The following is a 67,746-nucleotide window of genomic DNA, read 5'->3' on the forward strand; positions in this document are numbered from 1 at the left end:
AGGTGGCAAGTGGCAGGTGGTACATCATGCACCGCCTGCCATGTGGATGGGCCATAGTTTTGGTTGGGAGCCTCAATGAGGCCTTGGTTTTCCTTTGGTCTAGTTCTATTTGTTTTATTGTGGTCTTAATGCTAAATGGGCCTGGACTTAGGCTTGGATTAAGCTTCAGATTGGACCTAAGCTTGGGGTCTCATTGCACTTATATCAGATCAGTTTGTCTGCTTTAGGTGGGGTGTCTACTCACATAAAATAAAATTAAAATTAAAATTAAAATGTCATTCCCATCTATTTTCGACTTCGAAGTCATCCGCACTAACATTTGAAACTAACACATCTACTGTATGTAATGCAAGTAAAATTTGGCCAATTTTTACTATACAAGGATTGGAATTGGGTATTACCCCACCAGGACCTTGCTAAAGATGAATGACCCAAAGCAATTCCATGGGCCCCACCATGATGCATGTATTTGATCCATGCCATCTATCCATTTTGAAAGATCATTTTAGGACATTAGTCCAATAATGAGTCAGATCGAAGGCTTGAGTGAAACCACACTGTGGGAAGTACTGGTGGCAAAAACGTTAACCGTTGAAACCTTCCTAAGGCCCACTGTGATGTCTATTTGCTATCCAACCTGTTCATAAGGTCACAAAGACTTGGATGAAGGGTAAAAATAAATACCAACTTGATCCAAAACTTGTGTGGCTCCTATGAGGTTTTCAATAATCAGCGCTCAATTCCCACTGTTTCCTGTTTTGTGGTCCACTCAAGCCTTCCATCAGCCTCATTTTTGGGCTCATGCCTAAAATGATCTATCAAGATGGATAGACAGAATGGATAAAATACATAGATCAAGATGGTCCCCACAGAGCCCCTGCCATCACCACTTTTTCCTGTGTTGTGGCTCCTTCGAGTTCCCAATTCACCTGATCTTTTAAGATTGTATTCTAGCATGATCTCAACCAGCTGATGGACAGAGCGGATTTAGCAAAGAAATTCAGATGGGCCCCACAATTTCAGCACGTGGTGTCTTCCACCTAAAGCTGTCAATGGGCCGGGCTCGGGCTAGGCAAAATCAAAATAATGAAGAGGGCCGCCTCATCAGGCCTGGCCCAAACAGTCCAAAATCCGGGCCCAAGCCAACCCCAGGCCCGGCCGTTGACAGCCCTACCTCCACCCAAGCCTCTACTATTTGGGAGGTTTTGCATTTCCAGCACTTTCTCGTGATTCAATACATGAAACATGGTGGGTGGGGTGGTGAATCCAGACGGTCCATCTAATGGGTCTTATTTGTACTTGCTCCACGGTCAGATAAAAGGACTGAAGCCCTCTATTTATACGGATGGCGTGGATTCACCCAATTAATTACATGGGCTGGACATGGGCTTGTATCTGCCTAAAGCCCAAACAAGTGGGTCAGCCAAAAAGAACCCAACTTGTCATTGGTCGGCCGCTTATGGTCCTGGCCAACCCGAGCCCTATTCCTTTCCTCTGACTGGTGAGGCCCAATAGATGAACGGTCAGGATCGTGAATCCGTTTACCAGCATACACAGCGACCGCTACAATGAGGAGATTTCTTCGGCATGGTCCAATCTACCCCTAGGCCCATCAGATCAATGGCCCAGATTGCCGATTGATGGAACTTACTTTTCACGAAGTATCTTTTCATGCGGAGCAATGGGCCTCTCCTAAGTGGGTCTTACTGGTAGAATGTGATAGATCATACACACATCCAAATACGCTGTACATGCAGCATGCGTGTGCTTCAATCTAAACCGTCCAAATTGTGGGCACCATTTGCAAATTGGTCATAAAATCTAACGGTTGCATTTATTTACAGTGAATTTGGATTGTTTTTTATTTTTATTTTCAACCGTTCCTTTGACATCCAACGGTTGACCTGCTAGGATAGTTTGATCCGTATATTTCTGGGATCTGAATTCATTGGCTCAGATTGGCTGGTGGAATGTGATCCACCATATTCTACCATAGAATAATAAATATAGTGAGAGAAGTTAAAAAGGATCCTCCCACTGAAGGATATGCACAAGTTTTCAGATAGGTGAGGTGGGGTCCATTATCCAGGACATCAGCCTGTGGGGTCCACCATTTTAGAATCATGACCCAGATATTTCCCAACTCAGAAGATCCAAACCCCAACTTTTTAGGGTCATGACCATACGTCTCTAGCTAGGTCCTGGTGGGGGTAGTACCCTCATCAGTTTCCCAGATCCAAGGCTCAGGTGGACCACACAGTGGCGATTGAACGGCTGCAATTAAAAAGTTCTTGGGGCCACATCACGGTTAGCCTTAGGAAGGTTTCAACGGTGGGGGTCATTATCCATACCGCTTCGTATGGTGTGGTCCACTTGAGCCTGGGATCTGGCTCATGTTTGGACTCATACCCTAAAATGGTATGGAAAATTGGATGAATGGCATAGATCAAACCCATACATTGGGCCCACAGAGCCCCTGCCTGGACCGATTTCTGTCCGGAGGTCACAATCCTCTTTCCTATAAATATGCCCAATTGGGAATCGAATCATCGGTCAGCCAATACATGCATCTTGCATGTGTGGTCTATCTGATCAACGGTTTAGGAAAATTCACAATGAAATAAGATTTCATATATATATATATCGCAAGGGACTTGGGCGTTGGACCAAGCCCATTAGCAACCTTATTTGCAAGGTCTGGATTGTCGAACCATGAGCAAAAACAAAACTTTGAGCACATTGCACAAAAACCAAACTGTTCCTACATGTACAATACAAGACTTGCAATGGACAGTTTTATTACTGGAAGCGGATTGGGTTCTGCGCCGTTTGGACAAAAATCCGTCTAGGCAGGGCTTTGTGGCGCCTACAATGATGTATGGGTTTTATCTACGCCGGCCATCCATTTTTCAGATAATTTCAAATATGAACCCAAAAAATGTGGTACATCCAATGTTTAAGTAGACCACTTAGAGGGGATTGAACTCTCACCATTAAAAACCTCTTGTGAGCGGCAGAAGTTTGGAATCTAATATTTGGGTTTTCCCTTCATTCGGGTCCATATGTGTAACGCCTTGAAATTTGGAGGTCGAGTATACACTCAACTCCCAAGTTCTCGGATATTACTTATAAACATATTTTAATATTTGACATATAATTCAATTTAATGAGCAGTATGAAATTGATTGGAACATAAACTACAATCACAACTGGTCTACTGAAATGAAAGCGACTAATGTAAACGAGTCTACAAGAAATATTAACGGGCTGCACAAGGCGTCACCCCACAAAATACAAAAAAATGAGATGTCCAAAAGAATAGTGCGCTGAGTTTACTACTCAACGATCCCATAATCAGCTCGCTCGATCTACGGTGAACTGCCCATAAGCTGGAAGTAGGATAGCTTGTCCTCATTGTCTATACTCGCACTGCTCGGCTCATCAAGCTCAACGTCACTTACATCTCTTGAAGAATCTGGTTGGTGTTTTAAAACACCGTCCAAGAGTGGGAGTGAGTGATCAACTCAGTGGGTGCCATTAGCCGTAAGTTACATCAATATCAATTTTATGTCGGATTTAATGAAAAACATACATTCACAAATCTCTAACTAATCTTTTTAATGCATATGCATGAATTATAGTATGATTCATGATCTCGCAACAACACTCTCTCGGGTGACTTCGTCTAACGATCGCTCATAACTAACACTCTCTCATTGCGACCTCAATTGCGGAATCGCCAACTTAGCTAATACAATGCGATCGTGAATGTGTTAGCTGAGTCTTTAATTAATTTTATTTATCCAGCAGATTGGGGAAACTGGTACAGGCTATCGGTATCAATGCCCTCAATTAGTTGCGAGGTCAGGGCCCCTCAACATGCGAGGCCAGGACCCCGCGATTCTTTATCCCATTGGGGTCTCCATTCCTGATTTAAAGCACATGGGGAGTGCTGGCAAGCGGGATCGCTCGCGGTCACTACCGGGAGGCTCGTCACCCCAGCGTAGGCCGACAACTCGGACACAGTATCCCATTCCTCCATGCTCAGCTCACGATACAGTGGATCAGTTTTTAACATTTGTCAGTGGGCTTCAGTGGGTGAGGGGTGTTCCAGGTTCCAAAAAGGTGTGAGCAAACATGGTTAACAAACATGATTGGTCAATCGGTGGATTAGACCGTTCAAGTTTAGGCGATCACGTAATGCACAACATCGGGTGCAAGCAACCCATGTAGTCCAACTACTATCGCCCATTTGCGTTCGCTCGAATCAGTAAGTCTTCTCACAGGATGGTCCAACTAATGGAACCACCATTATAAATTTCAGTTCCCTGACCAACCCAGAAAGTAGGTTGCATTCTATAACACTTCTAGCAATTAAGAGTTCATCTTCTAGTACAGGTGGAATCATACATATGCTACATCAAGCTTAAAATTTCAAGTTATTAAAATGAATACGACTACTCGTAATAGCATAACTTAGACATATGTGCGTATGGTGCTGGATTACCTAAGAGACAAAAAACAACACATCATTCATAGTACAGATAAATACAACAAAAAATAATACAAGCATACATGCTACAGGAAAAATCATGTAAAAATCAAATGCGCAAATGAACAAACAATACAAATTTCATGCCCAAACATGTTGAAGACCAATCAAACAATAATTAATCATTGCATGCAAGTTGGGTGGACCTATCATGTAGGTTTTTAGCTAAGTTTTTTCTAGATTACTCATGCACATCACCCTAACATCCATAATCATTAAATTCATCTTAAAATTAGTACTTGGCCACCTAAGGATAATAGTCCGTACTTATGGATCGTTGAGAGTTTGCGAAATCGACCTAGGGGTGCCAAACTCGCGGGTCTATTTGCTAAGGTCCTGAGTCAAATGCATTTGCATATTAGGATTACATGCAATGCCTAACTCAACACAAAGAATTTCTAGAGAAGATGAGTGGTTACCTCCCTAATCGGTTGAAAGTTGTGCTTATAGTAGTGGATATATATGGGGATGAGGAAGGAGATTCTCCAAGGTTTCAAGTCCTTGGGTCCTACATTCTTCTGCACTCTCTTCCTCCCTCTTCTTTCTCCTTTCTTTCTCTCTTCTTTCTCTTGTTGCTGGAAAAGTTGTGAGAGTGGGTGCTAAAGGATCTTATATCCTAGTTTTTTTGGCCAAATGGCTTTAAGTTCTATTAATTTCCTTCAATGACCCTGTGGGATCCCTCTTTAGTTGCTAGGGCTGCCTTGATACCCCTGGCCACCAAATTTGTAGCATAGGTGTCCCATAGTCCGATGAAGGGCTGTGCCAAATTTGAAGGCAAACGGACGCGAGGTTTTATCGTACGGGTTCGATATTTAAATGGCCCTGTAGGGTCTATTTTTGACTGTTGGGGCTGCCTTGATGCTCCCCTAACCATGAAATTTATAGGATAGGTGCCCTATGGCCCAATGAAGGGCCGTGTAAAGTTTGAATGCAAATGGACACAGAGTTTTATCGCAAGGGGCCGATTTGCGATCAACGGTCACCATTCCACGATCGGGGTTTACATTTTGTGGATGAGTGTGGGGAAATGTTTTTGGCCTTCGACATAAATTTAGAAGAGATACTATGACTGTAATGACTCATATCTCTATTTCAAATAAGGCTCATTTATTCAAAATTTCAATTCTTAGGCCAAGGCTGGGGTGAGTCGTGCTTGACAAGAGCTATCAGGACGGCGCGGATACTTAATCTCTAGGCGTCCTCTAAGTCCGTAGTCTATGACAGACCACAAGCCCAGTGAGGCCCGCGGTCTCCCCAAGTTTTAGATTTTTTCGACCTTCCTTGGCTATTGCATGGTCCACACAGACAGTTGCCAAGCACAATTAGACTAACCTGCTTAATGGCCCGCATTCGGCCCGAATGTAACTAGACTTGACCGCCTTAATGGGATAACCCTGGTTAGTTTGTTGGTGGTACCCCTCACATGAGCGCTTTAATCGAGTAGTCCTGCGGCAATTTCCACGTGGACGCCTCAGGACACTGTTTTGAATGGGTCGGGCGTTACAATATGACCCTATGAATAGGTTGGATGGCAAATAAACATCACGGTGGCTACTAAGATGGTTTCAATGGTGCATTTTATTATCACCGCTTCTTCCTTCGGTGCGGTCTAATTGAGCGTTGGACCTACCTAATTTTTATGGACGCGGATTGCATCCTACCCTAATCCATCCGGGCAGGGATCTATGGGGCCCATTGTGATGTAATTGTTTTATCCACGCCATTCGTTGCTTTTTTCAAATCATTTTAAGGTATGTACATAAAATTGAAGCAGGTCCACAACTCCAGTGGACCACACCGAAGGAAGCTGCGGTGATAATGATACCCACCGTTAAAACCTTTCTAAGGGTCACCGCGATGCTTTTTTAATCATCCAACCTATTAAAAAGGTCATGTGGACGTAGATGAAGTGAAAAAACAAATATTAGCTTAATCCGAAACTTCTCCAGCTCCCAAGAATATTTTAATGGTGGACATTAAATCCCCACATTGTGGTTCACTTAAGCCCTATACTTTCCTCAGTGTTTGGTTCATCCCTTAGAATGACATGAGAAAAGCTATTAACAGCTTGGATAAAACACCTACATCACGGTGGGCCCCACATAGCCCTGCCTGGACGGATCACCGTCCGGGTGGGGTAAGACGCAATCCGCGTCCAATTTTTATACTCATATCCTAAAATATCTGAAAAACTGGATGGCCTGCGTGGATAAAACCTATACATCACGTTGGGCCCCAGAGAGTCCTACGTGAGGAAGGGATTGGCTACTCCCCTGCCTCCAGCCAATGGCTAGTGGTCGGTAATCTGTGGTGTAATAACCCACGCTTACACTGTATGATATTGTCCACTCTGGGCACAGCCGTCACGGTTTTGTTCTTGGGAAACTCCCCCAAAAGGCCTCATGCAGTATAGGATGACAACTCCACATATAGCTACCATTACTTCAGACGACACTTCCGATGTGGGACAAAGTTTCACCTTTCACTGTGTGCACAGTAGCCTGCCAGCCACACAGTAGCCTGCCAGCTATTTTGGGGCCCGCCTACATGTGCGCCCGCCCACGTGTACCGGCCCACAGGTGGCCACAGTGACGGGGCGTCACATATGGGCCCCACCATGATGTATGTGTTTCATCCATGCCGTCCACCCATTCTTCCATATCATTTTATGTTATCATCCCAAAAATGAGGTTGATCCAAATCTCAAGTGGAATGCACAGTGTTGATTAAACGTCCACCATTAAAACATTCTTGAGGGCACAAAAGTTTTGGATCAAGCTGATATATATTTTTTTCCCTTCATCCAAGTCGGTATGACCTAATCTACAGGTTAGATTTCAAATAACCATTACAGTGGCCCCAGGAGGTTTTTAACGGTGGACATCCAATCACTACTGTTTTCCCATTGTGTCCACATGAGATTTAGATATACCTCATTTTTTTGATCAAGCCCTAAAATTGTCTTTCAAAATGGATGGATAGAGTAGATAAAACACATACATCATGGTGGGGTCCACATAGCACCGACCACTAGGCACCTACTGTTGGCGGCGTGACTAGCCAAACCGCGTCCCTTGTGTTGACGGAAACGGATCGGCGACTACAGATGGCTAGTGGTCGGTCTTCATGGGCCCCACCATGATGTATGTGTTTCATCCATGCCGTCCATATATTTTTATAATTATTTTATGGTACGAGACCAAAAATGAGGTACATAACTATCTCAAGTGGACCACATTGCAGGAAACAGTGTTGAACGAATGTCGCCCATTAAAAACTTTTTGGGGGTCATAAAAGTTTTGGATCAAGCTGATCTTTGTTTTTTTTTTTCTTTCATATATGTCTTTATGACCTAATCAACAGATTGGATGTCAAATAAACAGTACAGTGGGCCTTAGGAGGATTTTAATGGTGGATATCTAATCACTATTTTTTCCTATGGTGTGGTCCATCTGATATTTATATCCCTCTAATTTTTAAGATAAACCCTTAAAACGATCTTTAAAAATGGATGAACGGAATGGATGAAACACATACATCATGATGGGCCCACAGAGCACTGACCAGTAGCCAATCCGTTTCCGCGTGGACGCATTAAGCATTTATTGCATGCAGCAGAGAGGGTAGGACCCAACCCACTTCCTTTATTACCAGTAAAAGGGCATTAATGAACCTTGATTTCTATTATCTATGTATAGAAAAAGAATCAAAAACGAGATTTTTCATGGCCATGTATACATACGAAAAATCTCCATAAAATGCAGCCTCAAACCATATAAGGTGCTCCAACCATACTCCATCACAACCATCCATTTCAATGGAGGGGAATTTCAGAACTCTCCGCAGGCTTTCTGTTCTTGTAGCTCTTGTGTTACTCTTCTTTGGACAATGTAACGGGGCCAGACGCATTCCTGATAGAAGGCTCCACCCAGTGGCGCATGTTAGCAAGGTAAGCGCAGGGTCATCTCTCATGGGTGCTGGTGGAAATGGGAGTAGAGGCTTGTGGTACTCTATGCTGCCAAAGGGCGTTCCAATTCCTCCATCAGGGCCATCCAAACCGTCCCCACCACTTTCCATGTAGTATGCGTCGGGAAAGGAAGAAAATGAAGAAGAGATGGAGAATAAGGGATATGACATTTGGGCCCATTGATTTTAGTACGTACATCCCCATGCAGTCACATTGGGGTGATTGGTGTGTCCATTGCAAAAAGAGAAAAGGGTTGTATTGTAAAAATTCAGGGTGCAAATAGTCTCCCAGAAATAAAGCTATAGCTAGGTTTTATGTAAAATCTCTTATGATGAAATGGTTTGTCATGACTCATGATGGTTTCGTTTTATTTTTGCCTTTCATTGATTTTAATTATATGCGTTGGTTGCGATATCTGAGCCATGCGAATGATCGATTGGACCGTGGAGATTACCTGTCGTGTGTTGAGACATACATCTCCCTGTGGATCTCTCTCTCTCACTCTCTCTCTCTCTCTCGGTGAAGCCTGCTTTTTCTAAGCTTTGTTAGGTGCCTTCTCTTTCGGCATTTTCTATTCAAGGGAACATTAAGGCATTCTCTCTCTCTCTCTCTCTCTCTCTCTCTCTCTCTCTACACACACACATATAAAGTTTTTATTATTTTGAAATTTTTTTTGTGTGATTTTCTTATTACCTGTACTTTGAGTGGACCAGATTGATACTCACAAAGGATCTCCATGGTGTGGACCACCAAGGTCATCTATTCAGTTTAAATAAAAAATAGCTGACCTATTTATAGCAGTACCCAGACTGGACCCATTTATTGCATGTTGGGTGTGGGTCGGGTATTGAAATTACAATTTAAATGAATAACGTTCAAAACCATTTAATGTTGGATGAATATTAGTTTCGATGGAAAAGAATAAAATTGCTATCAATTCAAACTCAACTGATATAATCTTTGTATATTCTCCATCAACCAAAAATAAAAAAATAAAAAAAAATTCTGCATTCATGATTCACTACTTTCTTTTGAGTCCAAATCCCATTTAAATATAGGCTGGTTTTATATTAGTATGTCCCACATTGGACTCATTTAAAACTAGGTCAAGGTCAGGTTGATTTCGAGATGACTTAGACCTGACCCATTTAAGAATTCAAGTTGAACTTTTGGACCCACCACCTCATTGATTTAAATTTCTCACCGAAACCAACGAGGCTGGCTCTGGTTCTGATTTTAGCTTTTGTTATAAATAATCAGGACATGGAAAGCAAGACCCAAATCAGGTAAGTAGGCCATGGTAAATGAACATGGCAATCAAGGTTTGGAGTATCAGAAATCACACTGCATATTTCCAGCATTGTCTATTCAATCCAATCAAATTTCAATTATTTTTTTTTTCATTTTTCTTTTTCTATTTCGTAAGACGTATCCCACCAGTTTTATTTATAACATTCTGATGCAAATACATAGTATCAAAAGTAACACTAGATTATGTTTCTTTAAGTAATTTCTAAATACCTGCATATCATCATCACACGCTGCCGGAGTATCAAAGTATCTCTCTTATTATTTTCCTTGAGGCTGGAATGGGCTGATTGTGCCACTGGATTTCATGTCCCTACAAAACACTAGGTGGGCCCAAATTAAAATCGGGCTTTTCAATGATTAGCACTAACTGGCCCATGATTGTGGTTAATTGTATGGTTAGGATTGCTCTGTCAATGTGATTTCATAAATAAAATCTCCACAATCTGCCCCACTTTGTGGACGGTCTGAAAAACTGTACATGAATGCCACGTATGGGAAGACGAGTCATGGCTATTTTTAAAGTCTTGGTGGGCCATCGTAGACGTCCAGCTCGGAATGGATATGAAAGCTAGCTCCTTAGCCAGGATGTAATATGCAAAATCCTGGAGCCTATGTGACTTGTGAATACATCCAACCAGTCCATCAGATGCGTCAGCCTAGTTACTTCTAGGGCTCAAAAGTCAGAACGATACAAAACTCAGGTGGGCCACATCAAAGGGAACAAGGTGAGATGAGATGCTCTCTGTTGATTTTCACCCGGGCCCATGGAATTGTAAAAGCGCTTGAATTAGCCTTCATCCAGTCCAGATGAAGGTGAACAGTCTGTAGGAATTCTATAAGGTGGGCCTTATTGATCGACGGTTTGGAATACCGTAAAGGTAGGATATCACATTGAGATTATCAGTGGACCCGACTCAGCTGTGATTCATCTAAAATCGTATAAGGGGTGGAGTCACATGCACAATGTTCTAGTTGGAATGACGCACCAATCACAGTAATGACGTCCCCGTGCAAATCATCACTCATGTCCACTCTCAACTTATTCATGTGCTGTCACCCCACTTAAGTTTTGGATTTGATAAATTTTTGGGGTCCCAAAAACAAATTGAGGTGATATGATGAATGGCTTAGATTGTATGAAAGCATCACGTGGACCCCACATCTTCTCAGTACTCCCTTTCCTAAAATCTGTGACGTGGAGAATAGACACTTACAAATATGGTGGAGAGAAGACAGTTTGGACCTCATGGGCCTTCTGATATAAATAGATGAATCAAGAGAGAAGATACATGACCGGTTACAATCAACTTTCAAAATCAAACTCGACCGTTCATATAGAGATGAGGACAGAAATAACCAGGTTGTTATGGAGGTGGTCGTATCTGTGTATCCATCCTTTTAATTCCCGATGAAAATGATAGGTTGAAGAACAGTTTGAAAATAATGCAGTTATTATGGCTTGTTGATGCAAAAAAATGGTCTCTGTTTAGACATTCGAGTAACTGCACGGAAAAAAGACAAAGAAGACCCTTATTAGATTAGGGGACCCTCCGATGCCAAAGTTAGGGTAGGAATCTGGGTCCGATAGTATTGAGGGGTTTTTGGGTGAGAGATTTTGTGTACCTTTCACTATTAGAGATGCTCCTATTTATAGTTGAGGAGAGGTAGTGGCATAGAGGAGATCTTCCTATTGTAGAGGGAATCGAGTCCCGGTCTCCCGAGATCGGTACCCTGGCCAGGAGATGTGGGTCCGCATTCAGTTCGAGAAAAATGTCGCACATTGCAAATCCTGAGAGAATCCATCACATCAATCACCTCATTTGTCAAAAGTACACCCATTACTCTCCCCATTCCCAAGTACAAAAGGCGATCCCAAAAGTCAACTTTCTCATCACCTCATCATCCTCTCTCCCATCACTTCTCTTACACCTCTTTTCCTCATCTCTCTCTCTCATTTTTCAAGCTCCTCTCTCCAAGCAACCCACATCCATGGCTTCTAAGTGGAGAAGTTAGTGTGGCCCACCTTCCTTACTCCCGTCTCCACCGTCCATGATCTAATCTCGACCGTTGAAGTTCGTCCATTGGTGCTCTAGGATACTTTGGCAAAAGAAGGAGTAGAAAATCATAAGTGGGTGCTTCTTTTTCTCTCCCTCTCTCTCTCCCTCTCTTTCATTTTTTTTTCATGTGATGATTTGGCCATGTGGCCCACCCGAATGGACCCCACCATGAAGTATACATCTTATCTATGTTGTCCATCAAGTGGGCCCACCTGACATCCCATAACCCACAGCCAGGCGTGGGAGAACACAAATATCTAATTGGTCTAATTTGGTGGGCCACGTCCATGTGGGACCCACCTTCAAAATGTGAGTAACCAAATCGTCCAGCGTCCAAGGACGCTGGACACGACCACGTTGTGGAGTGTGGGTAGACAGTGGAGTGTATTGCCGGCAGCAACACACACAAAAAAAAGGGGGGTTTTGGGTGGGCCACTCATACAGGTCCCACCCTGCTATATCAATTCAATCCACATCGTCTATTCCATTCTCCAGATCATTTTAGGCGTTGAGCCAAAAACTGAGGTCAATCCGATTTTCTAGTGGGCCATATTATAGCAAACAGTGTGCCTACCGTTTAAATCAACCCCAATGTTTGGATATGCCAAAATATATTGAATACTGGACTTGTTTGGCTTGTCTTGAGCGGTAGCAACCAATGGTGGGGTCGGATTTCCCTGGTGTGGGCTCCATACATGAAAAACCTTTAAAAAATGCATTTTCTATAAAATAAATAAAATAAAAAATGAAAGGTGCAGCCTTTGCTACTGGCAGACCTCAGGATGCGCATGCGCTGGCGTCCTGCGCTGGACGTTAACGGGCAGGGACGTGGCTCCCTGCTGTGGGTCCCACCATGATGTGTGTCATGTCATCAACACCGTGCATTTAGGTGGGCCCCTTAGGGAAGTGGGCCACCCCAAAAATCAGCCCTATACGTGGCTCAGACGGCCCACATCTTTGGAAACAGCGGGATTGAACGTCAGCCATTGAAACTTTGTTTGGGTATCACGGAAGTTTTGGATTAATATGAAATTTGTTTTTTCCTTTTCATCCAGGCCCATGTGATCTTATTAACGGGTTGGATTGCAAATAGACATTACGGTGGGCCCCACGTGAAACCCACCTAAATTATATGTTTTAACACACCGTCCATGGCTATGGACGGTGGAGCATTGATGTATGTGTTTTATTTACACCATCCAGCAGCTACTGGACGGTGGGGCCCCATCTTGGCCTATGTGTTATATCTGCACCGTCCACCCCTGGACGGTGGGACCAGCCCACGTGTGGGGCTGATGTGTGTGCGTGTGTGAGTGTATATATATATATATATATATATTATATATAGATTTTTTTGTTATATTATATTATATAATATATATACGTGATGGTGGGCCTTCATGAGATCCACCATAATGCATGTGTTGTATCCAAGCTGTCCATCCATTTTGAAAGCTCGTTTCATTGCGTGAGCTAAAGAATGAGTCAGATCCGTAGCTCATGTGGACCCCGCCCTTGATGCATGTGTTGCATCCAAACCGTCCAACCATTTGGCAAGCTTGTCTTAACAGGCTTGAGACAAAAAAATAAGCTAGATCTAAAGTTCAAGTGGACCCCACCATTCAAGGTAGTGGACAATGACGTCCACCATTCAAAATTTCTAAGGGCCATGGGAGTTTCCTATTAAGCTGATATTTGTTCCACTTCATCTGTTATTACGTTAATTTACGAACTTGTTGGATAGGAAACATATGTTATGGTGGGCCTTAGGAACTTAAATGGTGGAAATCATTATCACCACTTTTATTGGGGTGTGGCCCATTTGATATACATAGGGCCCATTGGTGTGACCCATTTGATGTACGTATGCCCATGTGAGGAGGCCCATCTTGATTTATTTTGTGGCCCATTTGTTGGGCCCACTTTGATATATTTTGTGGTCCATTCGAGGTGCCCATCTTGATGCATGCACTCCATATTCACATCATCCTGCAGCTATTATACGGTGGGGCCCTCCTTACTATATGTTATTATATGTGTTGAATAAGCATACCGTCCATATACAGTGTGGGCCAGCATGATGTATTTATTTATCCTCACCGCCCAATCTCTGGCCGTGGGATGTGGAACCCGTGTGACATATGTATTTTGTTCCATGCAGCCCATCTGTGTGAGGCCCACCTTGATGCATCCGTTGTAGATATGGATCCCACGTGATATATATGTTTTTTTTAATCCATACTGCCCAACTATTTGGATGGGATGCACCGTGATGTATTTTTATCCATGCCCTCCAGGGCAGGTACCCCATTATGATATATATATCAGGGCCCATGGGTTGAGGCCCATTGAGATGTATTCAAAGCCCATTTGGTAAGGCTCATTGTAATGCATTTGGAACCCGTGAGCAGAGCCCACCTCATATGTTCCACCCTAACCGTCCAGGTCATATAGGGCCAGCCTCGATGTATGCTTTATTCACGCCGTCCGTGGGATGTGTGACCCACTAGATGTATGCATCCTATACCCACACTAACCATCTGGTGGGGCCCATCTGCTGCATGTGCAGGGTCTACCTATTGTGCATTTGTGCGGCCCATTGATGCAACCCACTTGACGTGCATGAGCCCCATTAGTACGGCCCATTGATGCAAGGCCCGTTATGATATGTTAGGGGCCCATGGTTGAGGCCCATTAGGATGTGTTTATGACCCATTTAGTAAGGCTCACAGAGATGTATTTTCGGCCCGTGGATTGAGGCTCATTGCAACGTATTTCTGGCCCGTATGTCGTGTCCCATTATGACACGTTTCTAGCCCAGTTATCGAGGCCCAACTCGATGTGTGTAAGGCCCATTAGCGCGGCTCATTGATGCGGCCCATTTGTTGGATTGACGCCCATTAATGCGGCCTAATGATGCGACCACCGTGATGTGCATATTAGGCTAATGGTACGGCCCAATATATCGACCCACCGTGATGTGTAAACCCATGTGCTGCATGTGTAAGGCCCACATGTTGGATATTTGGGCCCACGTTATGTTTGAGTCTATGTGGACCACTGCTTGGGTGTAGTGTTGGTTGAATGTCCACATTTTTGGGTAATGATGGTTAAACGCTCGCATGGTGACCTTCCCTTAGGCCTTGTTAGGCTCATTCTCTTCGTACGTTAACCCAAATAAGTGGGCCCCCATTCGCCATAGACAGATGGCTCCGTGCTATCGGATTGATATGACCACGACCGAGAGCCGATCTTTACATTATTGTTGATTAGTTGTTCATCTATGGACCCCGCCTTCTTTATACATGTTGATTATCGGTACCGATTATCGAGGCCGATCCCGAGTGTCAATTCTAAGTATTGAGGCCGAATATCGAGGCCGACTGTTGAGGCCCGATGCGATGTATATGCGGCCCGTATTTGAGGACCGTTGTGATGTGCATCCAGGCCTTGTTTAAGGTCTATGATGATGTATATGAGGCCTATGCGATGAGGTCCATTGGGATGCATTTGAGGACCAGGCTATGGAGCCCATTATGATGTACTTGAGGCCCATGAGCAGGGCCCGCCTATTGTGTATATGTGTTCCTTGAGTAAGGCCCACTATGTTGTATATCAGGACTTCGTGTGAGGTTGTAGGCCCATTATATGTTTGGCTCTATGTTGGCCATTTCTTGGGGGCAATATTGGTTAAATGTCCACATTGTCGAGGTCGATTGTCGATGCCGGTTGTTGATACCGGTTATGAGTATGTGATAGCATAACATCATGATACATGCCCATACGCATCATCTGCATGTTTGTTATGAGATGTGGTTGATCATTGCATATGTCATTGAGCATGTTGTTATGAGACTCCCTGATAGACAGAGGTTATCTCAAATGAGCACGCGGTATGCGCAGGATTGATGCATGACTGGATTGTATGACTCATGCATCTCGCATTATGATTACTGTACGCCATAGTGACATCAGGACCGTAGCCTCCACAAGCATATCATAGATGGCCAAATGGGACACCGAAAATGTTTGGTTCTAGCATACGGGTGCCATAGATGTCCTTTAGTGAAAATTTCTAAACCTCTGTGGCCGGAGATGCCCCAACGTCGAGACCGAGTGGATACATGAGCTCCCGAGTGCCGAATACCAAGAGGCCGCGTCTTCCACCGTGTCGTGGTCGGTTGGGAGGGGTGTGGCCTTACCCGCCCAAGGGTAGGGGCAATACTAGGCCGAGTTTGACCAGCTCGTAAATGGGTCTCCTATCGACGTGTCGGATAGGTATTGGCGGACTATTGGCCGGGCGGATAGTGAGGTTTCTTACGCTCACTTGGACTGTGCGGCTGGGAGAGCGGCGGTGCCATTTGTAGTGTAATAGTCTCCGGTGACGATCCAGAGAGGAACCGTACTGATATGTGGATTTAGTGAGTAGGAGTTGCATACTCATTCATGCATTCATTCATTCACTATCCACTCGGGTTGGTGGTGCACAACTATTTGTTATGTGTGCCTTTGCAATGGCCAGGATTTCGGTTGGGGCGCGCGACTAACTTGAGATCAGGAGTTTACCACATTGGGTCTGACTATCTAAATTTAGGTATAGGACTGGTTTGGATAGAAGTCCCTTGTGATGGACCCCATAGCCTGCGATACTACGTACTATCATCCCGACTTTACACTCCAGCATGGTCGTTCCATTTGCACCGCATATTGCATTATATTCATGGCATATGACATTTTAGGTTACTGTGTTTCTGCATTATATGGTCTGATATTTGGCTCTTTATGACTCCTCATTTGCATAGTTGTCCTATATTGTGTATTCTGATATTGATTGACTCATGGACTTGTCTGTAATTTTGCTTACTCTGTTATCATATGATTTATGATCTTGTCAGTATTTATGCTTACTCTGATAATTCCTGCTCTTGTCAGTACTTCTGCTTACTCTGATAATTCATAATCTTGTCCATATATCTGTTTATTCCGATATTGCACGATTTATGGATTACTAGTATTTCTGGTACTGTATGATGATGGCATTGTATCGAATACTTGACACTTATCTTGTGCCCACACTTACACCACCCTCTAAGCTTTCTATAAGCTTATGCACGATATATGCATGCAGGAGGTGTTAGGTTGCAGCATTGTTGAGCTTAGAGCGTACAGCGGTCTTCTGGAGCTTGATTTTCGATTTATGTATTTTCTTCTCAGTATTGTACTCAAATGATTATATTAGTGGATATGTGTTGTTGATGTTGCCTTTGTGAATTGGGTGGTCTTGTGGTTATGCTTATTACAAGTTAAACAAAAAAAAAATCCTCTTTGTAGGATCCCAGGATCGGAATCTGGCGTACGGATGCTAGGAGCTGAGAATGGGGTACTATGGAGGCTGTCGGCACCGGATTCGACAATTGGGATTTCTGTGAATCCGATTTCCGGGTTTGGGGCGTGACACAAAAAGAGGAACATTTCATATTTTATTAGAGATTTTGTGTACCTTTCACCATTAGAGATGTTCCTATTTATAGTTGAGGAGAGGTAGTGGCATAGAGGAGATCTTCCTATTGTAGAGGGAATCGAGTCCCGGTCTCCTGAGATCTTCGACAAAGATCTGGGGAGATTCGTATTCCAAGTGTGTCGTAGTTGTCCCCGAGATCTTCGGCGGAGATCTCGGGCTGGTCTTTCAGAAAAGACTTGATTAATAGGGATCGAGGGCGGCGCAGTAGGATATGCCGACGCCAACCTGACCATGGGGTAGTCTACCGACCTGATCGGGGGGGGGGGAATATACCAACCTAGATTCTCTGGCAAGCCTTGACCCTTCTCTCTGTATTGGGTAGATTGCTGACCTGCCAACCTACCCTCATGCTAGGGCAGTGAGGCCGAACTCATTTCCTTAATAGAGTTCCTATGAAATATGTTGTGGAGGTTGAGCTTAAGAGTCTGAGGTGGTCTTGCCGACCTAGATACTCGGATGAGTTTTGAGCCTCCCCTTATCATTGGGTAGATAGCCGACCTGTCAACCTGCCTTCATATGTAGTAGGTGACTGACCTCTCTTTAACGACGGAGGAGTCTTACTTGGCCATTGAGGAGCCCAATGGTCATGACTGGCGCTGGCCGATATCGTGTCCCGTAGAGATGTTCGAGCTGACCTCTTCTCTTTAACCAGACCATTTTTACCCATAACAGTAAGCACCTTACTTTCAAGCTCGCATAGTGGCCTTGGGAAGTGTGAGGCCCGTACTATTCCGCAGGCTTCCGCGGTCCTCTCGGTCGAATTCCGGCTACCCGCGACGCATAGACAGCATTTGCGTGTAACCCTGAGTCGTATTTTATATTCTAGAGTCAGCTCAACCCAAAACTTGTACCTTACCGATTGTGCCGTTGCCGCGGTTCCAATGCCACGTCTTGCCCGCCGAGGCAATACCCGAGCCAGGAGATGTGGGCCCGTGTTCAATTCGAGAAAACGCCGCGTGTTGCATATCCAAAGAGAATATATCCTATCAATCAAGTATACATCACACATCAAATGTCAAGTACAACACCATCCCCAAAGTCAACTCTCTCTCTTACACAATCCTTACCTATCAAGTACACCCATCACTCACTTCATCCATCACCCATCCCTCTCTCCTTATAACCCTCTCTCTCTCTCTCTCTCTTTCTCAAACCCATTCTCCTAAGCAACAATGGTGGAAATGTCAAGGGAGATGAGAAAGTTAGGTGTGACTCACCTCCCTACCACCCAATCCAACCGTCTAATCTCCATCATCCATCAAAGTCGAAGCCGAGGAGTTAGGGATTTCATCGGACCAAGAAGGATGCCAATTGGTGGGTGATTTTTGTTTAGATTTGATGATTTGAGGGCCGACATATGATGGGGCCCACTTTGATGTATGTGTTGTGATCTAAGAGGGGCCCATAGTGGCAGGGTCCCTCAACTACACCGCCGTGTCTCTCTCTCTTTCTCTCTCTCTCTCTCTCTCTCTCTCTCTTTTTCCCTTGTATGATGGCCCATCTTGTGGTATGTATTCTATCCACGCTGTCCATCCAGTGGACCACCCATGCATTCCATCAGTGGGCCCACAGAGGTAGTGAAATCCCATTATAGCGTGAGTGAGGGGTGGTGCATACCCACCTGTTGAAAGGGAGGCTAAGGACGCTGCTACCAGCGTCCTAGCATGCTTCCAGTAGAAGGGGGCTGTGGGACCACAACGCCCTCCCCCATTATGTATGTATTAAATCCACACTGTCCATCCAATTTCCAAGCTCATTTTAGCCCTTGAGCCAAAAAATGAAGTCAATCCGTATCTCTGGTGGGCCACATCATAGAAAACAATGATATTTATTGTTAAAATATGTTAGGGCCCACTGTAATGTTTCTACACGTCGAAACATATTGAATATTGGGCTTGATAGACCTGTCACGAGCCCGGGAATGCAACTGACGGAGTGGATCCTCCTGATGTGGGCCCCACCTATGAAAATCCACCAGATATAAAAAAATAATAATAAATAAAATATGGGTTGACACTGTTGCTTGGAACTGGTAGGGTCAGTGGGCCCCACCTCAGGCCCCACCATGATGCGTGTTGAACATCAACACCGCCCATTTGATGGGTCCCCTTTAATTATTGGGGTATCCCAAAAATCAGCCGTTCTCGGAACTCAGGTGGTCCACACTACACGAAGCAGCAGGGTTGAACGTCTACCATTGAAACCTTTTTTGGCTCCCAGAAGTTTTGGATAAATATGAAATTTGTTTTTCCTCTTTATTTAGGTCTGTGTGACCTTATCAACAGATGCGATGGAAAATAAACGTTATGGTGGGCCCCACGTGGGACCCACCTGTGAATGGGATTGACTGGTATACGCACACACCAGCTGTATAACTGCTGTAGTGACGTTACCAAGTTTTGTGGGCCCACCCCACATGTGTGACATGTGTGGGCAGGTGGGACCCACCTTGTTGTATCTGTTCTATATCGCTACCCGTCCACTTGGACAGGTGGTGTGGGGTGCATGAGATGTATGTCTTTATTTCACACCACCCATTTGGACGATGCTATTTGGAGCCGGCCGTGATGTATGTGGCTTACATCCATGTTGTCTGTCTGTTTTAGGGCCCACCTTGAGATGTGTATTGTATATCCAACAGTCCATCTATGTGAGAGATGAAAACGGATTGGCTGGGGCACCTTGATGTAAGTGTTTTATCAACGCCACTTGTCCATGGGGCCACCTTGATGACGTGTCTGATCCAGACCGTCCAGATCCTGTAGGGTCCACTGTGATGTACTTTTTCTAGGCCGTCCAGGGCCAGTAGCCCACCCGATTAACGTCACAAGTTCTGGGGTCTGATCATATGGTATGTGTCATACCCACATCGTCCAGATTGTGCTGGATGGTGCTAGACAATGTTTGGAAGTGCTGGACAATTTTTGGACAGTGTTGATCATCATTAGTGAGCCATGTGCCCTATAAAATGATAGTGTACAATGATACATATGTTGTGCCTACCACTATTGAAATGATTTTAGGTGTAATCCAAGCTCCCACTTGCGGCCCATCCGTTGAGGCCCAATGTGATGTATTTGTGGCTCATCCGTTGAGGCCCATATGATGCGACCCATTTGATGTATATGAGGCCCATGTATTACGTCCTATTTGATGTGTATTAGGCCTATGTCATGCGGCCCATTGTGATATGTATTAGGCCTATGTCATGTAGCCCATTATGATATGTATTAGGCCCATGTCATGTGGCCCATTGTGATATGTATTAGGCTCATGTCATGAGGCCCATTGTGATATATTTGTGGCCCATTTGGTAAGGCCCAATGAGATGTATTTCCAGGCCATTTGGTAAGGCTCAATGAGATGTACTTTCGGCCCATTTGTTGTGGCCCATTGTGATATATTTTCGGTCCATATGTTGTGGCTCATTGTGATATATTTTCGGCCCATACGATTAGGCCCATTGTGATGTATTCCAGCCTATATGATGAGGCCCATTGCGATGTATGTTAAGCCTTTGTGTGAGGCCATGGGCCCACTATATGTTTAGCTTTGGCTCTACGTAGGCCACTCCTTGGGAACAATGTTGGTTAAATGACCACATTGATGGGCAATGATGGTTGAATGTCCACATTATGACCTTCCGTTAGGCCCCTTGTTAGGCTGATTATCGATGCCGGTTATCGATACCGATTATGAGTATGTGACAGCATAACATCATGATACATGCCCATACGCATCATCTGCATGCTTGATATGAGATGTGGTTGACCATTGCATATGCCATTGAGCGGATTATTATGGGACTCCCTGATAGGTGGAGTTCCCCCACATGAGTGCTCAGTATGCGCATGATTGATACATGGATGATTGCGTGACTCATGCATCTTACATTATGTGTTGTACACCCTAACGACATGAGGGCCATAGCCTCCACAAACATGTCGTGGATGATCAAATGAGACACTAAAAATATGTTACTAGCATCGGGGCACCATAGATGTCCTTGGATGAAAATCCATAAACCTCCGTGGCCAAGAGACGCCCCAATGTCTAAACTGAGTGGATACATAAGCACCTAAGTGCCTAATACCAATAGGTCGCGTCTCCCACTGTGTCGTGGTCGGTTGGGAAGGGGTTGTGACCTTACCCGCCCCAGGGTGGTGGGTATAATTAGGCTGAATTTGACCAGTTCGTAATTGGGTTCGCTATCGACGTGCCGGGTAGATATTGGTTGACTACTGTCCAAGCGGATAGTGAAGTCTCTTCCACTTGCATGGTTGTGCGTCCAGTGGGTGGCGATTGCATGTAGAGTGTACTAGACCTCGGTGATGATCCCAGAGATGTATGGTATTGATATGTGGAATTATTGAGCAGAAGTTGTATACTCAACATTTTACTCATTCATTCATTCATTCACTATCCACTCGGGCTGGTGGTGTGCAACTAATTGTTGTGTACCTTCGCAATCGTCGGAATTTCGGTTGGGGCGCGCGACTAACCTGAGATCAGGAGTCTATAACATTAAGTCTGACTATCCAAATTTAGGTATGAGACTGGTTTAGATAGAAGTCCCTTGTGATGTACCCCATAGCCTACGATACTACGTACTATCATCCCGACTTACACTCCAGTTTGGTCATTCCATTCACACTGCATATTGTATTTCATCCTCGATTTCGCATTTGCATAGCCGATCTGCATTGCATACTCTGATATTGTATGACTCATGGACTTGTCAGTATTTCCGCTTACTCTGATATCGTATGATTCATGATCTTGCCAATATTTTCAATGTTGTATGATTTATGGCATTGTATTGTATACTTGACACTTACCTTGAACACATATTTTCACCACCCTCTAAACTTTCTATAAGCTTATGCACGATAGATGCGTGTAGGTGGCGTTAGGTCGTAGCAACGTTGAGCTTGGAGCAGACAGCGGACTTCTGGAGCTTTGATTTTGACATATATATTTCCCTTTCAGCATTGTATTCAACTATTTATATTAGTGAATATGTGATGATGATGTTGCCTTTGTGATTTGGGTAAACTTGTGGTTATGCTTCTTACGAGAGAAATGTACGTTGAAAAATCCTCCTTGTAGGATTCCAGGATTGGAATCTAGCGTATGGGCGCTGGAAGCCGAGAATAGGGTACTACGGAGACTGTCAGTAACGAATTCGGCTATCAGGAATTTTGTGAGTCCGGTTTCCGAGTTTGGGGCGTGACAGAAGTTGATATTTGATGTGTGATGTGTACTTGACTGATGGGATATATTCTCTTGGGATATCAACGCGCGACGTTTTCTCACTGGACGATATTGTCCACTCTGGGTCCCACTGGACCGGCACGGTTTTGTTCTCAGGGTTGCCCCCAAAAGGCCTCGTACAAGGAAGGTCTGAACTACACATATAACTACCATTACTTCGGACAGCGCTTCCGATGTGAGACAAGTTCAACCTCCCACTGCATACACAGTAGCCTGCCAACACAGTATCCTGCCAACTACTGATAGCTCACCCAGGCCATTAGACCCCGCCTACATCAACGTCCGCCTACATGCACCCGTCCACATGTGCAACAGTGACGGGGCATCACAGGAAGTAAATTGGGTTTGGTGAGGTCAGACATTTTAGCCAAATAAGAGCGTTAAGGTGAGCTTTTGAACTCTTCTTTTTAGTAGGATAATTCTGCTCTTGTCGAACAGATGGGTTAACTGCAATGACCCCTTCATGAGGGGCTAAGCAATTTACTTAGGAGGATTATTTTCCCTTACCCTAAGAGATTTTCATTGTAGATTGTACGATTCGAGTGGCGTTACCAATTAGTGGTTTGACTTCTTCTTTAAGGGTCAGACGACTAGTGAAGACTGTTTTTCCCGTGCACTAAGGAAAGTCCTTGGTTGGCCATGTAGTAGAATCGAATAATGGTCCAACCTCTTCTCTAAGGGTCGGACGATTGGTGAGAGGATTGTTTTTCGTTGCACTAAGGGAAGTTCTCAGTAGTTTGTGCAACTCGGATTGTAGAAAAAGAGATTTTTTTTCATTTTTCCTTACACTAAGGGAAGTCCTCATAGTCAATTTTACAGCTCAGATAGTTAAAATTTGAAAGAAGTTCTCTTCCCCTGACTTGGAGAAGTTTTTTCATTGTAAAACAGTAGAGGAGAAATAGTAGCAGTATTGCAAGCACCTTCTTCCCTTTTAGAAAGAGAGGTCGCCCTTGTCGAGTAGGTCGGTTAGTCGACACATCTTATTACCGAGCTCGGTTAATAAATTCAACTTGATCGTCAAGTTTCCTTGACCAGCCCGGCTTCCTCAAGTACCTGCTCTGGCTTGGTATTCAAAAAAGTGTACCGATGGAAGCGACTTTCCAGGTGTTGGTTGGTACGATGGTCTCGATCTTGGTAGTCTTCTTTCTTTCTTTTAACATTAATGTCAGAGGGCTCCCACTTGTCCCTTTGCTTCCTATTCTCAATTGAGTTATTTTCTCTTTGAGTAGTTCTTCATGAACTAAAGAGCTCATCAGCATTGAAATATTTTTTTAGCTCGGTTAAGTTGGTTGGTGGTAGTCGGGAGGTTCTTACCAATAGAGAAGAAGAACTTTTATTCTTCAAGGCCGGCTATCATAGTGGTCAAAGCTATCTGGTCGGAATAATCGTCGACCTAAACAGCTTCAATGTTGAAATGGATGAGGTACTCTCTTAACAGCTCGTCCTCCCTCTAGTTGATCATGAGAAGATGAATTGATAGCTTTCTTCTATCTCTCCCACCGATAAACTGTGTGAGGAATGCTTTGTTGAGCAACGAGAAGGAACTGATGGACTTTTGCTTTAGCTACCTGAACCACTGCCGAGTAGCTCCTGATAAGGTTAGGGAGAATGCTCGGCATATTACAGGGCCCGATGCTCCATGATGCTCCATTCAAGCTTTGAAGGACTCGAGGTGCTCAGCCGGATCGGCGGTTCCAGAGTAAGGGGTCATCTATGACATCCAGAACTTGGGCGGAAGCGGAGATGCCATAATGTCATCGATGAATGGTGGTTTGGTTTCTCCTAATATGGCCTCTACTGATGTTGACACTCTGGCACAGTAGGCTTGACTGATGTCGCTGATCTGCCCTCAAATTTTTCTAAGCACTGCCCAGTGCTTGAGGTGGTGCAGTGGTAGCACCCTCCTTTGCATCGCGACCGATGGGTGGATTCTATATCTCCAAGAGTTGCATGAGTTGATCCATGTTTTTATTCAAGGATTCGACTCGTTTCTCCAAGGAGACTAAATGACTGCCCCGGGTGCGGGATCGAGGAGCAGGCGTTGCAGGAGTAGAGTCGGCTCATTGCTGGTAGGGCTAGGCAACCTAGTCGGCTAATGATTCAGGAAAAGCTGGGGTGGCTGCAGTGGATGATTCAGGAAGAGTCTGGATGGCTGCAACAATGACAGCTGGATCTTTCTTCTTTCCTTTCGCCATTGTAGTTTTTTGGTAAAGCAGGAATGACTTTGATGTTGTTTCCCACAGACGATGCCAAACTATTGATGCAAAAATCTGGTCCACTCTTTTTAGACCTTCGAGTACTTACACAGGAAGAAGACAAAGGAGACCCTAGCTAGAGCGGGGGGACCCTCCAATGCCAAAGTCAGGTTACGAATCTGGGTCTAATAGTATCGAGGGGTTTTTGGGTGAGAGATTCTACGTACCTTTCACCATTAAAATGCACCTATTTATAGTTGAGGAGAAGTGGTGGTGTAGAGGAGATCTTCCTATTATAGAGGGAATCAAGTCGTAGATATGTCGGGATCTCCTGAGATTTGCAACGAAGATCTGTGGAGATCCGTATTCCAAGTGTGTCGTAGTTGTCCCCGAGATCTTCGGTGGAAATCTCGGGCTGGTCTTTCGGATAAGACCTGATTAATAAGAACCGGTGGTGGCGCGTAGTAAGAGGCCGAGTTCTACCTGAGCAGGGGGTAGTCTACCGACCTGAGCAGGGGGGTAGTATGCTGACCTGGATTTTCAGGAAACCCTGACCCTTGTCTCTGTGTTGTGTAGAATGCTGACCTGCAGACTTGCCCTCATACTAGTGTAGTGAGGCCAAACTCCTTTCCTTAGTAGAGTTTAGGTAAAATATGTTGTCGGGGTCGAGCTGAAGAGTCCGAGGTGTTCTTGGCCGACTTGGATACTCAGATGAGCTTTGAGCCTCCCCTTATCATCGGGTAGATGGCTGACCTACCGACCTGCCCTGCCTTCATACGTGGTAGGTGACTGACCTCTCTTTGGCAGATGGGATCTTCCTTGGCCGTTAAGGAGCTTATTGGTCATGACCGGCGCTGGCCGACCTCATGTCCCGTAGAGATGTCTGAGCTGACCTCTCTTCTCTTTATCCAGTCCATTTATGACCATAACATGGCTCATGGATCTTCGATCATGTTGGGTCTATTGTGGATGGATGAGGCAAGCGTGGCTTCATTGGATCCCTAACTGTGGGGCCCATAGTGATGTATGTTTCATACATCCATGTCGTCCATCAATTTTGATAGTTCATTTTAGGGCATGTTCTAAAAAATGAAGCAGATCCAAATCTCAGGTTAACCACACTACGGGAAACAATGGTGATTGAATATGCACCATTAAAAACTTCTTATGGGGCAACGCGCATTTTTATTTTTCCTCCAACCTGGTGATAAGGTCACAAAGACATGGATGAAGGTACACACAAATATCAGCTTCATCCAAAACTTTTGTGGCGCACAAAAAGTTTTTAATGATCAATTATCACTAGTTTTTAATGATCAATTACCACTATTTCTTGTAATGTGATCCACTTGAGATTTTTATCTACTTTATTTTTGGGATCATGCTTTAAAATGAGCTGTCAAAACGGATGGACAACATGGACGTATGGAACATACATTACTATTGGCCCATAGTCTGGGATCCACTGAAGGTGCACCCGACTTTTCCAGTTGAATGTGGATAATTTAGAAAAGGATGTGGATTGCCTACCACACCTATTGCAGGATTAGAACTGTACATGAGTCGAACTGAGTCAAGCTTCGCACATCTTGACTCGGTTTGGCTACTAGTTGACCCCAACTCAAACTTAGCTCGGCTCATTCCTCGTGCCTGACTGGCCAGCTCAGCTCAGTTCGGTCAGCAACTCGGGCCAGTTCGAGATGAGTTCAAGCCTGTGAGACATTTTCTCAAACACATGGAATGCACCTTCAATTTCTCACAGTATGCAAAATAGCAGCAATAGTTTACAAATATTTCATCAAACACTCGGTAAGGAACATCAAAATTAAGATACAAGGGTAATTTTATCATGTAATGCCTTTTTTTTTTTTGTAATGATTTGTTTTGTATCTATACCTTCCTCGCCACTAACTGATCCCACAGAGAATGTATGCACCCAAAACAACACTTCGTTTAGTCATTTTATCAAATACTTGGTGAGTTACATCAATATCAAAATAACCGAGTCCCAAAACTGGTTCGATTTGAGTTCGATTCAAGTTGAGGTTCGATCCGAGTCGATTCAAGCCTGGACAAAAGCTCAAACTCGGCTCAAAAAATTAGCTCAACTCGGATTGAACTCAATTCGAATTGAGCTTTTTCGAGTGGAGTCGAGCAAGTTAACCGAGTTAACTCAGTTCGTGTACAACTTTATGCAGGATATTCCCCCGGTCAGAAACTAGGTGGGGCCCACCATGATGTTTGTGGTAAATTCACCTTGTCCATCCATTTTATTAGTTCATGTTAAGACAAGCAGATCCAAAACTCAATGAGGCTAATCTAAAACCAAGTGAGCCACATTATAGGAAACTGTGGGCAGAGAAATGCCCACACATGATGTTTGTGGTAAATTCACCTTGTCCATCCATTTTATTAGTTCATGTTAAGACGAGCAGATCCAAAACTCAATGAGGCTAATCTAAAACCAAGTGAGCCACATTGTAGGAAACCGTGGGCAGAGAAATGCCCACACATGAAACCTCCCTACCATGATGCTTAGTAGGGGTGTAAACCAGTCGAACTGAGTTGAGCTTGGCACAACTCAACTCGGCTCGGCCACTAGCTGACCCCAGTTCGAACTCGGCTCGACTCGGTCCTAAAGCCTGACTAGCTAGCTCGGCTCAGTTCGATTAGCAGCCCGGGCCAGTTCGAACCGAGTTCGAGCTAAGATCGAGTCTCCGCGGCATTTTCACAAACACATGAAGTGCACTTTCAATTTCTCACTGTATGTAAAATAGCAACAACTTTTTACAGGTATTTCACCAAATACCTTGTAGGCAACATCAAAATCAAGAAAAAATGGTATTTGTTTCATATACATACCTTCCTTGCCACTAGCCGACACTTCGTTGAGTCATTTCATCAAACACTTGGTGAGCAACATCAATATCAAAGTAATTGAGTCATTGAACTTCTTCGGTCCAAGTTCGATTCAAGTTGGGGTCGAGCTCAAAAAATCAGCTCGACTTGGCTTGAACTCAGCGTCGAACCGAGTTGAATCGAGCTTTTTCGAGTTGAGTCGAGCGAGCTAACCTAGCTTAGATGCTACTTAAATTTCTATAAGGTTACTTAAATTTTACAAGGTCAATCCTACTAGGATTTTATATATATATATGTGTGGGGGGGAAGGTTGAGCTCATGGCTCATGGGAAGTTACCATGAGGTTGAGCTGTGTGGGCCCCATTGTGATGCGTGTTGGACATCTACCCCATAAGTCATATGCACCATTCCATGGTCGGCCTAGGGCTTAAAAATCAAGTCAATCCGTGACTTTTGTGGGCCACACTACATATTAAAGTTGAGAGGGGTTACCCTCCATTAAAACATTCACAATCATTTGTTGGGCCCATTGAGAACTGGTTCACAAATCCAGCCCATCCATTATGTGTGTCCCACTTGGATGAGGGGTCAGACCAATTTTCAGACACATCCAAATTTCAGGTGGGCATGTCTTCACATGATTTTAGATGGTATGGCCCACCTGAGTTCCGTATATGGCTGATTTTTGGTATATCCCATAATTTAAAGGGGACCCATCAAATGCATGGTGTTGATATTTGACGTGCATCATAGTGGGGCCCACACAGCTCGACCTCATGGGAAGTTCCCATGAGCTCGACCACCAAGAACCTTATATATATATATATATATATATATATAGAGAGAGAGAGAGAGAGAGAGAGAGAGAGAGAGAGAGAGAGAGTAATGGTCTCCTGTGAACCATACCGTAGGCTATTTGGTGCGGTCTAATTCCCAACGCAGAGAGGAAATCGGATTGCGTTCTGAGTAAACTCTGTTGGGCCCCGTTTGAATGGATGTGGTCTATCCACGCCATCCATCTATTTTTCAAGCGCATTTTAATGGTTGAGACAAAAATTGAATCATTTCCAATGTTCAAGTGGACCATAGAACAGGAAACATTGGGAATAATAATTTCCACCGTTGAAACCTTTTTAGGGTCTATAGTGATGTTTATTTGTCATCCAACCTGTTCGTGAGATCACACAGATATGGATGAAAGGAAAACACAAATATCAGATTGATCCAAAACTTGTGGACCCCAAGAAAATTTTCAACGGTTGACATTCAATTCACACTGTTTCCTGTGGTGTGGCCCACTCGAGCTTTGGATATACTTCATTTTTGGGCTTAAGCCTTAAAATTATCTATTAAAATGGATGCAAGGAGTGGATGGAATATATAAATCAAGGAGGGCCCCACAGAGTTTACTCGGCATGCAGTCCGCTTCCCCGCAAGAGACCTGGGCACAGATTGGCTATTGACAGGGTTAGAAGTGGCGTCACCAAATTTTGTGGCCCCATCATGATATATGTTTTGTATCCATGCCCTCCATCCATCTGGAGAGATCATTTTAGGGTACTATCCAAAGAATGAGTGACATCCAAAGCTCCGGTGGACGCCACCACAGAAAACAGCAGGGAGAGTGACGCCACCGTTAAAAACTTCTAAAGGCTACAAAAGTTTTCGATCAAGCTGATATTTGTATTTTCCCTTTCGTGTCTTTGCTAACTTTTGAACAGATTGGATTTTAAAATTTTAAAAAACATCATGGCAAGCCTTGGAAAGGTTTCAATGGTGGGAATCAATCTTCCCACTGTTTTATTTGGTGGGGTCCACTAAAGCTTTGGATCTTCCTCATTCTCTGGATCATGGAGTGACTCATTTAGTGGACTAGGGATTTGGTGCCCACATCACGTGTCAAAAGTATTTTGTGCCCACATCACGTGTCAAAAGTTCTCATGCAATTCCCATGAGAACCGGTTCCCAAGAGAACATCTCTCTCTCTCTCTCTCTCTCTCTCTCTCTATATATATATATATATATATATATATATATATATATATTGCATGGTGTTGATGTTTTTTGTTTTAAACACTAAGAGCCTGTTTGGGCGGTGGGATTAGAAGGGATTAGGTGGGATGGGATTCATCTAGTTCGTGCTAATTCCACTCCATGTTTGGGAAGAAATGGAAAATATTGGAATTACATTAAATGGAATTGCATTGGTCCCGTGCCAATTTCACTCAATGTTAGTAAGTTGTGTAGGTCTCACCATGATGTGTGGGCTATATCCACACCGTACACCCATTTATCGAGATTATTTTAGAGCATGGGCCAAAAAATAAGGTAAATCTAAAGCTCAAGTGGACTCCACCATAGAAAGCAACGGGAATTAAATACTTACCATTGAAAACTTCTTTGGGACCACATAAGTTCTGAATTCACCTCATTTTTAGGCCCATGCCATAGAATGAGATTACAAAACAAATGAACAGTTTAGATATAATACGTATGTTATTCACAATAATTTCAAATAAGTTTTAGCTGGTCCCTTTGGATCCAAAGGGGCCAATATAATCTTTCGGCCATCCTTAACGGGGATATATATATATATATATATATATATATATATATATATACACACATGTTACGGTCCATCCAGTCTACTGGTCTTGATCACTAAGAGTGGGCCCCGCACAACCGCAGGCGGAGAGTTGGGCAAATTCCCGAACGCATTGAATGCGAGTCGATTGGGGAGCATCCAACATGTTGATTGAATATGACCCCTTTATTCATGAAGACGTTTCACATGGAGTGGCAGACTACTCAGGCGAGTGGAGCAGCGCATTTCCAGTCGTCACATGTCCATTTGTACGGTTATCCAGATTGTCATCTGCTGTCATCCATCGTAGATGGACCACTACCCAAAATAATCATATTACAAATGGGATCTTAACCATCCAACAGGAGGCTTACAAAATGGACGGTTAAAACAATAATAAGCAGTTTATCCACATTCGACCAACAACCATGCACGGGTCAGATGGTACATACATCCACGTGGATGGTGGAGATATAGTGGCCATGTAAGTGGGAAATTGAGCATCTTTCTCTCAAATGATGATGTGATTAGAAACTGATCAGGTACTTTTTTTTTTTTTTTTGTGGCAGAAATCAGAATCCAACAATTGGGAAATTGTGGTGACTCATCGTTCCCATACGTTGCATTCACGTACGGCTATCTAGACCATCCAAATTGTGCCACACAATGTGGACAGAGCATGTATCTAAAATCATACTGATCATGCAATCTTAACCATTCAATTAATGATGTTAGTAAATGGATGATTAAAAGTAAAATGAATGACTGGTCCAAATTCAAAGGGAAAGATCAGATGTTTACCATTATATTCTCACTGTTAATTTTAGGTCATGCAACATCCACAGTTGGATCAGAAATTTGGACGGTCTGAATTGTTATTAAAATATGCAACGTGTACTACTTAAGACTCACTGCTCACTATTTTTTTAATTGGCCGTAAACTACCGTATGAGCCTAGCCACTTTCTTCACGGAGATATTGACCAATGTAAACGCAACTTTTTACTCTGATTCTTTTTTTGGAGAGTCCAAAACTTACCTTCCCAAATTAGACATTGGACGTACGGACGAGTATTTGAGGACCAAAATAACCCTTCCTGCAGGGATGTGGGCCCCACCATGATGTATGTTTTGTATCCACACTTTTGATCCATTTGGAGAGATCATTTTAGGGCAATATCCAAAGAACGAGTTAAATCCAAATCTCCAGTGGACTGCACCAAAGAATAGTGGGGAGTGACACTCATCATTAAAAACTTTTAATGGCCACAAAAGTTTTCGATCAAGATGATATTTGTTTTTCTCCTTATTTCATGTCTTTTTAACTTTTGAAAAAAGTTAGATTTCAAATAAACATTATAATGGGCCTTAGGATAGTTTTAACGGTAGGAATCACTCTCCCCACTGTTTTCTTTGGTGGGGTCTACTACGGATTTTTATTTGCCTCAGTTTTAGTTCCTACCCTAAAATGATATCTAAAAATGGATGACCGGTGTTGATATAACACATACATCATGGTGAGCCTACGAAAACTTAGTGACGTCACTTTATTAGCGACTTGCTACTCAACCTGTAAGTAACTAATCTGCGTCCATGAATTTCGGAGCGCTCATTCAACACTGTTTCCTATAATGTGGTCCACTTGAGATTTGGATATACCTCATTTTTGAATTCTTGCTGTAAAATAATCTGTAAAAATAGATGGACGGCATGGATGAAACATATACATCGTTGTGGGGCCCAGATAGCACACACCACCAGCCATTGGCTGGTGTCAGGGGGAGTAGCCAATCCGTTTCCTCTGCGTCTGAGGGTCGGCGCTCGTCTTCGCACACCAGCCAATCCGGCTCCAAAAGGATGGCAGGGGTATTTTGGTCGTCAAAATGCTGTCCGTACATCCAACGTCTAAGTTGGGAAGGTAAGTTTTGAACTCTCTAGGAAAAGAAACAAGGTAAAAAGTTGCGTCTACAGTGGTCAATTTCCCGTTTTTCATGGGAACCGATTAGGTGCGTCCCGGACTGTAGGGCCCACCTTGATGTATTTGTAGTATATCCACGCCGTCCATTCGTTTTTATAGATTATTTTACGACTTGAGACAAGAAATTACAGATCCAGATATCAGGTGGACCATACTAAAGGAAACAGTGGTTATGGATCATTAAAAACTTGTTGTCGGCCACGAAAGTTTTGGATGAAACTTATATATTTTTTTAATTTCCCTTCATCCAGGTCTGTGTCATTTTATCAACAGGTTGGATGACAATAAACACTACAGCGTGCCCTAGGAATTTTTAATGGTGGGCGTTCAATCACCACTTTTCCTATGGTGTGGTCCACCTGAGATTTTTTATCTGATTCATTTCGGACCCATGACCTAAAATAATCTAAAAAGCGAATGGACGGCGCGGATATACTACATATACATCATGGTGGGCCCCACGGTCAGGGCCGCACCTAATCCCTTTCCTTTTAATAACGAGGTTGTCATTAGATATGGTGGCGTATAAGCATTGTTCACATGCACACCTTCCAACGTGTAAGAGAAACACATATTCAGCAATCCAAACCGTCAAAGTTGGAAAAAGGCTGTGGATGCATGAGAGCCCTATTTTAGTGGATTGGAATACACCAAGTTATTACTAATGAATATTGGATACTTCCATCTAAACCGTCCATTTGTTATGCACGAATGTGACAGCCATGATGATCTTTTATAGTCTTTTTTTAGATAGTTACACATCCATGATAAAGTGTGGACCGAACTAACGTTCTAGATTGGATTACATGCATGACACGTGTACTTTCCAAGAGTAACAAAGCTGCTACCTTTCAAATATCAGAAATCCCATCTTCCAAATTCCAACCAATGGAAAAAGACACCATACCAACTTCTAGAGACGAAAAAGCGAGCGTAATCATGAATTGGGTCATGTCCTCTCAATATATGAAGTTTCCAAAGAACAAAGGCAGCAAAAGAAGAAAAAGAAAAAAAAGCAGAGGAAGAAGTAAAACAACGTTGAAAAGAGACTGCCATTAAAGACACACGTAGTACTGAATGTTACAGTTAGAGAGAGACTGAGAAAGGAAGAGGCCATTAAAGAGAGTCTTGCTGTCATCATTTAATTCAACGTATAAAAGATTCCCTCACGTGGAAACATTCTCTTATAGCTTCTGTGGTTGGTTTGTTTGAGTGGCGTATGATGTAAAAGAGGAGTTTGATATTAGCTGATCATTCATTGTGTTAGTTATATGTAAGTAATGTATATCCATGAAATACTAAATTTTTATTATAGTAATTAAAGATAAGCTAACACCTAATAAAGATATATTATTCCTATAATGATCAAATTCTGTTGAAATATTACCTTCATTTTCTTAAGTTTCTAATTAAAAATGAACCTTTAGCTTATGCCGACACAATTTAGTTTGAATTCATAATAGTCATTTGATAAATAAGCAAGGATCACTGATTACCAGTATTTGAAAAAGAGGCAATTAAATAACTTTTTTAACGACATATCATTAATCAATCTGATGTATATGTTTAATCTACATTGTCCATCCATTATATCATATCATTTTAGTTCATGAGCTAAAAAACGACAGAGATTATAAACTCATATAGACCGCACCTCAAGAAACATGAGGGATAATGACATCCACCATTGAAAAATTAACATTAGTTCACAGCTCATGGGGATGTATATCTATCATTTAACCTGTTAATTTATAATTAAGGTCGCATAAATTGGATGAAGGGAAAATAGAAATATCAACTTGATCTAAAACTTTTATAGCTTACAAGGAGTTTTCAATGGTAGGCATTCAATTCCTCTTTTTTTGATGGTATAGTCTACTTATGCTTTATATGTGGCTCATTTTTAGTCTCCATCTCTAAAATGAAAGGCTTTTGGACAACGTGGATGAAGCACATACATATAGGTGGGCCTTATAAATTTTCCTCTCTCACTTGCTTTCCTTTCTTTATTTTAGAGGAGAAACTTTCAAACAAGTGTGACAACACGTTAAGAGAAGATTGCTAGAATGAATTACTTGTATAAATAATGATTACTCAATTACCTTACATTTACAATGTAAATAAAAAAGAATAAATTGGTCCTTAAGTAAATGTTTTCATATTGTTAATTGCCAGACTATTTTATTTGAAAGAATTTAGAGGGTGGACCCAAAGTTGGGTTAGGATGGAGACGAAATACCATTCACTTTTTAGTGGTCCATGCCCCACCATACCTAATTCGGGGCAAGATGGGTCAAATCAACTTTGAACGGACGCAACCAATGAGACTTTAGATCCAATCTCATACATATCATGATGGGTTTGATCGATTTGGCCCATTTGCACCCTCACCACCAACCAATCTCCAAATGAGAAAATATTAGGTGCACTCAACTCATGCCACCGCTCATAAGGCTCCTCATTAGTTGTCTTGTCTACCTATCTAAGAGACGCATACGGCATAAACATGGACAAAAATGAAAGGTAGGAGCTTGGTAATACATACACATGAATATAGAAAAGCTTAGGGAAATCAATTATTGCGGAAACCATAGGACACGGTGAAAAGATACATGTCAATGTATATTGTTTGTTTTTTAGATTGATTTTATGAATGAACTTAAAAGTAATGATTGTTAGTAAAAGGTGTCTCACGTTGTAAAAAGAAAATATAATTTCAATGGACAAGCACTACATTTACCTTTTACAATACAACCATAAAAGAACATAGTTATATATCAGATCATCCTGAAACCTCATGGCCATACCGTATCTATCATAAATGGGTGATGATCTGAGACTCTTCACCATCGAAAGTTCTTGCTTGGTCTGTCTTTTTTATGTTAATTGTTGAATATAAATCTCATCCAAGCAAACCATTTCCTGGTTTGTCTCATGGAATGGACAAGTTATTTGTAATATATCCATCTTTACTGAAGCAGACAAGATGAACGGTCTAGATCACTGAAAGGTGGTCCTAGTTGTGCCATTGCTGCGACATGCATAATTAAAGAAATGCCATTCGAAGGACCATCTGCCTTTATTAAATTAGAAATTTAATGGGTAGTTTATACTGTCAGATGGTGGGCCACTGTAAGAGTAAACGGTATAAATAGCATTGCAACCAATTCACGTAAGGATTAATGGATGAAGTTTTTAGCGTGATTGCAAAATCATGTCCACTTTTTAGTTGAATGTGGATTTTAGTTGTATTTTTCTTTTTAACGTTGATTTGAAAGCCAAAAATTCAATGGCTATGATTTTTTGTTGAAGTGGTTTTGGGACATGGATCATCCACATAAGAGACAACTTACCCATGGTATATGTCACAAAACAATGCTAGCAATTTGTAATGTAAAGCGGGCTGCAGACACTTTCATGGTTAAGATGGACCGGAGAAGGCTTAATTGAAGGTAGAAATAATTAAGACCATTAAAACCTTAAATCAGTCATATCTCGCCAACCAAGATAAATATTTTCAACATATTACGTATTGTTTTGAGGTAGGAGAAGCTATTTAATCTAATTAACCCCGCTACACCGAGTTGCCCACATCGGATTTGCGATATTCAAGCAAATCATCAACTCATTTGATTTCATTTTTAATATAAATAGTAAGTTTTAATTCGATTATAACTATTGATCCTTTAAGTTGTAGGAGTCATTAATTTGAACATAGAAAACTTAGGGTAATAACATGGTTGGGTTAAATTGAACACTATTTTTTGCCAAAAATCATAAAGTCTACTAAGAATGGATACCGTCTATAAATAATATGTAATGTATTTAGGGTGGTTGAGTGTAAAACTCCATCCTAGATTTGAATTTTTTATTTAAGTAATTACAATTTCATTTTTCTAATAAATAATCATGTTATTTAGAATTTATTACAAATTATTTCTACTTTTATACCCTGCATAGTTCTCTCACGCATCCAGAGAGCTATGTAGATTCAGAATAGATATCCCTTGAAGAAGACAGTGATTGAGATCATCACGTCCCTCCCCGCCTCAATTTAGGGCCACCAAATAGATGGCTTAAGTTGTTGATTTGACCTATTTTTGCATAAACAATCTTAACCGTACATTTTATGGCTTCTTGATCAGATGTCAGATCAGCATGTTCTTTTTAAAGGGTAACCCATGAAATCTGAGCTGGACATAATGGATTGCCCAGATCGATCGATTGGACCGTTGAGGCGTGCAACAAGGAGCAACTTAAAAATCCACCGAATCATTTCTCATAAACTAGTTAAGATACATGAAAGAGCAGCAAACCATTGGAATTGGTGGACCATGGGCCCACACAGATTTTTATACGCACCCCAAAAGACACCAATCCTTACTTCCGAGAAATGATTACACTCGTTTTATCCACAAAGATTCGGTTCCCACACAAACACAATATTAGATTATATAGATTATCATCTTCCACTCATTTGTAATCTACAACCGTGTCTTCGAGGCACCCTTCTATTTCTGACCGTTCATCAGGAAATGGACGATGACGATGACGTGGACGGTGATGATGAGGGCCAGAACTGTGCATTCTTCACCTTGGACACGCTCGCCAGCACCCCCAATGGAGTCACGTTTCCGATCACCGTTACCTTCTTCGCTGGGAAATCTATGCTGAAAGATCTCACCCCTGCGCATGATAGCAAAATCCATGACATGGATGCTCGTTAGTGGCGTGCGCCGTCTGAGAAAATTCACGGTGTACACTGTGGAGAGCCAGTGCGCACATATCTGACACCGTCCATGAATGGCTTTTGGGAATGGTCACAGATTTCAAAGCAGCTTTTGAAAATTCAAATTCGAGATACTATCTAGATTCCCGCCAGCCCACTGTAAAAATGTGGCAGATTTCGTGGGCATTGTGCGCATGGACTCTCGTGCTCACTGTGCGTACTGAACTCGTACCTTATTTTAAAGCTGAAAATAAGTGCAAACTTGTTGGCTGACATAGGTTTGCCAAACCCATCCGCGCGTGGAACCCTGCTCACCAACACGCACGTATACGTGCTAATATGAGAATATTTGCAAGATCTGAGCCTTCCATTTGGTTTTAAATGTTTTTTTTTTAAAGATTTTGTGTTATAAAAATTATATATTTTAAAACTATTATGGGCGCACACTATATAAAGTAACTGACGGTTGAGATTTTTTTCCACCCATCCATTTCTTTAGTATGCTGTGGCCCACCTGAGTCTGGAAATGACCTGATTTTTAGGCCAGGATATTTAAACAGCTTAGCAACCTGATGGAAAACTCAGATCTCAGACATGTCACACGTGCCTGCGTGTGGATATGCAGGACTTCCGTACGTGGTATTAGCACTTGGTGCACGTTACAGGGACTGGAGATCCACAATCCACTGCACGTTTAGAGCCGTTTAAGCAAATGGTCCCAAGACTATCCATCGGGTCCAACCAAGTAACAGCTGCCTTCAAGATGGGCCGATGATCAAAAGATTGCACCTATTGGTTGTTTCTAACCGTTCGATCTATGGTTTTTTTTCCCAACCTTAAAAAAAAGTGATGGTGATGACAAGGGTTTTGGGCTATGACTAATCCAATATGCGGTCCACTAATTGGATGGCTTAGATCGAATGTGGAAGTGCACCAATTGACATTTGGACGGTTGGTATCATTTAGTACGAGATGCTCTGCATAAATGGTCTCCAGAAGGACAGGAACTATCCAGAAACATTTAATAACAGACAAGGCTAACAAGGAGTGTGTGTACTGACATGGGTGTGAACTAACAAGCTAACCCCAAGAGAAAAAAAAAAAAGACAAGGCAGAAAATTACACAAGTGCCACTAACTTTGGTGAAAAGGCTAATCAAAACCTCATCAAAGGCCCACCTAACTTCCCATCAGTTTCTGCCTTCATGGGTGGCCCAAGAAATGATGATTGCTGAGTGTCCTGATTTTTCAAACTAATCCCAGCCTTTAATTGACATTTTCAACCAATATCATGAAACTAGAGTGCATATTCCGGTCCATCGCGCAATGACCAATCTTGGTTCGCTGCAGCCTTGATGTACATGTGGAGTACACGCTAGGTGATCTGAACCGTACATTTAGTGGGTCCTAACATAGATGGCTTGTATAACAAGAAAAATACCGAAAAAGGCCGATATATGGCCTTCAGACTGATGATAAAAGTAGAAGAAGATGATAGGTTTGCATTCAAACCATACATGTATATTAGTGTGGGTGATCAGTTGTGGGACCCACAAGATGGACGTTCCAGATTCACTTACCTTGTACGTTGGAGAGAAAGTTAGAAACCCTAAAAAGCTAATTCTTTGGTATTCTTGTTTATTGCTTACCTTCCATTCTAGAGATGTGCTTCCTCACTTTCCCTTCACAGCCTTTGCAATGTAAAGACACCCTCAATACCACCACCTACAAATTAATTAATTAATTAATTAATTAACAAAAATAAAAATGTGACCCATGAAAACATGAAAAAATGTAACATATGATACTCATACAAAGTGCCAAAAGAAAAAAAAAAGTGTATGTATATATATATATATATATATATATATATATATATATAAAGAGATTTGAAGGACCTGATCAAGAGATCTGGTAGAAGAAGATTTCAACACAGCTGATTCATCTTCTTTCATGGACCGACATCGCCTCGGCTCCACCGGAACCAGAGCGGAAACATGGTGGTTGTAATTTGAATACACGTCGAAGAAAGGTGTATCATCCAAGAGATATCGAGTAGAGCCGGGAGGGCTCGCCAGATCGGTTTGTTTTGCCGAGCTCTTCCTGCTCTTTTGATGGTAGGATTTTGACTTGGAGAGCGATTGAGTACATGGGCTGGATGGTTTGGTTCTTTGCCTGTCGATCAAGCGAGGCGTCTGCCGATCAAGGACTCTACTGCTATGGCAGACCATAGACTTTGAATCTATGCTCACACATATAGCCGTTGAGGCCGGCGATGCACAAAAGAGATCAATTCCTTTCATGGTGCAAGGAAGAAAATTCTGTTCTAATGAAAGTGCATTTGAGAAAGAGAGAGAGAGAGAGAGAGAGAGAGAGAGAGAGAGAGAGATTGGAACTTCCAAGTGAGGTGGTCTGATGTGCTTTTAAAGTTGGATTGAGGGAGGAGAATGGAGAAAGAGAAAAAGAAGGGGTAGCCCCACAGAATTAAAGAATAAAGCAAGACTGATATAGTAGTAATATGCAAAATCCCAGTCCTCCATTCTCAAAGTAGAGGTTGGTGACTTTGCTAGGTACTCTTCACTTGGGGACAGTGGATATTGGATCTGGTTCATATTTCAATGATCCATACCGTTTGTATGATGGACCTCACCGTGGATAGAGGATATATGAAAAAAATTAAATTACCCATGTTGTGATATTTCAAAAATTCTTCTTCAATACATACGTCTTCTTAACCTCTGATTGTAGTCCATTGATTGATACTTTAGGATCTACCAATCTTGAAGATTTTTGAGGGATCCAATATCAGCTATATATCTTATCAATTTAGCGGTTTAGATCACTGAAAATAATATCCGATTGGACGGCTGTAACCCGTATGACAATATGTATTTAAGTAGTAGAAGGGCATTGCCGGCCTCTCTTTTGCTATTGCAAGCTATGATTACTACCACCACTACAAGAATTTCTTATTATCATTATCAAGATCATTAGCTATCAACTATATAAGAGAGTCAACCATGCCTACTTACGGTGCTAGTCAAATCACAACCGTCCAATCTTCTTGATCAAACGGTTGCCACCGTGCGGGCACGCAAGTTTTTGGTACAATATCCAACCATCAGATTTGATCTTGAGTGGTTGAATTCGTTGCACTGGACGTGCATGATCATATCTTACGTGTAAGTTCTCGCGGGGAGCGGATACGGTCACGTTGGGATAACACCGACTTTGGTAAGGCTGTGACCGTAGGGCCCACTTTGATGTATTTGTGGATATCCACACCGTCCATCCGTTTTTCCTGCTCCTTTTAGTGCAAGGGCCCAAAAATGAAGGAGATCCAATTCTCAGGTAGATCACACCATAGGAAACAGTGGTGTTGCCGACATTAAAAAATTCCTATGGCCGAGCGTAATGTCTATTTGGCATCTTAGATGTTGATAGGGTCACTCACACGGGCGTCGATGAAGGGAAAATACAAATATCAGAAGGATCCAAAACTTTTGTGGCCCACGGGTTCAATCACCACTGTTTCATGTAGTGGTGAGCTGGAAAAATAATTGAACGGTCATACGAGTACACATCCATCAAGCTGGCTCCAAACGAGAGATATTATCTTTTCAAGGGATTTTGACCAAAATACCCTTCTCCAAACGTGAGATACACACACATGCATGCTCGCCTGCGCGCACACATATGCACATTTGCACGTGTCATGGGCATGTGACGCAGCATCCTGTGATACCTTAAGGGACCAATCTAAAACTCCAATGAGCCATAGCAAAGAGATATGCAAATTAATGAAGGAAGCTCTTTTCTTTTCTCATGGCCAACTAAAGTTTTGGATCAAAGTAAAAGTTAGGCCTACGAGGTTTTATGGGATGCTGCATCAAGTGAACCATTTAAATTTTAGACACAATCAAGTTTGATGAGTTATTCAAAAGTCCACATGAGTTTCGTGCGAACTGGTGCACAGCGGAGCAATCATTATATATATATCCAATGATTTTTTTTTTTTTTTTTTTTTTACGAATTAGTGGATGAAGATACTCCTTACTTTTCGAACCGAATGCCCATAGTGACCCTCTTCTTCTATTACTTTTATTGTTTTCTTGAGACTTTTCTTCTTTCTTTTCAAACGTATCTTTCGGGGACCCACAACCACCCCGATTGTATTTTCCAACGTATGGTCACAACCATCAACGTTTTTAGCATACGGGCATTGCCAACAATTACTACAACCCTAAAAATGAGAGTTGTTTTTGCTCCAATGACTACATTTCTTAGATATGGAAGTCATTGATAAATAGAAGACATTTTAAATGGATTTATTATTATTATTATTATTATTATTATTTGTAGAATAATATTTTCTTTGATATAAAAGCCACTTTTAGTTATGGATAAAGAATAATGGACATGATTATTGTTGTGAGGAGAAGTGATTGTTGGAAGAAATTTGAGGTGGAGAGAGATGATTATTGTTATCATGTCGAAGACAATGAAGAAAATAGAATTTGAATTTTATAATGTTTTGTGTTGGAAGACCATGAATATATATAATTTGTTAAGGGTTGAGGTTGTTATGTGTTAAGGGCCTTGTTCTGGTGGTCATGTGTTATTGGTTGAGGAGCCCACAGTAGGGGATATGTGTCAAATTCACTTGGTCTATTAGACTCAGAATTTAATTTAACACCATAGGCTAAAGAATGAGTTACATTGAAAATTTCTATGGCCTCTAAAAAGTTTTCAATGATAAGTTTTCAATCTCATTGTTTTTTGTGGTGTGGTCTACTTGAGCCTTTGATATGCCTCATTTTTATTTTTTTATTTTATAGCTCGTGCCCTAGAATGATCTTTCAAAATAAATGGACGACATTGATAAAATATATACATCACAGTGAGCCCCATAACACCTCTGTCTCTAGCTAGGTCCTGTTACCCAATCTACATCACGTGTGCCACTAGAAGCTATGTTGGGCCCACTGTGATATTTGTAGGAAATCCACTATGTCTATCCATTTTGGAAGATCATGTTAAGGCATGAGACTAAAAATTAGATAAATTTGAAACTTAAGTGGACCACACGAATGAAAATAATGGAAAGGGGTCACTTATTATTCAAACTTTTACAGGCTCCACCATGATATTTATATGCAATTCAAAGCATTGGTAAAGTAGCCCAAATGCCCATGAAGTCCTTACATATTAACTTGATCTAAAGCTTTTGTATTCCCATGAATGTTTCCAACGGGCAGTGTCCAATCTCAACTGTTGCTGCCCTCTTAAGCTTTGGATCTACTTCGTTTAGGGCTCGTGTCATGCCAAAACATGTGATTGCTAGGGATTTCTCATATATATAAACCATAATGGCCCCATAGTACTTACCCCGTGTGAATCCTCTCGTTGTCCTTTACCAACAGGGTAAAGGGTGGTTTTGTCCTTTTAAAATTTTTAAAAAACCCTTCAACATAGGTTTTTATTTTTTTCTCTAAGGAATGCTTTTTGGTATGTTTGACGTTACCATTTCAATCAAAATCCATTTTTTTTTTAAAAGACAAACCATGGAGAAAGGAACACGTCACATGAATTTGTACCAGGGACCGTGGAACAGCTGTTTTCCGCCTTGCGTAGAACACCTCATCTCTGTGGGATCCACCGTGTTGTATATGTAAATCCATTCTGTCAATCAAGTGAAACCCTTTATTTTAACCGTGCATGGGAAAAATATCAGCCCATGGAAAACTTCTATTGCCTACCCCAATGGGAACAATATAAAATTGTTCTTAAAACATCTAAGCTCTTTTGGATCCTATTGATTTTTTATTTTTTTAAATATTTATTTCATTCAGATGAGTTACACCTCATGGCCCCAAACACAAATCTATGGTTGGGATCCATTCTCATTGTTCCCTTGGTATTGCCTATCTGGCTATAGCCCATATGCTGTAATCGAGGATATAACATGATGTAGGGAGTGGATTTGTATTTTCAATATGGTGGGTCCTACGGGCTGTTTTGCACGGGAACGGATTATGTGCGGCCAGGCCTCACACATATGGTGCAGCTCTTAGTGTAGGGCCCACCTTAATGTATATAGAATATATCCACACGGTCCATCCGTTTTTCCAGATCATTTTAGGGCACGAGACCAAAATTGAAGCAGATTCATTTCTCATGTGAACCATATCATAAGAAACAGTGGTGATTGACCATTAAGGGGCCAACTTTTTTTAAAAATCAAGATGATATATATTTTTTTATTTTTAACCTTCATCCACGTTCATATGAACTTATCTACAGGTTTGATGGAAAATAAACATTACAAAAACATTACAGAGGGCCCTCGGAAGTTTTTAATGGTAGGGCGTTCAATTACCCTTATATCATATGGTATGGTTCACGTGAGAATCGTATCTCCTTAATATTTGGTCTTATGATCTAAAATGGTCTGAAAAAACAGATGGACGGTATGGATATAAAATAAATAGATCAAGATCAGCTCCACAGTAAGGACCGCACTGTCTTGGTGAGGCCGGGGCCGCACCTAATCCGCTTCCGTTTTGCACGCTGCCTAAAACAGGTGTTGCAGAGTTTGATATTTGACCGATTTTTTTTGTATCCTGAGACATATTACTTAAATGCTTTTTGCGACGCATAAACGAGGAGTGCTCGGAATGAGATCGACTGATGAATTCCGGGTAAATTTCCCAATGTGTCACGCGTGTGACTGATCTGGAACATTCATCAGGTGCTGTCTACGAAGAACAAGACCTGACTCAAAATTCAGGCTGGCCCATTCCTTAGGCAGGCCACGTGTGTAGTCATAACATGAATTTCTTGTCAATTTCTTTTAACCATTCATTTTTACAAGTACCTGATCTTGGGCACGAGAATTGAAGAAGTGGGTCCTGCCTAATGAACGGTCCGGATCTCATTCACGTGTGAGAGCCGTGTTTCAGTGTACTAATTCCTCGTATTAATTGGATCCCTGCTCTTGCTCGGGTGGTAGACTCTCGGGAGTTTTAACAAACGGTCAACGGTTCGAGTATATATAGGTGGTGAAAGCCCGCTACGGCGTCAGTGGGTTTGTGTGTGTAAAAAAAATAAAATAATAATAATAATAATAATAATTCTTCATATTAATCAAGTAAGTAACTGCGAACCACCGTTATGTTCTTAACGACTCACCCCACACACACACACACACACATAATATATATAATATATATATATATATATATATATATATATATATATATATATATATATATATTGATCATCTTAGTTAAGACATATATAGGCTAAAATAAATGAGGCACATCCAAAACGAAAACAGGCGCACCGTAAGTGGGTAAGGAAATGTCTACCGTTGAAAACTCCCTGGGTCTACCCTGATGTTTATATGCCATCCATACCGTTCATAAGGTCACTCCCACTGGGATGAACTGAAAACATAAAATATTAGCTTGATCCAAAACTTATGTAGCCGACGAATATTTCAACGGTATCGTTCAATCCTCACTGTTTCTATCGTGCAGCCAAAGTAAGCATTGAATCTGCCTTATTTTTGGGCCCATGTTTTAACATGATTTGGCAAAACGGATGGACGGGCTAGATTTCTCAGAAACATCACGGTGGGCTCCACCAAGTTCCCATCATGGGCAATCCCCGTCCCTCACATGCAGCACACCTGACAATCTAAAAGGTGCGTGGGACATCTGACCCGTGAATAAGGTGCCCCCACACATATGAATATAAAAGGAAACCAATCTGGACCCTTCATCAAGCCATCCGATCCAATGTGAAAATAACGGTCCACATTAAACATCCCGCCTGCCCTTCAAGTAGACCAAGCTGATATTTTCTTTTATTCATATTCAAAGCATGGCCCACATTATGAACGAATCAGATGTCCCACACTCTTGCCAAGTTGGCACGTGTGCCGCGTGTGAAGCTGCTCGAAGAGGGGTGCGTGTAGGGATGCCACACCTCTAAAAAAATTGGTTTATCTGTGTCTGTCTCTGCTCGGGTCCATGGTTTGAGGTTTTAAGGGCTGTGGTTTTGTCGTAATCATGATTTGTAGGATATCTGTTTTGGACGGTGTTTTTATTTATTTGAAAGTCTGGTAGAGTAAGACCATCCGTACTCTGCACATAGCCACCGTTCACATGGGACCAATGAAATCCAATCTAGACCGTCCCAAAAAAAGGCCCTTTCCAGGATTGTGCGTAGCACAAATATCACTCTCAATAAATGACCGTCGATTTTCTGATTTGTGGCCATAAATGAACAGTAATGATGAAACATATAAATGGCCGTTGATTTTGGGGATGCAGGTCATTTATAGTTCTGATCAATTTGGACGGTTTGGATTAACGTTAGTGTGTACCACTGGATGGTTTTAGTCTTCAAAATTCATCCTTGATTAGTTTATGAAATAGTTTATAAAACTGATATTTACACCCCTTGAAAAATTGATATTTTCACCCATTATTTTATTCATACACCTCCTTTTTTCTTTGGGGCATTTTACTTTTTCTAAGCTACAAAAGCAAGAGAAAGAAAGGACAAATGAAAGAGTGCAAGAGTCAAAAAAAGGGTTCAAATATTAGACTCTTTATGTTATTTATTTATTATTTAGTAATTATATATTACAAACTCGCCCTACTTTATGGATTGACCTGATGATCTGCTTAAATCACTGATCATTTATGTAACTTTGGGATTTGATATTTACAGCCAACTTCATTGATTTGCATGCACCCATTTTTCATATTTGGAAATGAAATGGTACACGTCCTATTTCAATTCCATGTGTGGAAAATGGGTGTATGTAAAATCAAATAGAGGGTGGATTTTTTCTTATCATCACCTTGTTAATCAGATTCAGGCATTGGATTGAATTGGCACTCTCAGATCCACTTGGATTTTAGAAGTAAGATTCAAACCATTCATGGGCCTTATATTAGTAAAATAAATGGAGACAAAAATTGCTTAGCTATTGTTAAGATTGCAAAGGGTTCCATCAAATCTACTTTCAGGATAATCCATGCCTATTCTTTAGATTGTTGTTGCACAATAGATGTAAAACTATTGTACATTGCAAACACCTTTCAAATATTAAACCATTATTTAAAGAAAGAACATCTATGTCTCTTTGAGATCATACTATAGGAGAATCCTCACAAATATGGAGATCATGTATAATTAAAGATAATGTATAGCAAATCAATTGAGAGAAATTTGTCAAAAGCTTATCCTCTCCATTATGTTAATTAACATTATAAATCTATAAATTGGAATATATAATTCTCTTAGGAATGCAATTAATTGAGAGATTATCTTCAACAAAGTTCTATTTCATCATATCTAGAGCCTTTAGTCTAGCAATTGCCTTCTCGAGAATTTGGTGAGACTTGTTGTGGCAACCCATATTCACCATTCCAAAAACCCATCCACATCCAGCGATATCCATCATCGACGATCCTATCTACTACACCATTCCCATCTGCATCCCTGTCTATTGCCCCTCACCACACCGGCGAGCAACCAATCTCGGTCCCCATTTTACCATACATCGCCATCTCCAACCTCTCAAAACTCACTCAAGGACCATCCCATCCTATCCTCATTACTATCCCCAACCCCTTAAAACCCACCCAACATCCATCCCCATTCCGATCCACCACTGGTGGCATTACCATTCCCAGCCCCTCAACGCTCCTACAACGTCTCTAGACCCATCTACTATTCAGAATTTTCGGTTGTAGATCAATTACAGGAGTCATTCTAGTTTAAAGTCATCAATTTCTCAATTAATAGTGATTTTATGATGTCTAAAGTATTATGGATTTTGAGTTTTATTGGGCTAGCGGCGACTTCAAGCCAATAACACCATTTCATGAGCCAATACCACACTCCATTGCCAACTGAAACCCATAGTGGGCTTGAGGCTATTACGTGGTGTTCACATAGTCTGACGAGTTCCACTCATTGGGTGGACCCCACACGCGTAGATATGTGGATGCAAGGGAACGGGTAAGGAAATTATTTTCCTCTCTCTTTGTAAGGCGGTGATGCCCAAGGGGTTGGGATGTCTAAGGATCTCTTCCACTTCCTATTGGATAGGATTAATGTATAAGTAGGAGTTCAATTTCACAGAGATATATCAAATATGATGCTTTGTCACTGTACAGACTTTGGTATGCCCCACTTTATTTAAATTTAGTGATCTTGCCTCTCTATGTTACCTATATTGAACTGATCCATTCACTCCCATAGTCGTTTATCCCATCATCCCATGCAAGTCTAAGAAATAGATCAACAGATTTCAACAATTAGATGTCTATCAAGATTGCTTTAACATAAATCATCCATTAAAACTGAATTTTAATAGTTGAACAACCTTGGTTTGTTTTTTTAATATAATAGCCAGCTAAAATAAGCTTAAAGGAAGGTCAAAACTCATAAACATATCCTAGATGAACAAGTGGTCCTATGACTCAACAATACCACTCACTTGTGGGCCACCAATATAATCTCATAAAGTAGGCAAAATCACGTATCAAAAGGACCTTAAACTCCTCACACATCCTTAAGTCTAAAAATTAAATTTGTCAGTGCTAATACATTCACAAGTTAATCTACTCAAGGTACGACGGTTTCAATCTAAAGATTTGAACTAATCCACCATTGCAAGTGCCCAACAAGTTCATCATGAGGCGCCTTTTCCCATGACACACTCCTATATCAGGTAAGATAATAATACACTGATTTGTCATCATGCCTAATGGTTCCATTTTGACTTATCATCGATCCCCTAAATAGGATGACCATATCAAGAATAAATAACCACAGGTTTGTCCTACAACTTGCAAAGTAGTCATGGTGAAGCAGGGTACTGAGACCCATGTCCCATGACTCTCTCCTAATTTGTAACTGTTACGTCAAATCCAAGTTTCCAAGGAGAATTAGAAGAATCTCTATCCTTAACATATGCAGAATCACATTAAATCAAGTTCCATACACGTTACAAAAGTAGAGGGTTTGGCTCCATGAATTAGTGATAGATAGACTCTACTTCAACACTGATATCATGGGATCATGTGCCCATATAGTGTAAGTGGGTGTGAGTGGGTATATAAAAAATGAATTTATTATAATAAAGATGAAAACAAGTTCTCAAACATAAACAATGATTTTTTTAGGCACAACACTAACAGTAATGACCCGATTTGCTTTCCAAACATAGAACATGCAACCTTCATCTTGTACTATAGTCGTGAATGAGTCAAACTTTCCCAAGTTCACATCCATGTGCTAAGCATCAAATGTCACCGGAATGCAAGAGAAATACAATTGTGTGTGTAAAAGCCTTGTATTCACTAGAGCTCTCAAAACTATAACTCTTGGATGCGTTACAGTTGAGGACCTCGCCTCATATAGAGTTACGAAGATAATAGAACCTGCAAATAATGTATGGTTATGGTTGTGCCACATGACACTCATCTAATGGTTGATAATTCTTTAAAATATACTATAACATTATACACTTATCTACATAAGACCCATTCGAGTTTGTTTTTTTTTTTTTTCTTTTTTCTTTTTTTTTTTTTTTCAAATTCTAGAGATTCTCAGACAAATTTACATCTTCGGAACTTTCTACAATTCTTTAGACCCTTCTACCATTCTCTAAAACATTTTATATACTTCTACTCTATGATAAAATTCTCTACGCTTACATATAAAATCTCTCCAATGTACAAGATGAGCATAAATTTAGATAAGTTGATGAATTGGGATCATGGGAATGTGTAGTCTCTAATAAGTTTCTCCACTTATTGCGTTGACACACCCTCATCAACCAATTATCAATGAAACTCTATGTTGGTTCCTTGAGCTGCTTTATGGCGTTTTCTTGTCGCCTTTGAATAGTTGCAAGGAAGAGATCTTCTTATCCTTGGCTTTTCCTTTGTGCACCATCCATACCATGCACGGATGCCCCTCAACCATGATACTCAAATGACCCTTGATTTATACCATTCCACGCAATGGTGGAACTTTCTATAATTCTCTCAACATTCCACCTTCCTCTACAACTTTCAAGGTTGCTTGCATTGGTTCTTGAACAGGACATATAAACTTTATTTTGATTTTGGAAGTTGATTAGCTGGTGTACTATACACCACCGACATCAGTGGTGTGTTGATGTCACCAAGGTCTATGGCTCCACCAGGATGTATGCGTTATATCATTGAAACCGTCCGTGATTTGGGGAGATTAATTGTTGTAAGGATTGAGCCCAAAAATAAGATAGATCCAAAGATCAAGTGGACCATACTGTACGAAGCAGTAGGGGATTGAATGTCTACCACTGAAACCTTTTTTGAGTCATAGAAGATTTGGATTAATCTTATATTTTGTTTTTTTCTCTTCATCCAAGTTTGTATGACCTTACGAATATATTAAATGGAAAATAAACATTATTGTTGGTCCTATGAATGTTTTAACAGTGGGAATCATTGTCCCCACTGCTATTCCGGGTATGGTCCACTTGAGCTTTGGACATGAGTCATTTTGGGGCTCATGCTCTAAAATGATGTCCCCAAATGAATGAACGGTGGTGTGGATATAATAAATACATGGTTGTGGGCCCACATAACTTTGATCTCATTTCAAGGCTAAGGACCTAATGCGCTCGTCTTCTCACGCCATGTACATACACCACCTGCTTTGAATAACGTAGCTTTGTACTCGACTCTTGTGAGCACCGAACAAGATCACGAAATATATATAAAAAAATATAAAATAAATAAAATAAAAATAAATCTGTATGGGATGGTACTAGTAACCATTCATGTAATGAATGAATCTTTATTGATGAGTCCACATATCGGATCCATTCATCTCATGAGCCTGACTTTAGATGGGCCACGGTCTAAATCATGCTGATTGAGGATGATAACAATCCCACCGGTGGTATTCAAACGGATGGTTGATACAAAATGAAAAAAAAAAAAAGAGTCAATGATCTACATTCATCTGGAAAAATTCGTGGACTAAGATATCTAAATTGGCATGATCTTTATCCGTGGCCCACCCACAGTGGATCACTGAATGAACATTCGGATCATCCGACAATGGAGGCATTTGGTCCCCATCCAGCCACACATTTTATAGAAGTACATTTCGGTCCCCATGCATACATTAAAATGGTAATGATACGGTGTAAAAGCACCTATAATAGAAGAAGTACACTCTGGCTGAATCTTACGTGGGCCCACTTCATCATCACTCCAACAAAGCCAAAAGCAAGTATGGCCCATTTCTCATCATCATTGGGGGATTTTGGTAGACTACAGGGGTTCCGCATCACACTTAACCATACTGGGCCTCTTCTGACCGTCGGATGCCACAATGCATTTGATCTGGCCATTCATTCGGTATTGCACATTCTGATGAACTTGCCATGTACCAAAAATCAGAATTTTACATTGATCAAATGGGCCACACATGTACATGGAATTTGGACAGTTGGATTTTCTTTGTCAATGACCATCTTTCTCAAATAAGTGTGATCTGCATGATCAGTGGACCAATATGTGCAGACTACCTGATGAATGGTCCAGATATTTGAGGGATACTACACACTGAAGAAGGTGACCAGGGTTAGGTCATTATCCCTCTCTGTTGAAGAGTTGAGGTGATTATTGCAATTTAGTTCAATAATGTATCCAAACAGGAAGGGACTCTATGGGGCCCACTGTGATGTGTGGGTTGTATCCACGCCGTTCATCCATTTCCAGATGATTTTAGGGTATGAGCCCAAAAATGAGGCAGATGGAAAGCTCAAGTGGACCACACCACCAAACCTGGATGAAGGGAAAACATAAATTTTAGCTTGATCAGAAATTTCTGTGGCCCCAAAAAGGTTTTTAATGGTGGCCGTTCAATCACCATTGTGTGGTCCACTTCAGCCTCAGATCTGTCTCGTTTTCCGTCTCATACCCTAAAATGATCTGAAAAAATGGATGAACAGCGTGGATAAAACCCATACATCACGGTGGACCCCACAGAGCCCCTGCCTGGATTGATTTCATCCACGCAGGGGCAGAACCCAGATCGCTTCCATCCGAACATGGCCGCAACAGATGTTCTTAATTGAGAAATTATCAAATGGGAGTCGGTCACCCTAATGTTCAATGTGGTCCCTACACCTAAGAACCGTTGGATGAACAGTATGGCTTGTTTATATAGGAGCTGTAGATTAGATTGCATTAGATCCTAGATGAGATTAGATGCTGCTAACTTATACATAATTATTCCTTGCCAGATGGATAGATGTCCACGTAAGACCAAGATCAAGATCGACGGTTTGTTACAACCGTTGTTAAATGGCCGTTCGATCTAGATCAGACGTGGCAATCACTTATGTTTGATCTGATTGGTCCATGCCGAATCGTTGATCATAAAAGGTATTTGAGTGGGCCAACCAAAGTATTTAATTCTAAAAAGGTGGTAATAAATAGGAAATGAGTGTTTGGGTGGGCCATCAAAAGTAATAATGAGATTCTAAGGGAACAAATGCTGGTGAGATAGAAGATGAGAGGTTTGTAGTTGAAGGAGACAGGAACCTACTTTCTCTCCTCCATTATCGCTTTGTTCTCTACCACAAACAGATCGAATCCGATGCTTTTGTTTCTCTTTTTCCTCTCTCTCTCTCTCTCTCTCTCTCTCTCTCTCTCTCTCTCTCTCCCTGTACACGCGGCACATGTGCCCTCTTGTCACATGGGTGTGAAATCCAGTCCATCCATCAGAGGGTTACTACTATGTGTAGAACGTCTGGCCCAAGAATCAGATAAGTACACTGGTCATATGAGCCCCATTTTACTAGACATAGCAAACCTGCTATGTGGGCCACCTTTATTTTTGGGTTAGAACATCTAGGTAGCAAGACCCAACTGATGGATGGCTTGGATATTGCACCTATCCGCCACGATGGCATAGACGGTGGCCTCTACATAATCAGTCTTGTACGTGCGTGTGGCCTTAAGAAAGATCCTATCTCCCATATGATTGTGGAATGATATTTGCAGCCATCTGTTTTGACTCATGTGTGGTATCTGGACCATCTATCAAAAGGCCCCATGGTAAATGCTTCTTGGTCTGAAAATCCATCCAGTCCGCTCATCAGGTCTCCCACGTGTGTACAAAGAAGTTGACGGTTCCACATTCAAGATACAAGTATGGCCCACATGATGAATCATCCAGCTTGAGTTTTAGTTTAGGACACAATCACTGAGAAACCCATCTGATGAACGTCCAGGAACTCGAACATGTGTGCCAAGTTGGCACGTGTTTGGTCCATCTTCATGTGTACCTTAAATTAACATTCTTCTTATCTGAAATGTTTTGTGGGGCCCATCAAAACCATAATCTCCTCACGATTTTGATCCTAGCTTTTGTAAGACTGTTCTATTTTTATTTGTTTCTGTTGTTTGGTGGGCCTCATCAAAACCATTTTTTCCAAATCACGCGTTTAAAGGGAGCCTGCTTTTGTTAGTGGGAGAGTTTATTGACTCTCTTTCTTTTGTTTTCTTTCTCTTTTGCTGCTTGGTTTGTAAATCGCCGCCCGTAGACCGCTTACGTACATGGCAGCAGCTTGTCGGGTCAGATACGAGACCATGCTTCAATGTGCGTTTACTATAAATTACTAATTAGAGCAACCAATTACTATCCAAACCGTTAAACATTAAAGTGGTCCATTGTAGATAGAGGATGGCTGAAAATCATAGTTTGATTTGTGATTTTGGGGTACACATGGTGCTTACTACTCGTTGCATGATTAAGTTACTCTAAGCTAAGGCAAACACACACGGCTGGTGTCTTTCGTCCATGCATCTTTTGACATGAGCCATTCATTTTAACTATATACAACACCATCCAGAAGTGCGAATTCATAACTTACAAACTGTAGCCACTTGATAAGTGATGGTCCAAATTTATTTATATTTGGCAGAGGTGGCCGTAATGTTTGGCTAATTTTACCTGGGAAAAGTATTTAATGTGCTTGGAGGCATTTTATCATTTTAAATCTTTCTTTCAAGTAGTCAAACACTACTCGTGATATATGTGCAAGAGAAGATAGAGATTAGTGTGATATTTCAAACAAAGGTCATCCTTGATTTCAGGAGTGATAGCTCTCTCATGTGGGAAAAAGAAATGCTTGCATACCTCACTTGAATAAATACGGAAATTTTAAATTAGGGCTACTTTTGTCTTTATAACAAAAGAATGGAGAGAAGGATGATAATGTTTATTTGTAAAATGATAGTTGGGGAGATTATGCGCAGGTGTCTTCAGAGTGCCACTCGTTCCAGTATATACAAATTAAACTTGAGAAAAAAATGTTTGAAGATGGGTTATAATATTGGTTAGTACCATTGAGTTTAGGATGCTGAGATATATATACCAAAGTATTAGATATGATGATATCAAGACTATAAGTATCATGTTGGGAATCTGTGGAAGCAAACTTTGAATTTGGATAACATGATTGAGATTAAGCAAACGTAAACAAAGTAGTCACAAGCACACATGAATTTTACATGGAAAAATCATTGCGGAGAAAAATTATGCCATAAAGTGATACCAAATCGCTATGAAAGCAAGAATGCAAGAGATGGAATCACTTACAATATCTGAAAACTATCGTTTTCTCCTCCTCAAACCATAAAAATGATTAGCCCTTGATTAGTATGCTCTAATCCCACAATTACACCTATATATATAGTGTTACACCTAAAATAGGAAACAAACTGCACGATTCTGTAAAATTGCGTGCGTCGTCAATCTAAGCATCGATTGATCGAAATCGATCGATCACACTTCAATCGATTGAGCTCCCATGTTTGAGCGATCGAATATGCTCAAAATTGTTCAAAGAGTTTACAAGTAATTTTTGAGTTTCGATGATCGATTGAGACTGTCTAAAATTGTCCAAAGACCAATATGTATAATTCAAGGCTCACTTGATCGATCGATTAGTGTGGTCAATTGATTAACATAGTGCATGTACAAATTTAAAACATCTCGTAACATATCCAACAAGCCAAGAGTAATCCCAATAATAAATAAAATATGGAGACTCGAATAATATGGTTTGTGTAAGTACTATAGTTTTATGCTCCTTTGGTTGTCAAATTTTGTGGTGCTAAAACATCAATCTATGTCTTGTGTAGCTCATTGATATATATGATCAAGACATTGCATCACCGCTCTAAACACTTTGCTTCAAGTCAAGAACGAAGAACTACTTCAATCCATTTCAAGAAATGCAAGTACAAGCTACAAAGAAGTGATCTTGTTCAAGACCCAAGTCAAGTAAAATTGAAGCTACAAGAAGTACAACTTAAGATTAAGTGTAATATAAGCCTTAGAAGATCTCAAGCTCATTGTTACATCAAGAATAGAGATCTCAAGCTTCACAATCTTCCAAGGCCATCTATCATATGAAGAAATGGTATTTCAATGTCCATACTCCATGTTCCAGGTATGAAAGACCATAGATTGACCTTATGGTAGGTCATTTTGAACATATAATTCAAATTGAATCACTTTATAAGTATTTGGTCTGTTCTAAGACTAGTCCTGGACCTTGTTCGACTAGTCCTAGCACTGGCTCGACCAGTCCTAGAAAATTCAGAACCAGTCCTAAGTTTGTTGCAAGTGTTCGGAATTTTCTGTTCATCTACGACCAGTCCTGGACTTTGTTCGACCGGTCGTGTGAACAGTGTCAACTAGTCATTCGACCAGTCCTAGTTCTTCGACTCAAATTACAATAACCAATCTTTGAGTCCTACAACCAGTCGTAGACACCCTACGACCGGTCGTGTAACTATCTGATTCAATCCTACTTAAAAATTCAAAAATTCGTTTCATCTAAGACCAGTCGAAGGGTTCCCAAGACTAGTCGTAAACGTGATTTTTGCATCTATAAATAGACAATGAATTTCAGAGTTTGATAATTCGATTCAAGGAAAATCAAGGCATCATTCTGAGATAAGTTTGTGTTTATTTTAAGCTACATTGTGCATATTTAAAATTCTCTTTTGTTAGCTTATTTAATTTGATTTTGTTTCTATATTCCAATCTAAATTGAAGAGAGGAATTGTTGTATTTCTTCCTTTTGGAATCAAAATCAAATATAGCTAGTCCAACTAGTTTAATTTAAAATTAATTAGAACCTAGAACTATTTCAAAGTGCGTATTGGACATTGAACTTCTACATTTGAACTTTTACTCCGATTGGTTCTTCTGGGCTGCTACAAAGGAGAAATCCAAGTATTTTACATTTATTATAAATTTCATAATTTTGGTTTTGTTTGAGGTTAAGCCAGAAAAATCTTATTGTTTTGGTTATCTGAGGAGAGCCAAAAAACTCAGAAAGTGAGGGTTTTTTGAATTGTGTAAGCCCATTTAAAAGACACAATTGTAAAGGTTTTAGGTGAACCTGTGAAACTTATTTTGATAGTGAACGTTGATATCCCCTGTGTGAGGATATTAGGAGTGGAGTAGTTGTGTGGTTGTTGTTTAACAGTTAGTGTACACTCAGGCGAACCACTATAATTTCTTATGTCTTGTGGTTTGAATGTTCGTTTAATTTTGCTTATCTTTTATCATTCAGAATTGTGGAATGTTTGTGTGGATGTGAATGTTGTAATATTTACATTTCAAGTACACTGGGGAATGTTGTAATAATTTAGATTTAAATTCTTACAATTTATTTCAATTCATTGTTATTTATTCATTCCTTTTCAGTTTGAGTTCTTAATACAAAGAACGTTCTAGAAATAAGGTTGTCCTGTCATAAACCCTTGGTTTTTATGGTGTAAGGTTTTCCTTAAAATAACATTTGTATCAACCTCTCAATTCTTGATTATTGAGGTTGCTTTTTCATTTTCAGCATTGTGAATTGATTTCTTTTAATTGGCTATCATATTCTTTTATTCTGCGGTTAAAGCTTAAATTTGGCATAGTCCTATTCACCCCCCTTCCAGGACATATAGCTTGACCTTTTCAAGTGGTATCAGAGCTTAATAGTTTGCTTTTAATTCTTTATTCTTAGATTCATTTCTTGAGCTAACGATCTAAGCTATAAATAAGATGTCAAATTTTGATAGCCTTTTAGTTATTAGGCCTCCACCATTTGATGGCTCCAACTATGCCTATTGGAAAGCCAGGATAATGATTTTTCTCAAATCAATGGATGAGAGTGTATGGCAAGCCACAATGACTGAATAGACCCCTCCTACCATGGAAGTAACTGAAGTCAATGGTTCTAAATCAATAAAAATTTCACCATATTTTTCTTAGACCACACCTCAGAAAAGTGAGAGTAGTGCCAATGCAAAAGCACTAAATGCAATCACTTATGCATTGCCACCGGATGAATTCAAAAGAATTATATCCTGTGATACTGCAAAGCAAGCCTGAGATATTTTAGAAATGACACACGAGGGTACTACAATTGTCAAGAAATCTAAAGTCCAACTCCTCACAACCAAATTTGAGGAAATACATATGGAAGAAAATGAACTATTTATGGACTTTTATACTAGATTAAATGACATTATGAACTCTATGTGGGGTCTTGGCAATAAAATCCCAGAAAGTAAAGTGTGTGCAAAGATATTACGCTCACTACCTGAACGGTTCAACTCAAAGGTGACCGCAATCCAGAAACTTCGTGATACGGACAATATGAGGGTAGAAGAACTAGTTGGGTCTTTACAAACTTATGAATTAAATTTTAAAACTCCTAAAGGCAAATTTATCGCTCTTAAATCTGCTAAATGTATTTCTCAAGAAAATTCTGATTTAGAGAATTCTGAAGACGATATGATGCTTTTAGTAAAAAAGTTTTACAAGATCTTCAGAAGTAAAAAGAGGATTGATTTTCAAAAATCGAATGATAAGAAAAAATCTAAAACTAAAACTTAAAAATCTTTAAAAGATAGTCAATGTTACAACTGCCAAGAATATGAGCACTTGGCAAACAAGTGTCCTAAAAGGGACAAACCCAAAAAGAAGAGCATGTTGGCTGCTTGGGATGAATCCTCTGATTCTGAAGCTACTTCTGAATCAGAAGATTCTAAAAATGTGTTGGGCAATGAAGTTAAAGCCCTTATGACTTTAGCTAAATTCACTTTCTCAGATAACGATGATTCAACAAGTGAAGAAAATCTGAATAGTGACTGTGAAAATGAAGATGATCTTCAAGATGCCTACAATGCCTTATACAAGGAAAGTTGTAAAATTGCTGTCAAACTTAAACTATAAAAAGAAAAATTTTCAAAGCTTAAAGACAATTTTGAGTCTCTTATTTTAGAAAAATCTTATATTTCAGATTGTTTTGAAAAGACTAAATGTGATTTAGAATTTAAAACCTCCTTGATTAAAAAACTTAAATCTAAAAATGATAATCTTAAGCTTGAAAACTCTTCACTTTTGAGTTTAAAGGATACATGGAGGTATACCCAAGGAGATCCAAAGTTTGAAAAACTTTTATCTGGATCTAGCAAATGTGGCGACAAATTCGGGTTGGGCTATGATAAGAATATACCTTCTAAACAAAAGAATACTCCTCCTAAGTTTGTGAAAAGAGAAACCTCTAACTCAAAAGGGAAAAGTATTAATCAAAATTTTTATAAAAATGCTAAAACTTTTCGAAAACTTTAAAACAACTATATCAACTATAAAACTCAAAACAGAAACCCTTTAGCTGAAAAAATAGTGTATTTGCTTAAGGAGCTCTTAAAATCTAACTCAGTAGGTCATTCTTACAACAACAGACAGAAAAGACCAACTATACTCTTAAACCCAAAACAATTATGAAATGGGTTCCTAAGGTTACCTGCTTGGTTGCCCACACTGCTTTCAAAGCTACAAACCATTCAAAGTGGTACCTTGATAGTGGGTGCTCCAGGCATATGACAGGCGATAAGGCTTTATTCACCGACCTTAAAGATATGACTGATGAGTCAGTCACATTTGGTGATGGTAGTAACTGTAAGATTATTGGCCAAGGTACGGTTCAACTTTATAACCTTCCCTTATTTAAGAATGTTTTATATGTTGAGGAGCTAAAACACAACTTGTTAAGCATATCTCAAATATGTGATAACAATCACAGCGTGAAATTTTCTAATCAAGGTTGTGAAATTTTAAACAAAAAGGGTTTTGTAATATTAACTGGTCACAGGACTTCTGAAAACTACTATATTATAAGCGATGGTAGCTCATCTAATCAATCGCGCTATTTTGTCCATACCGATGAAACATAATTATGGCATAAACGTCTTGGACATGTACACTACCGTAATCTATATAGATTGAGCAAAAGAGAACTAATAAGAGGTCTACCTAAAATACAGAAAGTAGACAAAATATGTGGCGAATGCCAGATTGGCAAACAAACAAGGAGCTTTCACAAAAAGGTGAACTCTAATGCCACATCGAGACCACTCGAGCTTCTCCATATGGATCTTATAGGACCAACCAGGACGGAGAGTCGAGTTGGGAAAAAATACATTTTGATGATCGTGAATGATTATACCAGATTTACATGGGTAGGCTTCTTAAGGGATAAATCAGAAACCCTTCATGAAGTAAAAATGATTCTCAAACGGATCCAAACTGAAAAAAGTTCTTAAGTTTGTAAGATCCATAGTGATCATAGATCTGAGTTCGAGAATAACAGTTTTGAGAAATTCTGTAGCGATCAGGGAATATCGCATGAATTCTCTGCACCCAAAACACTACAACAAAATAGAATTGTGGAGAGAAAAAATAGAGTGCTTCAAGAAATGGGTAGTGTTGATAAGACGCTCTTTGTTAAGAAACATAAGGATATATCTTAATGGTTCAAATCTATGTTGATGATATTATTTATGGATCAACATGTACTAATATGACTGTTGAGTTTGCAAATTTAATGAAATCTAAGTTCGAAATGAGCATGGTTGAGGAATTAAATTATTTTCTAGGGTTACAAGTAAAACAACAATCTAATGGTATTTTTATTTCTCAAACCAAGTATGCCTTGAACTTGATTAAAAGGTTCAGATTTAAGAATGGTAAGAATTTTGATACTCCTATGAGTACAACTTTAAGACTCTCAAAGGACTCTACAGGTAAAGATATGGATCCTAAACTGTATAGAAGTATGATTGGTAGTCTACTTTATTTAACTGCTAGTAGACCTGATATTGCTTTAAGTGTTGGTATTTGCGCTAGGTATCAGTCTAACCCTAAAGAGTCACATCTAACTGCGGTTAAGCGAATTATGAGATATGTCGCAAGTACTGTTAAATTGGGTCTTTGGTATCCATATGATACTAGTGTTCAATTGGCTGGGTACTCTGATGCTGATTGGGCTGGTAATATCGATGATAGGAAATCAACCAGTGGTGATTGTTTTTATATTGAAAATTATTTAGTTTCTTGGTTTAGCAAGAAACAAAGTTCTATATCGCTCTCAACTACTGAGACTGAATACATCACGGCAGGAAATGCATGTACTCAACTTGTTTGGATGAAACGTATGTTAAGCGATTATGGAATTGCACAGAAATCAATGATATTATATTGTGATAATTTCAGTGCGATAAATATTTCAAAAAATCTAATCCAACATTCACGTACTAAGCACATTGACATTAGGTATCATTATATTCGTGAATTAGTAGAAGAAAAAAATAATATCTTTAGAATACATACCGACTGAGACTCAACTTACTAACATTTTTACTAAACCGCTCGACAAAAGCAAGTTTAATAAATTAAAATTTAATCTTGGTATATGCATTCAAAATTGATTATTTATGCATGTATGTATCATAGTGTATATATATTTGATAATCTGTGTTTAAATTTTAAATTGTTATGATAAATACATGTTTTCCTGTACACAACCAGTCGTGGATGTGCTCGACTGGTCGTGGTACGACCGGTCAAGGACAGCTTAAGACCGGTCGTGGAGCGCATTGGGTCTTTTCAAATTTTAAAAAATATCTCATCTTCCTCATTTCTTATTCCCTCCCTAACGAGCCGATGCTCGACCAGTCGAAGCTACCGTTCTAGATCTTCAAGGTTAGTGCATCATTTGTATTTTTCTTGTAGATTCTAGTTTATACCACTTCATTTTCACTCTTGGAGTAATTTATTTGATCTTTCATTGCAATTTTAGGGTTTTCTTATGAAAAATCTGATATAACAAAACCCCACTCTACATCCTTTACATTTTCTTGTTTCCTTGACTTTCTTGTTGCCAATGGACTTTAGAGGGAAAAAGAAAATAACACGTGGTATTTCTTCTTCTAGGTCGAATTTAACTCGGCGCCATCTTCGGTCTCCCGAAGATGATCTCTCATATGTGCGGGATTTACGTATGCGCAATGTCATTGTTGAATGTCTTGTTGATCTTAATCATATTGCTCATTTTGGTATCCTACCTCTACTCCAAGTTGTAGGATGGGATAACATCTTACATTGGGGTGGGTTTGCATTCCAATCTATTGCATAGGACATGTTTGCATGTCTTTTTGACTTTTCTTCTGAGAATTTATCTTTTAAGATTGATGATGAAGAAGGGTCATTTGATGTAGATCGTCATTTGATATCTGGTCTAATGGATATTTCTGTTAATGATGAGGGTATTTTTATTCATACTTTAACTGAAAAACCCTTTGAATCAGAGAAACGTATGCTAACGAGAGATCTTTATAATATGAATGTGCAATGGACTCATAAAGGGAATGCGCTCCCTGTAAGGTATTTGTTACCCAGATACAGGGTGCTCCATAGAATATTTATTTTAAATCTGTATCCGTATTTTGGTAATAAAACAAAGCTAACTTCTTTTATGGTTCGGGTCTTGCATTTTGTCATTTCTGGTTCTAAAGTTTGTCTGCCTTCCTTGATATGTCATTCCATTATTCAATTTCGTCTCCATCCAGGTCATAGTAATATTCCATTTGCCTATCTTATGACTATTTTAGCTAATCATATGCTAGTGGCTATGCCTGTTGGAGAGGCTCTTATCCATCATCTTATTTTCAACAATTCTAATATAAATAAGATGAAATTGGGATTGGCTCCTAGCTAAGTGGATGTTGGTGAAAGTGGAGCTGAAGCTGGAAATGAAGAAGATGCTGGTGATCTTCCTCCTGATGACATTAAGATGGATGATATTTTTGATGAGATAGAATCTGACTCTAGAAATGATCCTAATTATACGTCATTTGAGTTTGATGTACGCTTACGTACTCTGGAAGAGAATGTAGAAAATATGAATATTACCCACGATTTAAGGTTTAAATATATGCGCATCTCAGGCGTATAAACAAGGGCCTTCATTAACTCGATCCTTCTATTCATGCTCCTTCTTCAAGATCTAATTAAGTGATTATATTGGTCTGTATTAACTTTATTACTTTTTACTTTTGGTGTTGTGTGAACCTTAAGTTTTTGTTTGAACTAGCTTATGTTGTGTAGGTTTTATTATTTGCTTATATCTTGACTAGTTCATACATTTCTTACTTTCCTGCTAATTATCCTTTTGATTTATTCCTTTGTCATATTGTGACAAAAAGGGGGAGAAGATTTCAAGTATTGATTGGAATGGAATATGTATTGAAGGGTAGTAGCATTAAATTTTTTTATATGTGTGTTACTCAGGGGGAGTAAATAAGTAAGGAAGAATTTATGCTAGTTAATGACAACTGGTTCTCTTATACAACTGGTGCATGATTCTTTAATCAGGTTGTAACTGGTTCTCACTGGTGCATGATTCTTTATTGAGCATGTTGTGCTTCTCTTATTTTTATTAGAGTGTGTTTTGTCACAAATTTGAAAAAGGGGGAGATTATAAGTGCTATGGTTTTATGTTCCTTTAGTTGTCAAATTTTGTGGTACCAAAACATCAATCTATGTCTTGTGTAGCTCATTAGTATATATAATTAAGACATTGCATCACCGCTCTAAACACTTTGCTTCAAGTCAAGAACGAAGAACTACTTCAATCCATTTCAAGAAATGCAAGTACAAGCTACAAAGAAGTGATCTTGTTCAAGACCCAAGTCAAGTGAAATTCAAGCTACAAGAAGTACAACTCAAGATTAAGTGTAATATAATCCCTAGAAGATCTCAAGCTCAATGTTACATCAAGAATAAAGATCTCAAGCTTCACAATCTTCCAAGGTAATCTATCATCTGAAGAAATGGTATTTTAATGTCCATACTCCATGTTCCAAGTATGAAAGACAATAGATTGACCTTAAGGTAGGTCATTTTGAATACATAATTCAAATTGAATCATTTTATAAGTATTTGGTCTATTCTATGATTAGTCCTAGACCTTGTTCGCCTAGTCCCAGCATTAGCTCGACCAGTCCTAGAAAATTCAGGACTAGTACTAAGTTTGTTGCAAGTGTTCAAAATTTTCTGTTCATCTACGACCAGTCCTGGATTTTGTTCGACCGGTTGTGTGAACAGTGTTGATTAGTCATTCGACTAGTCCTAGTTCTTCGACTCAAACTACAGCAACCAATCTTTGAGTCCTACGACCAATCGTAGACACCCTGTGACCGGTCGTGTAACTGTCTAATTCAATCCTTCTTAAAAATTCAAAAATCCATTTCATCTATGACCAGTCGAAGGGTTTCCAAGACTAGTCGTAGACATGATTTTTGCATTTATAAATAGACGACAAATTTCAGAGTTTGATAATTCGATTCAAGGAAAATCAAGGCATCACTCTGAGATAAGTTTGTGTTTATTTTAAGCTACATTGTGCATATTTTAAATTCTCTTTTGTTAGCTTATTTAATTTGATTTTATTTCTATATTCCAATGTAAATTAAAGAGAGGAATTGTTGTATTCCTTATTCTTGGAATCAAAATTAAATATAGCTAGCCCAACTGGTTTAATTTAAAATCAATTAGAACCTAGAACCATTTCAAAGTGAGTTTTGGACATTGAACTTCTAAATTTGAACTTTTACTCCGATTGGTTCTTCTGGGCTACTACAAAGGAGAAATCCGGATATTTTACATTTATTATAAATTTCATTATTTTGGTTTTGTTTGTGGTTAAGCCAAAAAAATCTCATTGTTTTGGTTATCTGAGGAGAGCCAGAAAACTCAGAAAGTGAGGGTTTTTTTAATTGTGTAAGCCCATTTAAAATACACAATTGTAAAGGTTTTAGGTGAACCTATGAAACCTATTTTGATAGTGAACGTTGATATCCCCTGTGTGAAGATATTAGGAGTGGAGTAGCTGTGTGGTTGTTGTTTAATAGTTGGTGTACACTCAGGCGAACCACTATAATTTCTTGTGTCTTGTGGTTTGAATGTTCATTTAATTTTGCTTATCTTTTATCATTCAGAATTGTGGAATGTTTGTGTGGATGTGAATGTTGTAATATTTACATTTCAAGTACAGTGGGGAATGTTGTAATAATTTAGATTTAAATTCTTGCAATTTATTTCAATTCATTGTTATTTATTCATTCCTTTTCAGTTTGAGTTCTCGATACAAAGAACGTTCCAGAAATAAGGTTGTCCTACCATAAACCCTTGGTTTTTATGGTGTAAGGTTGTACTTAGAACAGCATTTGTATCAACTTCTCAATTCTTGATTATTGAGGTTGCTTTTCATTTTCAGCATGGTGAATTGATTTCTTTTAATTGGCTATCATATTCTTTTATTCTGCTGTTAAAGCTTAAATTTGGCAGTCTTATTCCCCCCACTCTAGGACATATAGCTTGGCCTTTTCAGTTTGACCATGTGATACGAAAATAAGAGACCGCTGCAAATGTAGTACTTAAAAGTAGGATGACAAAGAAATCGACGTGGACTTATAGAGGTGTGGACACCTCACCTGTAACAAAATAATTGATCGGACCTAATCAAAAGGGTGAAACCATTGATCGGGCCTGATGAGAAGGATTGGTTTCACGTGAAAACCTTGAACCGTGCACCCTTATCACAGTCTATATAAGTCCATACAAATGATCTCCAATCCAATCCAAACTGACATGAAGCCTAATCCAATCCATTCAAACTCTCGAATGAAGCCAAATTAGTTATCTAGTGGTACTAAAAATTCAAAATCTATTATTACTTTCTTCTTCGAAAGTTGTCAGGTGCCATTGCAATCAATGTCCAAATAGTCAAATGTCAGGATTTGGTTGTAAGTTGTAAGAAAAAAAAAATTTGAATTTTTGCTATTGATCACAATCCAATCATGAATTATTTCTTCTATTTTTATTTTTATTTTTCCTATTACCCCCCATCATAAGCTATTTTCAAACTTTATTATAAAAAAATCCTAAAAGAAAATCAATTTATCCTTTTATCCTTAAACCTCACTTAAATTATCAAACCAACTAACTAGAGAGTGTTGTGTGTGTGTGTGTTTGTGTGTGTGTGTGTGTGTGTCTTAGGAGCTTTCAAGAGCCAATCACAAGAAGCCATGCATTGTTTTACTCCTTATTTACCTACTATTTACTAGCATGCCATCACCTCCAACTATAAATATTAATTTCTCTTCTCATTTCTAACACACAGCAAAAAAATTCTTAAAAACTAGGTGAGAACATCATAGAGAAAATGACAAAATGATCTCCTCTCTAAAATTGCCCTCTCACATGCCCTAGTGAGAAGCATTGAAGATTGGGTGAGGATGTCATAGAAAAAATGATGAAATGTTCACCTCTCCAAGACTACCCTCCCACAAGTTTCAAGTGAGAAGGTCTTAGTAGTAAGGCACAAATGAAAGAACTCCAACAATTTATTTTATTTGAGGAATACTAAAGTTCTTCCTTTCTCACTAACATCTTTAATTAGGAAAGCCATCTTGTGATCAAAGATTTTATAGAGTTAGAGATCTAAGATATTCAATCATCTTCTCTCTCAGAAGAGCGTAAAAGTTTTATCCTCTCTACCCATAGGTCTAAGCCCTCAATTAATCCAAGCAGATCATTTATTATTTTCCTTTACATTATTTTTTGCTTACTAGATTGTTGTATTTTTTTTTTTCGTAGACCATGTACTAAAGTTCTAATTTAGTTTTTACTTTGTTCATTTGTTATTTTCAAGCAATAATTTAGAATTAGAATCCCAAATAATTTTAAATCCTATACAGTAGATACTGGATGATTGTATGGGTACTAGATGATTGTATGGGTAAGGAAGGGTGCCTCACACTTTCCTTTCCTGTAATTGAGGCTCTTACTTGGAATCTATAGACATAGATCATAGGAAATTACTTAAATTAAAACTACACATCTCAATCCCTAGGTCATCATAGTTCTACGGCAACTAGCCTACTTCAGATTCCAAGATTTTGGCTAGCGGCAACTCTGTAAAAAAATAAATTGCATTCTCATGTTGCATCTCACTAGTAGTGCGCCCCACTAGTTTGTTTTGTGGGACGATAACTTTCTACATCAAAATAATTTACAAAATAAGATTTGTAAGCTAACCTTCAAAAAGTGATAAAAGGCTGAGGATGACAAAGATGACCATGACCATGATGATTGTTGAAGTGGAAACATTATTTTGTGGATAGTCCCGTGGACTACCGCATGCTATTTTTCTTGTTTGTTCATTTATATAAATTAAAGAGGGGGTGTGAAAGACCTAATGGTGATTTATCTCTGTCACATGCATCTGTTCCATCAAATTATCATGATGCATTGGCACATCCTGGTTGGCATAAGGCTATGGAAGATGAGATGGCATTGCTATGTATTAGACCCACATGTGAGAGTTGGCCAACTTGTTGGAAAATTGGTCGTAGGGTGCCAATAGGTTTACATAATAAGTATCCCCTAAATGGATCCATTAAGAGGTTTAAAGCATGCTTGGTTGCTAAGGTTTACACCCAAATCTAAGGACTTGATTATGAGGAGAGATTTTCTCTCATTGTGAAACTTAAACCTATTCAAGTATTGATTTCTATTGTAGCTACCAAGAATTGGCTTATTTATGAATTAGATGTTACGAATGCATTCCTTCATGATGACTTAACTGAAGAAGTCTACATGTAGTAACCACCTGATTTTGTTACTCAGGAGGGAGACTAAGAGAGTATGTAGACCGAAAAGTAATTTATAGTTTAAATAGTCCCCAAAGGCATCGTTTGACAAGTTTAATATGGTGTTTCTGACTTATGAATTCTATTAAAGTAAAGTTGATCACTCAGTCTTCATGAAGTACAATGATAAGGGTATAATAGCATTAGTTGTTTGTGTCGACGATATTGTTATTACAGAGAGTGACATGTCTGGCATTTCAAAGCTCAAAAAATATCTTGAAAGCATTTTTAGACTAATGATTTGAGGTTGCTTTGCTATTTTTAGGCATTGAATTCGCTAGATCAAAGTTAGGCATTAACCTTTTTCAAAGAAAGCATATTCTTGATTTGTTAAAGGAGATTGGCATGCTTGAATGTACACCTATTGATACCCTTAGGGAGACTAGTGAGAAGTTATTGGACGATCAACAAAAATTGTTTGGTGATCATATATATATATATATATATATATATTGGCAAGCTAATTAATATACCTTACAGTCACTCGACCAGATATTATGTTCGTTGTCAGCATTATGAGTAGATATGTGCACTAGTTAAGAGTTCCACATTGGGAGACAGTTCTTAAGATTCATAGATATTTGAAAAAATCATGGCTAGGGGATCTTATATCAAGCTAGTGGTCACCTTCAAATAGAGACATTTGTATATGCAGCTGGTTGGGTGGGTTTCATCACAGATAGGCGGTCCACTTCAAGATATTGTACTTTTGTTGGGGAAAATGTTGGTCACTTGGAAGAATAAAAAGCAAAATGTGGTGGCCCATTCCAGTGTAAAGGCCAGGTATAGATCCATGGGTCATGCAGTTTGTGAGCTGTTGTGGCTCAAGTCCTTATTATAGGAACTCCAATTATTTTTAGGTGGTCATATAGTGCTTCATTGTAATAATCAATCAATGGCTTACATCACAAATAATCCAATCTTTCATAAGGGGACTAAGCATATAGAAGTCTATTACCATTTCATTCGAAAGAAGATTGCTTCCAAGGAAATACAGCCTACATTTAGTCCAAATCACAGGTTGTAGATATCTTTACCAAGACTTTGTCATATGCAAAATTTTATTTATTATATTTCAAGCTGGCCATGACAGATGTCTCAATGATTTGATGGTTTGGGTGGATATTTGATGGAAAAACCCAAGAAATCACATGTACACAAGTGAATGAGAAGTCCTCACAAAACCACACAAATAGATTTAAAAAATAATAAAAAAAAAAGGCATAAGACATAAGCCAAATTCTTTATTAAAAGAACATTTCTTACAAATGCACTTTCCACACAAAGCCAATCTCTTCTTACCGAATCCATTATTGTCATGTGCGACCACATATCGCATATGCGATCGCATATTGGCCATGGCACATTGAATTTTTATTTTTATATTTTTGCGAAAAAAAAAACAATATGTTGCCTATAAAAAGGCTTCTAAATCTCCTCCATTTACAATATTCTCACTCCAAAACTCTCTTGATCTATTTTTCTCTTACATTTCTTAATTACAATTTACAAGTCTCTCTCTCTCTCTCGTATTTCCTACTTCCAAGTGATCTTAA

At 40.0% G+C, this 67,746-nt stretch overlaps 1 protein-coding gene across 1 annotated transcript; it reads right to left on the minus strand.

The window, feature by feature from the left end:
* Positions 1–36,549: 36,549 nt before the first annotated feature.
* Positions 36,550–39,645, minus strand: LOC131253026 (protein SODIUM POTASSIUM ROOT DEFECTIVE 2-like). Its single transcript, XM_058253855.1, has 3 exons — positions 38,924–39,645; positions 38,675–38,750; positions 36,550–36,983 (listed from the first exon to the last, which is right to left on the minus strand). The coding sequence occupies exons 1-3, from the start codon at positions 39,326–39,328 to the stop codon at positions 36,826–36,828; spliced, it is 639 nt and encodes a 212-aa protein (XP_058109838.1). The 5' UTR covers positions 39,329–39,645; the 3' UTR covers positions 36,550–36,825.
* Positions 39,646–67,746: the final 28,101 nt, after the last annotated feature.

Source organism: Magnolia sinica, chromosome 8, assembly GCF_029962835.1.
Source record: "Magnolia sinica isolate HGM2019 chromosome 8, MsV1, whole genome shotgun sequence".
In the NCBI taxonomy this organism is placed as follows: Eukaryota; Viridiplantae; Streptophyta; class Magnoliopsida; order Magnoliales; family Magnoliaceae; genus Magnolia; species Magnolia sinica.

Excerpts from the sequence above, each read along its gene's own strand:
- LOC131253026 (XM_058253855.1), bottom strand. The coding sequence starts at position 39,328 with ATGAAAGGAATTGATCTCTTTTGTGCATCGCCGGCCTCAACGGCTATA. Across the intron at positions 38,751-38,923 it reads CTACCAGATCTCTTGATCAG|GTGGTGGTATTGAGGGTGTC; the intron begins GTCCTTCAAATC and ends ATTAATTTGTAG. Across the intron at positions 36,984-38,674 it reads GCACATCTCTAGAATGGAAG|GGGTGAGATCTTTCAGCATA; the intron begins GTAAGCAATAAA and ends TATCATGCGCAG.